This window comes from Panthera onca, chromosome B2 (assembly GCF_046562875.1).
Source record: "Panthera onca isolate mPanOnc1 chromosome B2, mPanOnc1 haplotype 2, whole genome shotgun sequence".
Classification (NCBI taxonomy): domain Eukaryota; kingdom Metazoa; phylum Chordata; class Mammalia; order Carnivora; family Felidae; genus Panthera; species Panthera onca.
The window spans coordinates 25,679,109-25,741,711 of NC_138343.1; the positions used below are offsets into that span (position 1 = coordinate 25,679,109).

The 62,603-nt window shown below is 40.9% G+C and overlaps 1 protein-coding gene across 2 annotated transcripts; it reads right to left on the minus strand.

The window, feature by feature from the left end:
- Positions 1–33,256: 33,256 nt before the first annotated feature.
- Positions 33,257–58,172, minus strand: WRNIP1 (WRN helicase interacting protein 1). Of its 2 annotated transcripts, XM_060614950.2 has the most exons (7): positions 56,993–58,169; positions 54,632–54,823; positions 53,150–53,391; positions 39,503–39,732; positions 35,348–35,503; positions 34,572–34,651; positions 33,257–33,992 (listed from the first exon to the last, which is right to left on the minus strand). In XM_060614950.2, the coding sequence occupies exons 1-7, from the start codon at positions 57,806–57,808 to the stop codon at positions 33,717–33,719; spliced, it is 1,992 nt and encodes a 663-aa protein (XP_060470933.1). In that variant the 5' UTR covers positions 57,809–58,169; the 3' UTR covers positions 33,257–33,716. The 2 variants fall into 2 exon arrangements, with proteins under 2 accessions (XP_060470933.1, XP_060470934.1); XM_060614951.2 differs by lacking the exon at positions 34,572–34,651 and having other exon boundaries at positions 33,774–33,992; positions 56,993–58,172.
- Between the last annotated feature and the right edge of the window lie 4,431 nt (positions 58,173–62,603).

A 62,603-nucleotide genomic window follows, 5' to 3' on the forward strand; every position in this document is an offset into this window, starting at 1 on the left:
CAAAGTATACTGGCTTATTTGGATTCTTCCTTCTACTCAGCAGCATTCCTATCCTGAATAGCCACAGAGTTGTAAAGAATTATAGATTTCCCCTCAAAACCCATTTCTGTTTGTGCACATAACAGAGTATCAAAATACATTGAGCAATAGCAAACTATTATAGAGGTTGTAACATATATTGTTCCATAAATGATAGAACAAGTACACAGAGAATCAGTAAAGATATAGAAGACTTGAATAGCACTATGAACCAGATTGACCTAGTTGACATTTATAGAACACTCAATTCAGCAACAGCAGAATATACATTCTTTTCAAGACACAGGAAACATTGATCAAGACAGGCTATATTTGGGACCATGAAACAAGGCTCTGTATGTTTAAGATGATATAAATTTTACAAAGTTTTTTTTCCTGACCACAATAGAATTAAATTAGAAATCAATAACAAAAAGATATGTGGAAAAATATCTAAATATTTAGAAACTAAACAATGCACTTGAAAGTAATCCATGGGTTAGAGCAGAAATTAAAAGAGAAATCAACAAATATGTTGAACTGAGTTTCATTTTGAAAATGAAAAAACAATTTTTAAAATTTACAATATGCAACTAACGTGGTACATAGAGGGAAATTAATAACATCAAATGCCTATATTAGAAAAGAAAGATATCAAATTGATGACCTAAGCTTTTATCCTAAGAAACAAGGAAAGGAAAAACAAAATAAGCCCAAAGTAAGTAGAAGAAAAGAAATCTAAGAACTGAAATCAATCAAACAGAAAATAGAAATAAAAATAGAGAAAATCAATACAGCCAAAAACTAATTCTCTGAGAATATAAATAAAATTGGCAAACCTTTAGCCAGGCTGATCAGAAAAAAAAAGAAAAGATGCAAATTTTAAATAACAATAATAAGCAGAAGACATCACAAACTTTACAAGCAATAAATAAATATGAAAAATATTATATTAAAAGGTTCAAAAAATTTGAGGAGATGAAGAATTCATTTTAAAACTATCAAAGCTCACCAAAAACTGACAACTTGTCTACACTTTGCTGATGAAAGGAATTTGTAGTTAAATACCTTCTCACTAAGAAATCTCTAGCCCCAGATGGCTTTCATTGTTGAATTCCATCAAACATTTATAGAATAAATAATAGTAATTCTATACAAACTCTCTCAGAAAATTAAAAAGAATAAAACATTTCCCACTAATTATATGGGACCAGAATTACCCTGATACCAAAACTAGAAAAAAACATTGCAATAAAAGAAAACTAGATAAAAAGATCCCTCATGGAATAGATGCAAAATTATTCATCAAATTTTAGCAAACCAAATCTAGCAATATATTAAAAATATAATACATCATGGGGCACCTGGGTGGCTCAGTTGGCTGTATGTCTGACTCTTGGTTTTGGCTCAGATCATGGTGTCATGGTTCATGACTTCAAACTCTGCGTCTGGTTCTGTACTGGCAGTGTGGAGCCTGTATGGGATTCTCTCTCTCACTTTCTCTCTCTGACTCTCCCTTGTTGCATGCACGCTCTCTCAAAATAAATAAATGACCATTAAAAAAAAAGATAATACATCATAATCAAATAGTGTTTGTCCCAAAAATGTAAGGTTGGTTTAACATTCAAAAATTGATCAATGCACAATAAAAAAAGTCAATGTAATTCACCATATTATCAGATTAAAAACAAAATGTTATGTTCATGATCATCTCCATATGATCATCTCAATATATACAGAAAAAGCGTTAAAAAATGAAGCATTTATTCTTAATAACTTGCAACTCTCAGAAACCTAGACATAGAAGAAAATTTCAATCTGATAAAAACAAAAGTGTACATCTAATATACTTAATGGTGAAAAACTGAATTCTTTCACACTAACATTGGGAATAAGACAAGGATGCCTAATTTTAATCACTTTTATTCAACATTTTACTGAAGGTTTTATCCTATTTGATAAAACAAGAAAAAGAAATAAAGTCATCCAAATTGGGCATAAAGGATTAAAATTGTCTATATAGACAATATAACCATCTATGTAGAAAATCCAAAGGAGTATGCAAAAGCTACTTGGAACTAATACTTAGCAAAGTTTTAGGGTACAGGGCAATATGGAAAAATCAATGCTATATCTTTTTTTTTTCTTTTAGAGAGAGAGAGTGTGAGTGGTGGAGAGGGGCAGAGGGAGAGAGAAAGAACCTTAAGCAGGCTCCATGCTAAGCGTAGACTCCCTGGGATCATGACCTGAGTGAAAATCAAGAGTAGGATGCTCAACTGACTGAGCCACCCAGACACCCCAATTGTATTTCTGTATACTCACACTAAACAATCTGAAGTTGAAAATATTTTTGGATACCACTTATAATAACCAATATAAATTACTTATGGATAAATTTGACAAAATATGTGTAAGCCCTGAAAACTATAAAACATGGTTCAAGGAAATTAAAGAAAACCAAAATAAATGGGGAGACCTACCACACTTATAGATTGGAAGATTCAATGTTGTTAACATGTCAATCTCCCCATATTGATCTATTGATTCAACACAACCCAGCAGGTTACTTTGTAGAAATTGAAAAGCTAGCAAAAATTTATGTTGAGATTCAAAGAACCTAAAATAGCCAAAACAACTTTGAAAAGGAAGTACAAAGTTGGAGAATTTAAACTACCTTATTTTAAGGCATGTTATAAGTTCCAGAGAGTATGGTATTAAGGTCAAGGAGGAAAAAAAAAAAAAAAAAAAAAAATATATATATATATATATATATGATACATCACATATATCATTCATTCATGTATGTATGTATATATATAATACATCTAAATAAATATCTGATGATATATGCTATATCATATCTCTATATCATAGGAACATATGAAATAGAATAGAGTCCAAAAATAGACACACATACATATATGATCAACTGATTTTCAATGGATGTGCCAAGACAGGCCATGGGAAAAGTACAATCTCTTCAACAAATTGTGCTGGAACAATTTGAGAGCCATATTCAAAAATATTAATTTCAACACTTATTTCTTATATATACTCTTTCAGCTTTATTAAGATGTAATTGAACATAACATTGTGTAAGTTTAAAGTATAGTGTGTTGATCTGATACACTTAGGATCTATTGAGATGATCATATTGTAAAATGATTACCATAGGAGGGTTAGTTACCATCTCCATCACATCACATAATTTACATTTCTTTTTTGAGGTGAAAACATTTAAGCTCTACTGTCTTAGCGATTTTCAAGTATTTCATACGGTATTTTAACTGTATTCACCATGCTGTTCATTTGATCCCCAGAAATTATTTATAACTAGAAGTGTGTACGCTTTAACCAACATCTTCCATCCTGCCCCCCTCTCCCAGGCCCTGGTAACAACCACTCTACTCTCTGTTTCTATGAGTTGAGCTTTTTTAGATTCTACATACAAGTGATATACAGTATTTGTCTGTTTGACTTATTTCACTTAGCCTAATGCCTTCAAGTTCAAACCATGTTGTCTCAAATGGCAGGAGGCCTTCTTTCTCATGGCTGAGTAATATCCCATTGTATGTGTGTGTATACACACGTGTGTGCGCGCACACACACACACACACACACACACACATCACATTTTCTTTATCCACTCATCTTTTGACTGACACTTAGGTTGTTTCCTTATCTTAGCTTTTATGAATAATCTAAAAAAACATTGGAGTGCAGATATCTCTTTGGGATCCTCCTTTCACTTCCTTTGGATATATAACCGGAAGTGGGATTGCTGGATTGTAAGGCAGTTCTATTTTTAACTTTTTAAAGGAAACTCCATTCTGTTTTTCAGAGTGGCACCAGTTTACATTCCCACTAACTATGCACAAGGGTTCCTTTTTCTCCACCTCCTTGTCAACACTTGTTATCTTTTGTCTTTTTGATGACAGCCACTCTAACAGGTGTGAGGTGATTATCTCATTGTGGTTTTGATTTGCGTTTCTCTGATGATTAAGTGATGTAGAGTATCTTTTCATGTATCTATTGGCCATTTATATGTCTTCTTTGTAAAAATGTCTATTTAGTTCCTCTGCCCAATTTTTAAATCCGATTGTTTTTTGCTATTGAATTTTTTTTTAATTTTTGGATTTTTTTTTTTTGTTAGAATGATCTTTTTTTTTTTTTAATTTAATTTTTTTATTTTTTAATATATGAAATTTACTGTCAAATTGGTTTCCATACAACACCCAGTGCTCATCCCAAAAGGTGCCCTCCTCAATACCCATCACCCACCCCGCCCTCCCTCCCACCCCCCATCAACTCTCAGTTTGTTCTCAGTTTTTAACAGTCTCTTATGCTTTGGATCTCTCCCACTCTAACCTCTTTTTTTTTTTTTTTCCTTCCCCTCCCCCATGGGTTTCTGTTAAGTTTCTCAGGATCCACATAAGAGTGAAACCATATGGTATCTGTCTTTCTCTGTATAGCTTATTTCACTTAGCATCACACTCTCCAGTTCCATCCACGTTGCTACAAAAGGCCATATTTCATTTTTTCTCATTACCACGTAGTATTCCATTGTGTATATAAACCACAATTTCTTTATCCATTCATCAGTTGATGGACATTTAGGCTCTTTCCATAATTTGGCTATTGTTGAGAGTGCTGCTATAAACATTGGGGTACAAGTGCCCCTATGCATCAGTACTCCTGTATCCCTTGGGTAAATTCCTAGCAGTGCTATTGCTGGGTCATAGGGTAGGTCTATTTTTAATTTTCTGAGGAACCTCCACACTGCTTTCCAGAGCGGCTGCACCAATTTGCATTCCCGCCAACAGTGCAAGAGGGTTCCCGTTTCTCCACATCCTCTCCAGCATCTATAGTCTCCTGATTTCTTCATTTTGGCCACTCTGACTGGCGTGAGGTGATATCTGAGTGTGGTTTTGATTTGTATTTCCCTGATAAGGAGCGACGTTGAACATCTTTTCATGTGCCTGTTGGCCATCCAGGTGTCTTCTTTAGAGAAGTGTCTATTCATGTTTTCTGCCCATTTCTTCACTGGGTTATTTATTTTTTGGGTGTGGAGTTTGATGAGCTCTTTATAGATTTTGGATACTAGCCCTTTGTCCGATATGTCATTTGCAAATATCTTTTCCCATTCCGTTGGTTGCCTTTTAGTTTTATTGGTTGTTTCCTTTGCTGTGCAGAAGCTTTTTATCTTCATAAGGTCCCAGTAATTCACTTTTGCTTTTAATTCCCTTGCCTTTGGGGATGTGTTGAGTAAGAGATTGCTACGGCTGAGGTCAGAGAGGTCTTTTCCTGCTTTCTCCTCTAAGGTTTTGATGGTTTCCTGTCTCACATTCAGGTCCTTTATCCATTTTGAGTTTATTTTTGTGAATGGTGTGAGAAAGTGGTCTAGTTTCAACCTTCTGCATGTTGCTGTCCAGTTCTCCCAGCACCATTTGTTAAAGAGACTGTCTTTTTTCCATTGGATGTTCTTTCCTGCTTTGTCAAAGATGAGTTGGCCATACGTTTGTGGGTCTAGTTCTGGGGTTTCTATTCTATTCCATTGGTCTATGTGTCTGTTTTTATGCCAATACCATGCTGTCTTGATGATGACAGCTTTGTAGTAGAGGCTAAAGTCTGGGATTGTGATGCCTCCTGCTTTGGTCTTCTTCTTCAAAATTACTTGGGCTATTCGGGGCCTTTTGTGGTTCCATATGAATTTTAGGATTGCTTGTTCTAGTTTCAAGAAGAATGCTGGTGCAATTTTGATTGGGATTGCATTGAATGTGTAGATAGCTTTGGGTAGTATTGACATTTTGACAATATTTATTCTTCCAATCCATGAGCAGGGAATGTCTTTCCATTTCTTTATATCTTCTTCAATTACCTGCATAAGCTTTCTATAGTTTTCAGCATACAGATCTTTTACATCTTTGGTTAGATTTATTCCTAGGTATTTTATGCTTCTTGGTGCAATTGTGAATGGGATCAGTTTCTTTATTTGTCTTTCTGTTGCTTCATTGTTAGTGTATAAGAATACAACTGATTTCTGTACATTGATTTTGTATCCTGCAACTTTGCTGAATTCATGTATCAGTTCTAGCAGACTTTTGGTGGAGCCTATCGGGTTTTCCATGTATAATATCATGTCATCTGCAAAAAGCGAAAGCTTGACTTCATCTTTGCCAATTTTGATGCCTTTGATTTCCTTTTGTTGTCTGATTGCTGATGCTAGAACTTCCAGCACTATGTTAAACAACAGCGGTGAGAGTGGGCATCCCTGTCGTGTTCCTGATCTCAGGGAAAAAGCTCTCAGTTTTTCCCCGTTGAGGATGATGTTAGCTGTGGGCTTTTCATAAATAGCTTTTATGATCTTTAAGTATGTTCCTTCTATCCCGACTTTCTCAAGGGTTTTTATTAAGAAAGGGTGCTGGATTTTGTCAAAGGCCTTTTCTGCATCGATTGACAGGATCATATGGTTCTTTTTTTTTTTGTTGTTAATGTGATGTATCACGTTGATTGATTTGCGAATGTTGAACCAGCCCTGCATCCCAGGAATGAATCCCACTTGATCATGGTGAATAATTCTTTTTATATGCCGTTGAATTCGATTTGCTAGTATCTTATTGAGAATTTTTGCATCCATATTCATCAGGGATATTGGCCTGTAGTTCTCTTTTTTTACTGGGTCTCTGTCTGGTTTAGGAATCAAAGTAATACTGGCTTCATAGAATGAGTCTGGAAGTTTTCCTTCCCTTTCGATTTCTTGGAATAGCTTGAGAAGGATAGGTATTATCTCTGCTTTAAACGTCTGGTAGAACTCCCCTGGGAAGCCATCTGGTCCTGGACTCTTATTTGTTGGGAGATTTTTGATAACCGATTCAATTTCTTTGCTGGTTATGGGTCTGTTCAAGCTTTCTATTTCCTCCTGATTGAGTTTTGGAAGAGTGTGGGTGTTTAGGAATTTGTCCATTTCTTCCAGGTTGTCCAATTTGTTGGCATATAATTTTTCATAGTATTCCCTGATAATTGTTTGTATCTCTGAGGGATTGGTTGTAATAATTCCATTTTCATTCATGATTTTATCTATTTGGGTCATCTCCCTTTTCTTTTTGAGAAGCCTGGCTAGAGGTTTGTCAATTTTGTTTATTTTTTCAAAAAACCAACTCTTGGTTTCGTTGATCTGCTCTACAGTTTTTTTAGATTCTATATTGTTTATTTCTGCTCTGATCTTTATTATTTCTCTTCTTCTGCTGGGTTTAGGCTGCCTTTGCTGTTCTGCTTCTCTTTCCTTTAGGTGTGCTGTTAGATTTTGTATTTGGGATTTTTCTTGTTTCTTGAGATAGGCCTGGATTGCTATGTATTTTCCTCTCAGGACTGCCTTCGCTGCTTCCCAAAGCGTTTGGATTGTTGTATTTTCATTTTCGTTTGTTTCCATATATTTTTTAATTTCTTCTCTAATTGCCTGGTTGACCCACTCATTCGTTAGTAGGGTGTTCTTTAACCTCCAAGCTTTTGGAGGTTTTCCAGACTTTTTCCTGTGGTTGATTTCAAGCTTCATAGCATTGTGGTCTGAAAGTATGCATGGTATAATTTCAATTCTTGTAAACTTATGAAGGGCTGTTTTGTGACCCAGTATGTGATCTATCTTGGAGAATGTTCCATGTGCACTCGAGAAGAAAGTATATTCTGTGGCTTTGGGATGCAGAGTTCTAAATATATCTGTCAAGTCTATCTGATCCAATGTATCATTCAGGGCCCTTGTTTCTTTATTGACCGTGTGTCTAGATGATCTATCCATTTCTGTAAGTGGGGTGTTAAAGTCCCCTGCAATTACCACATTCTTATCAATAAGGTTGCTTATGTTTATGAGTAATTGTTTTATATATCTGGGGGCTCCGGTATTCGGCACATAGACATTTATAATTGTTAGCTCTTCCTGATGGATAGACCCTGTAATTATTATATAATGCCCTTCTTCATCTCTTGTGACAGCCTTTAATTTAAAGTCTAGTTTGTCTGATATAAGTATGGCTACTCCAGCTTTCTTTTGGCTCCCAGTAGCATGATAAATAGTTCTCCATCCCCTCACTCTCAATCTAAAGGTGTCTTCAGATCTAAAATGAGTCTCTTGTAGACAGCAAATAGATGGGTCTTGTTTTTTTACCCATGCTGATACCCTATGTCTTTTGGTTGGCGCATTTAATCCATTTACATTCAGTGTTATTATAGAAAGATGTGGGTTTAGAGTCATTGTGATGTCTGTATGTTTTATGCTTGTAGCGATGTCTCTGGTACTTTGTCTCACAGGATCCCCCTTAGGATCTCTTGTAGGGCTGGTTTAGTGGTGACAAATTCCTTCAGTTTTTGTTTGTTTGGGAAGACCTGTATCTCTCCTTCTATTCTAAATGACAGACTTGCTGGATAAAGGATTCTCGGCTGCATATTTTTTCTGTTTAGCACACTGAAGATACCGTGCCAATCCTTTCTGGCCTGCCAAGTTTCAAAGGAGAGATCAGTCACGAGTCTTATAGGTCTCCCTTTATATGTGAGGGCACGTTTATCCCTTGCTGCTTTCAGAATTTTCTCTTTATCCTTGTATTTTGCCAGTTTCACTATGATATGTCGTGCAGAAGATCGATTCAAGTTACGTCTGAAGGGAGTTCTCTGTGCCTCTTGGATTTCAATGCCTTTTTCCTTCCCCAGGTCAGGGAAGTTCTCAGCTATAATTTCTTCAAGTACCCCTTCAGCACCTTTCCCTCTCTCTTCCTCCTCTGGGATACCAATTATGCGTATATTTTTTCTTTTTAGTGTATCACTTAGTTCTCTAATTTTCCCCTCATACTCCTGGATTTTTTTATCTCTCTTTCTCTCAGCTTCCTCTTTTTCCATAACTTTATCTTCTAGTTCACCTGTTCTCTCCTCTGCCTCTTCAATCCGAGTTGTCGTCGTTTCCATTTTGTTTTGCATTTCGTTTAAAGCGCTTTTCAGCTCCTCGTGACTGTTCCTTAGTCCCTTGATCTCTGTGGCAAGAGATTCTCTGCTGTCCTCTATACTGTTTTCAAGCCCAGCGATTAATTTTATGACTATTATTCTAAATTCACTTTCCGTTTTATTATTTAAATCCTTTTTGATCAGTTCATTAGCTGTTGTTATTTCCTGGAGATTCTTCTGAGGGGAATTCTTCCGTTTGGTCATTTTGGATAGTCCCTGGAGTGGTGAGGACCTGCAGGGCACTTCCCCTGTGCTGTGGTGTATAACTGGAGTTGGTGGGCGGGGCTGCAGTCCGACCTGATGTCTGCCCCCAGCCCACCACTGGGGCCCCAGTCAGACTGGTGTGTGCCTTCTCTTCCCCTCTCCTAGGGGTTGGATTCACTGTGGGGTGGCGTGGCCCGTCTGGGCTTCTTGCACACTGCCAGGCTTGTGGTGCTGGGGATCTGGTGTATTAGCTGGGGTGGGTAGGCAAGGTGAAAGGGGGCAGGAGGGGCAGGCTTAGCTCGCTTCTCCTTAGGTGATCCACTTCAGGAGGGGCCCTGTGGCAGCGGGAGGGAGTCAGATCCGCTGTGGGAGGTTTGGCTCCGCAGAAGCACAGAGTTGGGTGTTTGCGCGGGGCGAGCAAGTTCCCTGGCAGGAACTGGTTCTCTTTGGGATTTTGGCTGGGGGATGGGCGGGGAAGATGGCGCTGGCGAGCGCCTTTGTTCCCCGCCAAGCTGAGCTCTGCCTTCCGGGGGCTCAGCAGCTCTCCCTCCCTTCGTCCTCCAGCCTTCCCGGTTTCTGAGCAGAGCTGTTAACTTATGACCTCCCAGACACTAAGTCGCACTTGCTGTCAGAACACAGTCTGTCCGGCCCCTCCGCTTTTGCAAGCCAGACTCGGGGGCTCTGCTTGGCCAGCGAGCCGCCCCTCCGCCCTGGCTCCCTCCCGCCAGTCCGTGGAGCGCGCACCGCCTCGCCGCCCTTCCTACCGTCTTCCGTGGGCCTCTCGTCTGCGCTTGGCTCCGGAGACTCCGTTCTGCTAATCCTCTGGCGGTTTTCTGGGTTCTTTAGGCAGGTGTAGGTGGAATCTAAGTGATCAGCAGGACGCGGGGTGAGCCCAGCGTCCTCCTACGCCGCCATCTTGTCTTTACTCTGTTAGAATGATCTTAAATGGGGTCATCATCTCTTTATTTTTTTATTTTTTAAAAAATATAATTTATTGTCAAATTGGCTAACATACAGGTGTAAAGTGTGCTCTTGGTTTTGAGGGTAGATTCCTGTAGTTCATCGCTTACATACGACACCCAGTGCTCATCCCAATAAGTGCTGTCCTCAATGCCCATCACCCATATTACCCTCTTCCCCCACCCATCAACCCTCAGATTGTTCTCTGTATTTAAGAGTCTCTTATGGTTTGCCTCCCTCCCTCTCTGTTTGTAACTCTTTTTCCCCCTTTCCTTCCCCCATGGTCTTCTGTTAAGTCTCTCAAGATCCACATATGACTGAAAACATACGATATCTGTCTTTCTCTGACTGACTTATTTCATGCAGCATAAAACCTTCCAGTTCCATCCATGTTGCCGCAAGTGGCATGATTATATTCTTTCTAATTGCCAAGTAGTATTCCATTTATATATAAACTGCATCTTCTTTATCCATTCATCAGTTGATGGACATTTAGGCTCTTTCCATAATTTGGCTATTGTTGAAAGTGCTGCTATAAACATTGGGGTACATGCTCCTATGAATCAGCACTCCTGTATCCTTTGATAACTTCCTAGTAGTGATATTGCTGGGTCATAGGGTAGATCTATTTTTAATTTTTTTGAGGAACCGCCACACTGCTTTCCAGAGTGGCTGCACCAATTTGTATTCCCATCAACAGTGCAAGAGGGTTCCCATTTCGCCACATCCTTGCCAGCATCTCTTGTTTCCCGAGTTGTTAATTTTAGCCATTCTGACCAGTGTGAGGTGATATCTCAGTGTGGTTTTGATTTGTATTTCCCTGATGATGAGTGATGTTGACCATCTTTTCATGTGTCTGTTAGCCTTCTGGATATCTTCTTTGGAAAAGTGTGTATTCATGTCTTCTGTCCATTTCTTCCCTGGATTATTTGTTTTTCAGGTGTTGAGTTTGTTAAGTTCTTTATAGATTTTGGATACTAACCCTTTATCTAATATGTCATTTGCAAATATCTTTTCACATTCGTGGTTGCCTTTTAGTTTTGTTGATTGTTTCTTTTGAAGTACAGAAGCTTTTTATCTTGATGAGGTCCCAATAGTTCATTTTTGCTTTTAATTCCCTTGCTTTTGGAAATGTGTCGAGCAAGAAATTTCTGTGGCTGAGGTCAAAGAGGTTGTTGACTGCTTTCTCCTCTAGGGTTTTGATGGTTTCCTGTCTCACATTTAGGTCTTTTATCCATTTTGAATTTATTTATGTATATGATGTAACAAAGTCGTCTATTTTCATTCTTCTGCATGTTGCTGTCCCTCTATCACAGCACCATTTGCTAAAGAGACTGTCTTTTTTCCATTGGATACTCTTTCCTGCTTTGTCAAAGATTAGTTGGCCATACATTTATGGGTCCAATTCTGGGTTCTTTATTATATTCCATTGGTCTATGTGTCTGTTTTTGTGCCAACCATGCTGTCTTGATGATTACAGCTTTGTAGTAGAGGCTAAAGTCTTGCATTGTGATGCCTCCAGCTTTGGCTTTCTTTTTCAATATTACTTTGGCTATTCAGGGTCTTTTGTGGTTCCATACAAATTTTAGGATTGTTTGTTCTAGCTTTGAAAAGAATGCCAGTGCAATTTTGATTGGGATTGCACTGAATGTGTAGATTGCTTTGGATAATATGGACATTTTAACAATATTTGTTCTTCCAATCCATGAGCATGGAATGTTTTTCCATTTCTTTGTGTCTTCTTCAATTTCCTTCATAAGTTTTCTATATTTTTTTAACATATAGATCTTTTATATCTTTGGTTAGGTTTATTGCTAGGTATTTTATGGTTCTCAGTGCAATTGTAAATGGGATAAGTTTCTTGATTTCTCTTTCTGTTGCTTCATTATTGGTGTATAGAAATGCAACCAATTTATGTACATTGATTCTGTACCCTGTGACCTTGCTGAATTCATGTATCAGTTCTAGCAGACTTTTGGTGGAGTCTTTCAAGTTTCCATGTAGAGTGTCATGTTGTCTGCAAACAGTGAAAGTTTGACTTCTTCTTTGCCAATTTGGATGTCTTTTATTTCATTTTGTTGTCTGATTGTTGAGGCTAGGACTTCCAACACTATGTTAAACAACAGTAGTAAGAGTGGACATCCCTGTTGTGTTCCTGATCTCAGGGGGAAAGGTCTCAGTTTTTCCCCATTGAGAATGATATTAGCTGTGGTCTTTTCATATTTGGCTTATGATGTTTAGGTATACTTCTTCTATCCTGACTTTCTTGAGGGTTTTTATTAAGTAAGGATGCTGTATTTTGTCAAATGCTTTTTCTGCATCTTTTGACAGGATCATATGGTTCTTATCTTTTCTTTTATTAATGTGATGTATCACATTGATTTGCGAATATTGAACCAGCCCTGCAGCTCAGGAAAGAATCCCATTTGATCATGGTGAATAATTCTTTTTAGTATCTTGTTGAGAATTTTTGCATCCATGATCAAGGGATCAATATCAGGGATATTTATCTGTAATTCTCCTTTTTTGTGAGATCTCTGTCTGAATCAAGGTAATGCTGGCTTCATAGAATGAGTCCAGAAGCCTTCCTTCCATTTCTATCTTTTGGAACACCTTGAGAATGATAGGTATTAACTCTGTTTTAAATGTCTGGTAGAATTTTTCCCATAGTTAATTTCAAGTTTCATAGCATTGTGATCTGAAAGTGTGCATGGAATGATCTCAATTCTTTTATATTTATCGAGGGCTGTTTTGTGACACAGTATGTCTATCTTGGAGAATGTTCCATGTGCATTCAAAAAGAATGTGTATTCTGCTGCTTTAGGATGAAAAGATCTGAATATATCTGTCAAGTCCATCTGGTCCAGTGTATCATATTCAGGGCCATTGTTTCTTTATTAATTTTCTGTCTGGATGATCTGTCCATTGTTGTAAGTGGAGTGTTAAAGCCCCCTGCAATTACCACATTCTTACCAATAAGATTGCTTATGTTTGTGATTAATTGTTTTATATATTTGAGTTCCTCTGAATTTGGTGCATAAACATTTATAATTATTAGCTCTTCTTGATAGATAGGCCCCATAATTATGATATAATGCTCTTCTTCATCTCTTGTTACAACCTTTAGTTTAAAATCTAGTTTGTCTTATATAAGTATGGCTACTCCAGCTTTCTTTTGACTCCTAGTGGCATGATAGATGGTTCTCCATCCCCTACTTTCAATCTGAAGGTGTCCTCTAAATGGGTCTCTTGTAGACAACAATTTGATGGGTCTTGTTTTTCTTTTTTCTTTTTATCCATTCTGATACCCTATGTCTTTTGATTGGAGCATTTAGTCCATTTACATTCAGTGTTATTATTGAAAGATATGGATTTAGTGTCATTGTGTTCTTTGTAGGTATCATACTTATAGTGATGTCTTTGGTCCTTTGTGGTCTTTGCAACATTCCACTCATAGAGTCTCCCTTAGGATCTCTTGTAGATCTGGTTTAATGGTGATGAACTTCTTAAGTTTCTGTTTGTCTGGGGAAACCTTTATCTCTCCTTCTATTCTGAATGACAGCCGTGCTGGATAAAGGATTCCTGGCTGCATATTTTTCCTATTCTGCACATTGAAAATTTCCTGACACTCCTTTCTGGCCTGCCAAGTTTCAGTAGATAGGTCTGCTACTATCCTTATGTATCTACCCTTGTATGTTAAGGCCCGTTTATTCCTAGCTGCTTTCAGAATTCTCTCTTTATCCTTGTATTTTGCCAGTTTCATTGTGCTATGTCATGCAGAAGATTGATTCCTGTTACATCTGAAGGGAGCTCTCTGTGTCTCCTGGATTTCAATGTCTGTTTCCTTCCCCAGGCTGGGGAAGTTCTCAGCTATGATTTGTTCAAGTACCTTTCTGTACCTTTCTCTCTTCTTCTGGAACTCCTATGGTATGGATATTATTTACATTTCATTGAATCACTTAGTTCTCTAATTCTCCCCTTGTGGTCCAGATTTTTTCATTTCTCTTTTTCTCAGCTTCATAATTTCATCTTCTGTTTCACCTATTCTCCCCTCTGCCTCTTCAATCCTGGCTGTCATTGCCTCTAGTTTATTTTTAACCTCATTTACGGAATTTTTAAATTCATCATGACTATTTTTTAGTTCCTTGATCTCTACAGCAATTGATTCTCTGCTGTCTTCTATGCTTTTTTCAAAGCCAGTGATTAATATTATGTTTATTATCATAAATTCTTGTTCAGTTATATTGTTTACATCTGTTTTGAGCTATTCTTTAGCTATCATTTTTTCCTGGAATTCCTTTTGAGGAGAATTCTTCTGTTTCATCATTTTGGCTAGTTTTCTGTCCCTTATGTGTTTTAAAGGTTGTTATGTGTCCTGTACCTGTGAGCACTATTAAAGAGGGTCATACACTGTCCAGGGCCTGGCCCTTTAGGAGTTTTTTTTGGGTTGTGTTACTTGTTCTCTGTTATTGTGACCCTGGTTGCTTTATCTCCTTACCTGTGGTGATGTTTTGGATCCTCCACCAGGTGTGCTTTGATTTGTTCACTGAAGCAGTCCTGGGAAAGCAAGCAAGCAAACAAACAAACAAACAAGAAAACAGAAAAAAAAATGCCAGCTACAGCAAAACAATGAGGTGGTGGCATTGTTGATGGAAGAGGCCTTATCCCATACAAGGTAATATATGACAAGGGCAGGGTAAAAAGAAAAGAAAAGAAAATTGACCAGGCCGAGAAACTCCATGGCTTAATCCAGAGAGAGAGAGAGGGGGAGAATAAAGAAGGAGATATAGAACATGTATCAAGAGAATAGATTAAATATGTCTGCTTAAACAAACCAACAACCAGAGTAACCAGAATAGAGGAAGGAAGAGATAAGAAGGAAAGAAGGAAGGAAGAATATATCCATATCATAAGAATTGTCCAGTAATTAAACCAGGCAATGCAACAACGCTGGTCTTGAGGACGGGCCCTCAGGTTCAGCAGCATCAATCCCGCTCCAGTAGATAATGCAGTTACCAGGCACAGAGGGTGTGGCTTGGTGTGGGCGGGTCCCACCTCCACTGTGGGCCCCCCTGTCTGTTCCATGAATCCCCACCTTGTTGGTGATGGGGAGAAAAATGGCGACACCCCAGTCTCTCCTCTCTGGACTTGGTGTCCCAAACCACTCTGTTCAGGCCATCCTCACAGTGCTGCAGGTGTGAACAAGGTGGTTTGTCCCGCTCTGCTGACTCCCGAGCCTCCCTGGTGCTTGGCTGGCACTTAAACCCCAATATCTTAACAGGTGCATTCTGTGCGCCCCAGTGCCAGGGAAGTGCCACTCTGTGCCACAGATATATGGCCTCTGGCTGGCAGGCATAAGCAGTCTTTGTCCTTTGAATGGCTATATACCTTCTTCCCACAGCACTCCAGGGAGGGGATTGCCTTCTCCCACTGCAGACTGTGCCTCTGAAGTAGTTACCGAGCCTGGGGCTGGCTCCCCTCCTCGCCAGGTGAGCAATCCTGGCAGCCGGGTCCAGTCTGGAGAAAGCCCCACAGTTAGAGATCGGATCTTTGTCCATCCCAGTCCGTGGTTTTTCTCTCCTCCAGATACAGTCCTACGCTTTCCAAGCCTCTCTTTCTCTTCCCTTTGTCTCTCCACAGAAGGGGATCCCTCCCTTCCATGCCTACATGGCCCATTTTATCTCTCCCAGTTTGCAGTCATGCACCTATGGCTTGCCAGGTTGTCCCCGTGGGTCCCTGGAGATGTCTTTGTCACTCTGCAGCCCAGACTCTTGGAATTCAAAGTCCTTTGGCCTCAACACTGCTGTGTTTGAGGGATGAGGGAACTTCAGGTCCCCCTAGTTCTCCGGCATGTTGGATCTCCTCTATATTTTTGGGTATTAACTGCTTATCAGATATATGATTTTTCAAACATTTTCTCCCATTCTCTAGATTGTCTTTTCATTTATTGTTTCTTCTGCTGGGCAGAAGCTTTCTACTTGAGTGTAGTCCCACTTTTATTTTCCTTTTTGTTACTTGTGCTTTTGATACTATACTCAGGAAATTTCTGCAAAGTCCAATGTCAAGGAGGTTTCCTCCTATGTTTTCTTCTAGGAGTTTTATGGTTTCAGGTTTTATGTTTAAGTGTTTAATCCATTTTGAGTTACTTTTTGCGAGTGGTGTTAAGATAATGGTCCAATTCCATTCTTCTGCATGTGGTTATCCAGTTTTCTCAATATCCTCTATTGAAGAGATGATCTTTTCCCTATTGAGTATTTTTATCAAATTTAGTTGACTGTATATGTGACAGTTTGTTTTTGGGCCCTTGATTCTGCTTGGTCTGGGTTTCTATTTTTATGCCAATACCACACTGTTTTGATTATTACAGCTTTGTAATATATTTTGAACTCAGGAAGTGTGATGTCTCCAGCTTTGTTCTTATTTGCCAGGATTGCTTTTGCTATTCAGAGTCTTTTGTGGTTCCATACAAATTTTTGTTTTTTCAATTTTTGTGAAATATGCCGTTGGAATTTTGAATTTTGATTGATCTATCAATGGCGTTGGCTAGTGTGACCATTTGCCAATATAAATTCTTCTTACCCATGAACATGGATATCTTTCCATTTGGTTTTGTCTTCTTCAGTTTTTTTGCATCAAAGTCCTATAGTTTTCAGTGTATAGATCTTTCTCCTACTTGGTTAAATTTATTCCTAAGTATTTTATTGTTCTTGATACTATTGTGAATGGGATTGTTTTCTATATTTCTTATTACATTTATTTATTTATTTTCTTTATTTCTTATTATATTTATTTCTTTATTTCTTATTACATTAATTTATTATGTTTCATTGAATCACTTTATTTTCTTTATTTCTTTTTCAATATTTTGTTGTTAATGTACAGAAACATAACTGGTTTCTGTATGTTGATTTTTTTATCCTGTAACTTTACTGAATTCATTGATTAGTTCTAATAGTTTTTGTGTAAGATCATATCACTTGAAAACAAAGTCATTTTGTTTACAATTTTACTTTTTCCTTTCTGATATGGGTGACTTTTCTTTTCTTGTCTGATTGCTCTGTCTAGGACTTCCAGTAATATGTTGAATAGGAATACTGAGAGTGGGCACCCTTGTCTTGTTACTGATCTTAGAGGAAGATATTTCCACCTTTCACCATTGAGTGTGATGTTAGCTGTGGGCTTGTCATATGTGGTCTTTATTATGCTGAAGTATGTTTCTTCTATACCCAATTTATTGAGTGTCCTTATCTTGAAAGGATGTTGTAGTTTGTCAAATGCTTTTCTGCATCTATTGAGATAATTATATGACTTTTACCTTTAATTCTATTAATGTGGTGTATCATATTCATTGATTTGCATATATTGATCCCTCCTTTCATCCCAGAGATAAAACCCTCTTGATCATAGTGTAAAATCCTTTAAATATGCTATTAAATATTTTGTTGGGAATATTCACATCTATGTTCACCAGAGATATTGGTCTGTAGTTTTTTTTATAATGTTCTTATTGGGCTTTGGTATTAAGGTAATACTTGCTTCATAAAATCAGTTTGGGAGTGTTTCCCTCCTCTTCAATTTTTTGGAAGAGTTTGAGATGGATAGACATTAAGTTTTTAAATATTTGGTAGAATTCACCAGTGAAAACATCTGGTCTCATCTGTGGGTGATTGTCTAAGATAGTGTTTTCCAGGGGCTCCTGGACCATGGCCAAGAGGGGCTGGAGCTGGTTCATGGGCCACTTCAGGGTCCACAATAGAAACCAAGGTCTTGCTGCCTGTTACTTAACTAACAGGTGGGTGGGACTGTTCCTGGGTCCCTTGAGTGTGGCCCTGGATTCCAAAGCCACTTTTATTTGTGTATAAATGCTGACTTTTTTGTTGTTGAGAGTGGGACAAAATGAGGGTTGGCCTATGCTGCCATGATGCTGATGTCATTCTTCTCATATATAATTTTAATATGCAAAAATTAACTACAAAAACACAGACCCAAATGTAAGAACTTAAAATAACATAACATTTAGAATAAAACATAAAAGAAAATCTTAGTGACATTGGGTTTGGTAAAGGTACCTTAAAAAAAAAAAAAACGTAAAAAGATCAAACTATAAAAAAAACACGGTATATTGGATCTAATCAAAACAAAACAGGAAACTTTGCCTTTTAAAAGCAAACCATAGATCAGGAGAAAATATTTGTAAGACATGCTTGACAAAAGGCATTATATAGAATATATAAAGAATACTTACGGGGCACCTGGGTGGCTCAGTCAGCTGAGCGTCTAACTCTGGTTTCAGTCCAGGTCATGACGTCATAGTTTTTGATAGCAAGCCCAATGTTGGGCTCTGCACTGACAAGGCAGAGCCTGTTTGGGACTCTCTCTCTCCCTCTCTCTCTGCCCCTCCCTCGTGCTCTCTCTCTCTCTCTCTCTCAAAAATAACTAAATAAACGTTAAAAAAAAGAATACTTAAGATATAATAACAAGACAAAAACTCAATTTTTAAAAATAAGCAAAAGATGTATATAGTTACTGTGCCAAGAAGATCTGTGGATGGTAAATAAGCACCTGAAAAGATTCTCAACATCATTGGTCATTAGGGAAATGCAAATTAAAGCCACAGTGAGATGCTTGCTCACTAGAAGGGTTATGTAAACTACAACACCATTTTGGAAAACAATTTCTTTAATGGCTAAATAAGCACCTAACATAAGACCCAGCCACTCCACTTCTAGGTATTTACCAGAAAAGAGAGCACATGTCCCCACAAAGACTTATATGCAAAAGTTCATAACAGTTTTGTTTGTAATAACTGAAAACAGCCCAAATGTAAATCAATAGGTGAAGGAATAAACAAGTTGTGGCGTATGGTGGAATATTACTCAGCAAAAAAATACCAAATTATTGATATACTTAAAACATGGATGAGTCTCAAAATGATTACATTTAATTAAAGTAGCCAGACCAAAATAAAAGTACATACTGCATGATTCCATTTATATAGCATTCTAGTAATTGTAAACTGATCTAAGGTGACAAGAAGCAGATCAGTGGTTGTGTGGGGACACAAAGATGGGACTGGGGGTAGGGAGAGAGAGATTGCAAAAGAGAATGAGGAAATTTGGGGGGCTAATGAATACATTCACTATCTGGATGGTGATAGGGATTTCTGGGTTTATATGTATGCCAAACTCAGCAAATTATATGCTTTAAACATGTGCAGTTTATTGTATGTCAATATAGCTCAATAAAGCTGCTTAAAATCCTCTCCCACAGCCATTCCTTCTTTTCCATCCCCACTGACACCATCTATGTTCAGGCCCTTTTTATATGTTGTCTGCTCTACAGTTACACCTTTACACCATTAGAGTTTTCCCTGCTTAATAGTCCCCAATCAACCCATTCTTTGATGCCAAAAGATTAAAAAGAATCCAGCTAAGAACACACCAATCCCTGCTCCAAAATCTTCAAGAAGTCCCAAGATCCACCGACCAAAGGAACAATAATAACTCTATGTGCCAAAGACTTTACATACATTATTTAATGTATACTATAATCTTTTAAGCATTATTACCTTCATTCCCACTTTCAGACAAGTTGAAGGACATGACCTAGTTCAAACAGCAGCACAGGACAAAAACTGTGTGTGTATGTATGTATGCATGTAGGCATTTGTGTGTGTGTATATATTCTATACCAGGGTTCTCAACTGAGGCAATTTTGCCCCCCAATCCCAGGGATGTGTGGTAATATCTGGACACATTCTTGGTTGTGGTGACTGGGGGGAGGTGCTTCTGGCATCTAGTAGGTGGAGGCCAGGGAGGCTGCTAAACATCCCATAATGCCCAGGACTCTCCCCACAATGAAGAGTTATCTGATCCCAAATGTCAATAGCAGTGCGGTTGAGAAATCCTTTTCTACACTAAAGCAGAACTGGGTGTGCCCTTTCCTCTTTGTGGGATGCTGATTTGTACCCTCTGTAACTGTCAAAATACTACTTAACCTTCAAGACCCCTGTCACCTCCACCTCTTCCACCTGAATCTCTTTCTGGTGTGGCAGTATTCTTGCTTGCATCCTTGGCCCTCTGTTGCTCTTTGTGTGACCTCCTTTAACACTTACCAGATACTTCTTTAAATGATCACTGGTGTCCGTCTTAAAGCTGCTAATAGACCGTAAACTCCTTGAGAGCAAAGACCCACATCTTACTTATTTATTTTTTATAACTTCTTCATATCATAGTAATTTAAAAGAGGAAACAGACCATGGAAAGTACTATTGTATCAAAGATGCTGTACCAGTCTTGTTCGAGTGTAAAGAAGAGAAAAATGAATTCTGATTGAGAGGCTTTCAGGAGATGGCATCAAACCAAACCTGCCTGTTACTAGCAAATTTACTATCTGACACAAAGTTCCAACTCTTTTACAATGATATTTGAAAGTAATTTAGTTGTGTGTATATTTATTCTGCCATCTTATCTTGGAAGTTTTCTTGCTGATTTTTATATTCCCAACATGGAATCTTCATCAAAGGAGCAAGGAAGGAAATGAATGAGTGAATGAATGAATGAATGAATGCATGAATACAATTGGGTAACCATGTCCAATGACCAGATAGGGATTTAAATTGAGGGGCACCTGGGTGGCTCAGTAGGTCAAGTGTCTGACACTTGATTTCAACTCAGGTTGTGATCCCAGGGTCATGGGATCAAGTCCAGCATTGGGCTCCACATGAGCATAGAGCCTTCTTGGAATTCTCTCTCTCTCTCTTTCTCTCTCTCTCCCCACCTCTGTCCCTCTCCCCAGCTCACATGCACATGCTCCGTCTCTCTCTCAAAAAATAAAATAAAATAAATTGAGATGCTGTGCTGTCATGTCAGGTGGAGATGATTCTGAAATGGCATGCTGATCTCCTACTTCTTGCTTTTACATTCATTTTAAAGGAAACCTTTCTAGACCATTCTACAGCACACCTGGAATATCCCCAGCCACTGAATGAACTACATTAGGTCATGGGCATTTGCTTAAGTGCACAGAGCCAGTAGGGGAGTTAACTTTGCTTGTTAATCACATACTCACTGAGAGGAATCAGGTCTCAAGTAAAACCCTCTCAAGTAAAAGGTCTCTAGTAAAAGCCTACTCTTATTATTTTTTTAATGTGCTATATTTTCTTTGCAGGCACGACTGTTATCAAGATGATTAACTATGGAATGGTGTTCACTAGGTCTACTAATGGAAAAGTTATGACTGAACAAATGATCTGTCAAAGTAACTGTGATTTTGATCTTTTCTTTTACTACCATAGTCAAATGTCTGTCACATGGGCAGTGGGTGATACTGTAGGGCCTGGATTAAATGACTCAGAAGTTCCTTTACAGTCCTATGATGCTATTTGAGGCAGCATTGATTATCTATAAGGAATTTATTCTTAAGGCTAAAACAGAGACCACCAGCCAGCTCTGTTTGTTTTAACAACACAAGGGAAAGGATCCTCAGAAGTAAATCACAGAAGGAATGTCTAGCACACCTGACTTTACAAGTTGAAGGGAAAATCATATCTGGACAGTCCCAGCACACGGAAACCATATTGCCCACTTTTGAAAATACCCAGAATCAGAAAACAAACCTTTACTTTCAGAAAAGGTTATTACATAGGGGTCTTTCAAGATTGATAACAGAACACCTTCTATATGCTAAGCATTTTATAGTCATTATTTCCACTTCTCTCTGGCCCTGTAAGTAGGTGTCATTAGCTCAATTACACCAGTGAAGAGACCGAGGTACAGAGTGTAGCTCTAATGAGCCATGAATTGATCCACATTTGACTCCAAACCCCATGCTCTCCTCACCACTCCTCTGCACCTCTTGGTGAGCAACTGTGGTATCAGGGAATGTGCTAGGGACAGATGGATAGGCCTGGAGGGAAGAGGGACAGCTGTAAGAGGGAGAGAGGAGCAACAGATGACCCTGGCTGCTTTTGAACTCAAAAAATTATAGGGGAGAAAGATGCTTCTACTAGACTTTTGTAGTTCTCGGAGACAAAGACCTTCTCTTTTGTCTCCATTTCAAAACAAAATTGGAGCTTTTTAAATAGGAAATTTGAAATACCAAGTTACCAGCAAAACTGGGTGTGAGGTTTTGAGAGCCGCCCTCGACCTGTCGGTTATCCACTGCATTCTGACAGTGCCTGAGTCACAGCTGAGTAATGGCCTCCACTTCTTGCTACATCCTCCCCATCCCAGCTCTTGAGCTCATGCTGTTCATTAGTCAACAGGTTACAGAAGCCCAATATGATGAACTGGATTAAAAACAAAGGGGGAGATTACTGGAAACTTAAAGCTACCACAGAAATGGCAGGGGTGTGCCTGCCCTCGGAGCATCTTCACTGAAGCCTCCAATGCTCCCAGGCTTCTCTCTGCTTATGTCTTTCCCTGTGTCAGCCTTATTTCCTCATATGAGCTTTCTTCATAAACCAGGAAACCCATTTTCGCATCCAAGTATCATGACCAAGGAAGATCTGGGCCTTGCCTCTCTGGTCTGGGAAGAACTGGGGCCAAGGGATCAGGGCCTGAAGATCAGGCACCCAACAAAGCCGAGTGCATGGAACTTGGCTCCCTGGGCTGGGGCCGGGGCTTGCTGGGCATACAGAAGGCACAATTTCCCTTCAAATTACATGCTCAGAGCAGAGGAGCATAATGTCCTTGAAGAGAGGAATGGTTGGTCTGTGTTCACAAAATTCTAGGTGTCCACCATCACTGCCCAAGAAAATCTCTGTAAGTGCATTCTGGGCCACTGCCAGAGAGGAGGACACATGGAAATTCGTTCAGTAGCTATCCATATTGTGACACGTTATACTCAAGGATTAAAATCCAACAGAGGATTTTACATGAATTTTATGCTGAAAATAATATTTACTTATTCACTGTCTCATAAATGTATCTTTAAATCTTAATAAATATTTTACTTAAAAGTATTTTGATGCTGAAGGAAGTTGACTGTGGCCTTTAAACAAATTCGGATGCAGAGGAGGGAAGCATTTGAATAAAGTGAAACTCAAAGCTTGCAGTCACAGTGGAATCTGATTTTAAAGTGGAAAATGGCTCCCTCTGCGTCTCCTCCCAGAATCGCCTAAAGCAACTTGGGGAAGGACTAGAAGACAACACCCCACCTTTGGTGAATCCAGGTGATGACTGAAACGTGTGCCCTGCCTTCAGGTTGATGTCTTCTTTGTATAAATCTGAGTGAATCCACCCTTGCTCCCTCCAGTGGGTGTATTGTCCCCTGGAGACCTCCCATGCACACTGGGGACTGAGGGCAGAGGGGTTGCTCCTGGGAACCCTGCTCTGCCCCAGCCTGTGGGCTGCTTGGGGTGGGGTGGGCAGAGTGCAGAGGATGGAAGGGAAGAACCGAGGACACATTCCATTTTGGACCTAGCATAAGCTTGCAGGGACACGTTTTGGCTCATTCCTGTCACTGGGGGCCATTCCCTCTCTCCCACCCTAATCAGCATGGAGAGTCTCAGAGGCTTCTGTCACCTAGAGTCTGAACTCATGGATGAGGGGGCCAGGGTGAAACCAGGGTGAATTCTGCAGAGCTGCAGGAATGGGTTTAACTTTGGGCTTCCAGGCCTTAGAACCTCAGAGTCAAACTTGGCTCACTTCCTTTCATCTCCTTTATTTTCCTCTGAGGGCCTGCTTTGTCAATTTGCAAATACCATTAATGGCTCAGACTCCACCCTCTCTGTGTGCTGGGTCCTACAGACACAACCAGCTCCATGTCAGTGCTGTGTGGCCCAGCATGGGGGCTGTCCCGCATAGTTCCTCTCATTCCCAGGGCCCCCTAGTATCTTTCCCCCAAATCCAGAAGGAATGGGTTACTATAGTAAGTAATAGCGTGGGCTGTGGACATACCAACATCTGAGTAAGAGTTTTCACTACTGAGGGACGTCCAGCCTTGGTGTGACCTGGACATTTCTTTCTAGGAGGAGATTTGGAGTTGAGGAAGAGAAGAGAGGAGATGGGCACCAGGTTTCTAGCTGGTGATTGGAGTTGGGTGATTGGGTGGGTGATGGAGCCGTCTGTTCTCTCCTCCTCCCTGTACTTTAGGACCTCCAGAGCTTCCCTGCAAACTTCCTGGGACTGTGGGAAGATGAGCAAGATCTCTGCATTCTAGGTAGATGGAAAGGGAAGTCCCAGTGAGACTCCTGAGAAGATCGAGAAGAATCTGGAGAACCTGATTCGCTATTTGATATTATGTGACTGTTACGGAACCACAATCCCTTTCCCTAGTATTATGGGACCACTATGTCCTAGAAGAACTTAGAACATTGTTTCTTAAAATTTAGCGGGCACAGAAATCACTTGAGACTTTGTTAAAACAGACTCCTGGACCCTAGCCCTTAGCCTCACACCCTGCGTTCCTCACAGGCTTCAAGGCTACTGCTGGGCGGGCAGCCCCACTTTGAGTAATGTTGACTGAGAAGACAGAGCTGGCTGTGCTGCAGAATCCCACAAGATTTATTGTTCACACTGGAGTCAAATGACACTCCCAGTTCAAGCATGACTTGGGAAAACATTTGCAAAGACTTCCTAAACCTCAGTGTTGTAACATCTTCTCTGGTGTCTTCCCTGTTCTGTCCTCTGTGCCGCTGTGACACCCATATGACAATAGAAACTAGAAAAGAAGTTCCTGATGTGAACTGGCCTGGGGTCTCCTCTCCTTTGATCTTTCATGATTTCCACACCATCACCAAGTTCCTATTCTGAGAATGGTAAGGTGGAGGCAAATAGGCAATGAAAGTTTCGGCTAACACCACCAAGGAGGGCAAAGAGCAGAAATTCATTCCAGTCTGTGGCTGCTCAGGGCCATTAGTGGAGGAAGTGGTTAAGACCGCAGGGTGATGCAGAGACAGGGAGACAGGAGTGGAGGCCGTATTTAGCAGTGTTCTGGAGTGCCTTCCATCCCTGTGTGACCATCAAGCAACCTGATGAGAAAAATCTGACTTCCATGGTGTTAGACCTCTGATACTTGCTAATATTTCTTAACACTCTCACCTATAAAGGGCCAAAAAAAAATTTAACAGTCCCTTATTTTTAGATTATGCTGACAGTTGATAAAGTACCTGCTACCTGTGTTACCTTACTTGACTTTCGTAAGAAACTTCCAAAGTGAAAGTGAGCCCGACAGCCACTGTTATCCTTGCTGTAAAGCTGAGAGGACTGAGGCCCAAGGAATTTATGTGACTTTCCAGAGATTGGATAATGGCTTTGTCTCAAAATCTTATTTTCCCAACACTGAAGAATGCTAGAAGGATCTACAATGTGCACTTTAATTGAATGACTCATCATCGAAAGGGGGACTTTCCTTTAAGAGGTTTTATGATGTGAATAACAAGCATGCATCTTCAAACTGCATGAGTTTTTAGGGATGATTATAATCTACCCTCCTTTAAGAGATAAGGAGGCAGAGGTTTAGAGGAGACTAATTAGTATTCTGTGATCCCAGAAGTTGTCTGAATCTGTTTCATGACTTACCACCTTAATCATGTTAATTATATAGTTTTTATTGTACTCCATTAAAACAGCATGGAAAGGTAAAGAAACACTGGCATTACAATACAGGTTATTTCTTAAGTATATATATCGCAAAAAGGAGGTGGATCCTGTGATTGATTGATTATTTATTTATTTACTTATTTTAGTGCAGAAGTAGAAAATTCATGCCTTATTCTAAACCACACTATTATTCTCAGTCATTCTACATGAGTCCAGCAAGCCAGACAGGGAAAACCAGCTCAGGATGTGACTGGCCCATTGACCTGAGTCAGGGAAGTCTCACACTTGCACCAACTGAGATAAGGAAGATATCTACTCTTGAATATCACTATCTTCTCTAGCAAGTAATGTCAACTAAACACATGCTTGCTGAAAACCTAGTATGAGACAGGCCTTGTGAAGTTAATATGATTATTGCTATCACTGCCTTCGGATTATTGGTATCATCCGTATCCCAAAAGACACAATTGTATTCAATGCTGGCTGCTCGGTGTGATGTAAGCAGAGGAAGGAAGCAATTAATTCCAACTGGTTGGTTTAGGGAAGACTTCACATTTTTGTTGGATTTTGAGGCAAGATTTCAAAAAATTGATAATGGAAGAAATACTTTCTGCTTCAGAAAATATGTGTGTGTCATAAGGCTGCCGGTTATGTAACTCCCACTCATGGTAAAGAAATACCAGAACTATAATTCTGAAGATTGCCCAAGGAGATGGCTGTGTGGACTCTGGCTTCCTCAAAGCTGGTTTTAACCGGGGCACAGCTCCTCCTGAGGAACAAGGAACCTTCTTTGTGTGTGCACTTGTGATTCAAGCTTCCCATATCCATGGTCAGGTCTGACTTTCTCCATGCTCTCGGCCCACTGAGAGAGACTGTGATCACGATACCTGTTTCTTCTCATTGTAATAGTGAGGAGGTGGCCAGTCAGAGAATTCACTGGCTGCAAGATAAGGTCCATATATCTCATTCCTCAGTAAGGAGCCAAGTCAGGGAAAAGCTGTGTGTTCAGTAGAAGCTAAAAGTTCATCAGGATAGTCAAGACACACCGAAATCATCTTGCCCCCAAATCTATCTTCCCTCAGGGCCCACCAGTCTATGCGGTGCCTCCATGAGAATGGGAAACAGAGGCCCTTTCCTCTGGGTTTCAGCTGGCCTGCCCCTGGGCCCACCTGGCTGGTACATGCTTGGCAGCTCTGTGTCCCCACTCACGTACCAATTTCAAGTGCGGATGGCTTAAACCAGTTGCACTCGGATAAAACTAGCAGCAACTATTTGAAGGGGCTGAGGGAAAAGTGGGGAGAGAAGGGAGACAGGTCCACTTGGCATGAAGACTTTGGACAGGTCTCCTCATGGCTTCATAAGTCCCTGACTATAGCAATAAAGAAAAGATAAATGAGTATACGGGTTAGCAATGTTACCCTTGGTCTGAAAAGAGTCTGTTTGCCACTGAGAAACCTCTTTCTAGAGCACTGATGTGGGGTAGCATAGCATAGTGCAGTGATTCTCAAAGTGTGATCTGCATGGACCAGCAGTAACAGCAACACCTGGGAACTTACTAGAAACACAAATTCTTAGGGCCCATCACAGACTGACAGAAATTCTGGGGTTTATACAAGAACTTCAGGTGCTTCTGAGGCACATGAGAGTTGAGAATCCCTGGGAAAATGGCCTGGCAGGCCAGACCACATGGATTTCAAGCCTGGTTCTGTCATCCTGGGGCAGTCACTTAAACCTCCCTAAGACCCAAAGTCCCCTTCTATATTTAAAATAGACGTAATAACAATACTAGCTCAGATAGTTATTTTGGAAATTGAGATCAGAAATGTAAAACACTTTGAATAGTGCCCAACACGTAGCAGTCAGTACACACACGTTTGCAACTATTGACACCAGCCAAAATTAAGTGTCAAGTGTCCCTGGGAAGACTGCAACCCTCCACCTCCCCCGGCTGGCCTCCCCGGTTCAGTGTGGCCACTCAGGGAAGGAAATGAAAGAGGATGTGGTCAGGCACTAGCCTCTCATATTGCACAGTCCAGAGGAACAGAGCAATAGCCAGCCAACACGCTGCAGCCCTGGAAAACCACAGGTGCTCACAGAGCTGTGAGCAAAAGCACCGTTGGCCTGATGGGTCTGAAAAGGCTTTCCTAAGAAAGTGATGTTTCAGCTGAGGTCAGAATGAGTGACAGTCATACCTAACTCTTGATGAACCCTTACTATGTGCCTGGCATTACTTTCAACAATATGTATTTTAAATCAGGTAATCCCTGTTCTGATTAGACACTATTTTGATCCCTATCCTACAGATGAAGAAAGTGAAAAAGGTGATAACCTTGACCAAGGTCACATAGTACAGATGTGGCACAGATAGAATTTGAACCCAAGCAGACAGATCCCTGGGCCCATGCTCTTCACTCTACATAAATTGGTGGAGGAGCTGAAAGACCCAGGGGCTGAGGTGCTAGAGGGCAGGAGTGTGGGGTGAAGTGAGGCTGGGGAGGTGGTAGGAGTCAGATCGTGGGCTTGTTTTTATACCGAGAGCAGAGAAACACCATGTAAGGATTTTAAGCAGCAGGTAGAAAGGGCTGATGGTAGGAGATCAGACAGGTCTCCTTCCTCCCCGGCTGTACTGTGCAGACTGGAGGGCGGGGGGAAGGAGTGTGCCAAGGTCAGGAAAGAAAAGAGGGCAGCAAGTCCAGACGGCAGGCAAAGGAGAAGGAAGTGGCCCAAGACCCATAGAATATTTCTTCTCTGTTTCTCTGATGGTTACCAAATCCAGTTCTTCAGTGCCCACCGTGTCATACCTTATGTGGATGGCCCAGCTGGTGTCGTGCAACACACAAAATGGGTGGCCCCCTGGTGGCTCTGTATGCAGCCATTAAATGTCATATTGCTAACAGACTAATTTCAGGATGTGAAAAATCATGTGGTGAGGTGAGAAAAAGCAAGCTATAAAGCAGATGACATATGCTTCCAATTTTCACACACACACACACACACACACACACACACACGCTCGTGTGCGCACACCCATTGGAAAAATACCCAAAGGACATATACTAAAATGTTAACAGTAGACATCATTGAGAAGAAATATCAAAGGTGATTTTTATTATTTTTCTGTGTGTGCATGTTTGTTTGCTTTGCCGTACCCTCTCCTGTTTTTTGGCAATGATCACATGCTTTTGTAATCAAGTAAATTCTTTTAAAAACTGTTTATTCTTGTATGAGGCTAATCTCAAATAGTGAACCCAGTCTTGGCTGAGTGTGGCCACCTGTGTCAGGTGGGCTCTCTGATGAGATACTTAAGCATTGCCTCATCGGTCACGGCTGAAGCCTGACTCCTGGTGGACAGAAGTATCAAAGACAGACTTCTGTTTGAAGACATCTATGTAAATCGCTTGTTGAAGTTTACTTATTCACTCATTTTATTATTCAACAAGTATGTACTGATCACATTCTAAACATGAAGCACGATGGGAATATAAAAACAAGTTTAACTAATGTTTACAAGTTATGTTTATAATAAAATTATGTTAAGGAATATGACTTGCCTTTCCTTTAGTTGGAGTTTTATGTCACGATAGTATGGCAGTTTCTTCACACTGGTCCTGCTCCTCAGAGACTATGGTCTATTCCCCGGCTGTTACTGAGAATGGGATATTTTTCTTGGTATATTTTCTGTCTATAATTAGTAGTCCCGAACCTATTAATTTTCATGTATTAACATCCAACCATTTTCTTGGACTATTAGTTTTTCAGACTATTCTCTCTGGTTCTCAAGGTATACAGTAATGCAGAATTTTCTTCTAAAATACAGTAGTTGTACCTCTGCCTCAGAGACCTGTCTATTCTAGGTATTCACCACTTGTTCCTTTAAATCCACTTTCCACCCTTCTTATGCTCCTTTTCAATCAGGGAAGCTTTGGGTAGGTTCTGCCAATGGGAGGCAACAGCAACAGATCAGAGAGGGCAGGAGACAGGTCAGGCTATTCATTTCCTTTCCCCAAATTTTGCTCTCCTATTTCATTTTTAAAAAAATTCTTTAAAAAATGTTTTATTTTTGAGAGAGAGACAGAGCATGAGCAGGGAAGGGGCAGAGAGAGGGAGACACAGAATCCAAAGGAGTCTCCAGGCTCTGAGCTGTCAGCGCAGAGCCGGATGCAGGGCTTGAAACCATGAACCATGAGATCATGACCTGAGCGAAAGGCGGACATTTCACCAACTGAGCCACCCAGGCGCCCCTTAAATTTTTTTTAATGTTTATTTATTTTTGAGAGAGAGAGAGAGTGTGTGTGTGTGAGCAGGGGAGGGACAGAGAAAGAGGGAGACACAAAATCTGAAGCAGGTTCCAGGCTCCGAGCTGTCAGCACAGAGCTTGATGCTGGGCTCAAATCTGCAAACTGTGAGATCATGGCCTGAGGTTAAGTTGGATGCTTAACTGACTGAACTACCCAGGCGACCCTTTGCTCCCCTGTATCTGCCAAGAGGTACAGTAGCTCCTGAGCTCTTCCACTTCTATTTACAGTCACAATCCTCATCAGAAGGCAGTCTCAGGGTTTCCTCTCAGCTCCCTTCCCTTGCCTCCTCAGGTCTTGAGTTGGAATTGTTTCCTGTGGCTGCGAGCTGTAAATATTTTCATTAATTTTAAATTAAATATCCTAAATATCCATAAAGATGATGGACTGAACCCACACCTAATTTTTTTCTCTCAAGCACCCTCACCCCACAAAGAACCATGGAAAGGAATCTTTAAAAGCCATCAACCCTTGATATGGAGAGAACAAGTGATAATGGTGCCATAACATTAGAGGTTGGGAAGACGGCAGGCAAGTGGTAACTGACTTGGCAGATCTCAGTAGGGAAAGCCAAAAACCCACCTGATCTATGTGGCAGGTGTCTCAAAGGCTTGGGCAGTGGTGGGTATGCTCTCCTATTCCAGGCGACTGGAGAATTCTGAACTAGACCCGGATTGAGTTGGAGGCCTGGCTACTGTTTCATATTCAGAGATCAAGGGGACATAGGCACACAGATTGCTGTGCAAGGATTGCCTACATGGCACTGAGAACACGGGGAGCCAGACCTTTACATACTCAGCAGGAGAAAAGAAGAGTTTCTCAGGGGCCCTAAACGTCCAAGAAGAGCTTAAGTACACAGACTTTCAGAATTTCCATGGCTCAGCAGGGATCAGAGTCCACTCCCACCACAGGCTCAGAGCTTCCAGTCTGAAATATTGAGACCAAAACAAACAGAAAAAAAAAAAAAAAAATGGAAGGAGAGAATACATAGGGAGAAAATTAAAAACAAATTTAATATCCTTTAGAGAGAAAGCAGTCATCAAACAAATGAGTCAGCAAGTAAACACAGGCTACTCCAAACAAAAAGGGAACATTGAAAGTGAGCTCTTGGAAATTTAAAACATGATGATGGTAAAAATGAAGGGATGAAAATAGAGGAATATCCCAGAAGGTAGAGCAAAAAGACAAAAGGACGGGAAATGAGGGAAGACAGAGACAGGGACCAGTTCAAGAGGGTGAAGTTCCCGACACACCAGAGAAAATGGAGATGAGAAAAATGCAGACTCTCCCTTCACATATATTCCTTATCAAACCACTTACCATGTTCACCACCAGCAATCATCCACCATCATCTCCACTAGATTACTGCAAATTCTGATTTCCACTCTCCTCGCTTTGCCCTGCCTTTCCTCATCAATGCAGCAGAGGTGATCCTTACAAAATTTAAGTCCCATTGTAACACTCCTTTGCTAGAAACCTTGAGTAAAAGCCAGTCTTTCCCATGACCAAAAAGGTTCCACCTGTCCAAACCCACATCGTCTTTCTTTTCTCAACTTCAACTACTTCCTTTCCTCTCCTCTAATCAGACTGACCTTTTTACTGGCACTGAGCCTCCTAGACATCTTTCTTCCTCAGGGCCATTGTACTTGCTGTTCCCTTTGCCTGGAATGATCTCCCACATACATGAATGGCATAATCACTTCCTCTCCCTATTTTTTATTTTGAGAGAGACAGAGACAGAGAGAGAGAGAGAGAGGGCGGGGGGACAGGCAGAGAGAGGGAGACACAGAATTCAAAGCAGGCCCCAGGCCCTGGAGCTGTCAGCACAGAGCCCAACACGGGGCTCAAACTCCTGAACCCATGAGATCACGACCTGAGCTAAAGTCAGACACTTACCTGAGCCACCCAGATGCCCCTCACTTCCTCTCATTTTTGACTCAAACATTTCCTTCTTGATGAGGTCTACCTTGGCTACTCCAAATAAAACCATGAGCACCTATTCCCACCTGTTCCCTATTTTCTCCATAGCCCTTATCATTGTGACATTTTACAATGCCATTTTTCATATTTTGATGAACATGGAATTTTGACTTTCTTCACTAATGTGTTCCCAAAAAGAGTGCTTAGCATGGGGCACTCAATATTTATTAAATGAACTTTCTCAGAACTGAACTCAAAATGAGTTTCCAGATTGAAAGTGTCCACCAAACACCCAGTAAAACCACTGCTAACTTTCCAAACACTAGGAATAAAGAGAAAAGATTCTGTCCACTTGCTGAGGACATAAATCAGAATGTTTTCAAATTTCTCGATAGTAACATGGTAAAGAGCAAGACAATGGACAATTCCCAGCCTAAAATTTATTCCCCAACTGTTAGACAAGTCTGAAGGTGGAATAAGAGCATTTTCAGACTCTTAAGATCTAAGGATAATTTGCCTCCTATGCATCCTTGCTCCATAAAGCGACTAAAGCATGTGGATCACCTAAGCAGAAAAAGGAAAGCATAGAATCCTGCAAACCAGAACATGTGAGGCATGCACAAAGATGTTCAGGGTCACAAGAAAGGGAGATTCTGGGATGACAAATGTGCACTAAAGCACAACCAGTCCAGTCTGAGGGATTTCGCACAATGCAATCTCACGATCTCTGTAGCCTGGTAAAACTAGCAAAGGATGTGTTGTGCAGAAATGATGGAACAAACCAAGAAGGTAGGGAATACTATGGAGAAAACAGGAATTCTCATTTAGGAGAAAGGCAGAGGAAGTCCGAGGACATGAGCTGTGCAGCATTCCAGAGAGCAGTGGCATTGCCCTGGAGGCATCACACCAAGGGGGTAAACAGAACTGACAAACTGACTGATGGGCTCATCCTTGTGGATGGCTATGAAGTAGTTTGGAAAGAATTAGCAGTAGGTACAAAGGCAACTAAGCTGTGTGTGTGTGTGGTAAATTTAAGTTTAGGAAACACAAAAGTAAAACAGGAATGTATCATTTATAAACATGGAGCTGCAAGAAGAAACTGGAGGCATGAACAGACTACTGGATTCTTTTATAAGCCATTTAAAATTCTATGTATTCCTTTAAAAATTAAAATTGATTTTCAAAAAGATACACTGATTTCTCACTAAGCTTTCCAAACTTCTCACCTCTGGGAATTTTTCTTTCACAGTATTTACCTACCAAAATGTGATGGTAACCGATGTTGGTAGCTAGGATCCCAGGTGGCAAAGACATGAAAGAATTGAAGAGTACTTTGAAATAGTTTTATTGGCTCATAAGACCTTTGCATATAAAAAAAATACCCAAAACACTATGCAGTATTAAATCACAATTACATTTTTTTTTTACCAATTCAAACTACCCTGAATATACATCTTTTAAAGGAAAAAAATCCTACAGAACTGAATTCTGAAATGACATTATGACTTAAATACTATGACAAAATAGATAATTCCTTATAACATTAATTCATTGCACAAAGCTGCCAGATATTTTCATAAGCATAACCATTGCACAGAGTGCAAATGAACACAATTTCAATGTTACACATTTAGTTGAAATACATGTGCCTCCACCTAAGAACTCTGACATTTCTGGCACAAAATGTTGGTCTCTCTGAACTTCCACCAGGCAACCAACTTCACAATCCAGTTACTCTTTCTCTCCCTAAAAAACAGACACATCCTTCTGCCATCAAAGCCTACAAGAGTCAGCATCGCCTCTGCTTAAAGAAATCGACTCCTCTCAATTCTTCTGGCAGGTACTCTTGATCCACAGGCTCACTGTACATGGGGTTGTACTTGTAGCCCTTGCCGTAGCCCAAATCCTTCATCAGCCTGGTGGGCGCGTTCCTCAGGTGCAGCGGGACGGGGGGCAGAGGCCCCTGGTGGTTTCGCAGGCAGGCTTTGACGTTGTTGTACGCGCTGTACACCTCAATGGACTTTGGGGCTCTGGCAAAATAGACTACACACTGGGCCAGAAGCACCTACGGCAAGAAGGAAACATTTATAATGAAGGTGCCAGAAAGTTTGTCTTGTGGAATATTTTATGACATCTCTGGTTAACTCTGAAAAGATTCCCACCATGCTTTCATTACCCCCTTTTCTGCCTACAGCCCAGATAACCACCTGTGATGGGAAGAAGAAATTCCTACAGGAGGCGCGAGGTGAACTAGACCAATGATATCCTTTTTTTTGTTAAACAGAACTTTTTACTAAATGATTTGTTGTTAAAACCCCAACGTAGAAAACAGATAAATATGAAGCTGCTCTGTTTGTGGGTGAACTTACAGAAACTTCCTGTTCAGCTGTTTCAACACTTCTGCCCCCAGGAAAGCCTGAGCACCTCCTCCGAAACCAGGACTACTAAAAAGTTTCTGCTGTTGACACCTAAGGTCTCCTCTCTCTCTAGTGTCTAAGCTTCTAAAATGAGAGTTAAAAAGCCAAGCAGCTTCCTCAGTGGGCTCACACATTAAAGGTGACGGTAGAATGGATGTTCAAATCCACAAAGGGACACAGCACAAGAGAAAGGAACTGATTTACAAAGAACTGGCTGATGACTTTACCTCACATTCGGGCATGCCTATAAAATGACAGCCTTGGTAGGCAGCAACTGCTTGTGTTAACGCAGATGGGTCTGCCAGACCTGTCACACACACAGAAAGACAGAGGAAAGTTTAAGTCACAGTGCACACTCCCACCCAGGCCAGTCAGCGAGCTGCTGCGACTAGAGACCACCACTGCCTGTGGACTTTGTTGACCAAAAAATCCCATTTAGCAAAATGGACAGACTTTTCTCTGATCTCATTAGCTTATTCAAGAAATATTTACTGAGTGGTAAAGTGTTTCCTCATGGATAAAAACTACATCTAGTAGGAAAAGGGCGTATATACAACAAACATGAGGAGCAAAGGCCATGCAGACACAGTCACAAGGACACACACATGAAAACCAAAACATCTACTAACATCAAAGAAAAGTAAAGCTTTTCTAATCTTTTTCTTTAGTGTCTAGAACCTTCCATTTCTGTTTCAGGAGGTGTCCACTGAAAACCTGAACACGTGACTGCAAAGCATTTAAAATATTTTATTTCAATACTCATGTTAGGAAAATCACTACTGAAGAGGAAACAGTGAGGACTTTAGGAACATAGATACTCAAAAGTACACACTCAATGCCAAGAAATAAACCCGTGAGTCCACACTTGTCTTATCTTCTCCTTACCTGTCTACATCATACCAAGAAATTCTTAGGCCAAAAAGCAGCAGCATTCCTGCCCCCAACACCATGCAACCCCATCCTTTGTGAACACCAGGGTCCGGGTCCTTCCCAGAACACTCACCTATGTCCTCACTGGCAAACCTCACAAGCCTCCTTGCCACATACAGCGGATCCTCTCCTCCTTCAAGCATGCGTGCGAGCCAGTAGAGGGAGGCACTCTGGTCTGAGCCCCTCATTGATTTATGAAGTGCAGAGATGCAGTTGTAATGCTCTTCTCCTAGACACCACAAAAAGTACTTGCTCAACTGTGGGCCAGAAGTGGGAACACACAAAGCTCACAGGAGGGTCATCTGAGCCATAGGTTTGCTTCACTGGGTTGATTTTAAGGAAGCCTGGATAAGGGACCCAGGAAAGCCTGGGGAGAGTGAGATCTGACAGCCATCCTCAAGCTGCTTGGCGGGAGGGTGCAATGCCATGGGCATGGAGCAGACCCATGCAGTTCCCGTACGGCCCGTGGGGCTGTCTGGTAACCTGGTCCACTCAGAGAAGGAGGCTGCCTTAGAACCTGTGCTGTCCATGCGGCGAGGGAGTACAGACCAGGCAAGGAGAGGTGGTTCTCCGGGGCCCCACTGGACTGCCACAGCCAAGCGAGGAAGGAGAGGGATTCTGATGTTCCATTTCTACCATGTGCCCCCCTGTCATTTTGAGGAAAACTGACCCTGGGTCTGGTTGTAGCCATTAGGATGGAGAGTCAAGTGGCAAGGACAGCTGTTACAGTCCTTTTGTCCCTCAGTGTCCTTTTCAGCTGCCTTTCTGGTATCTGAAGGCTGTGGTCATTTAAATCTGGTTTGGGACACCCATGTGGTAGGATCCCAGAAGGGCAGACACATGGAATGACAGCTCTCACCGGAAAAGCACTGTAGTCCCTTGCCCTCACCACTTGGTCTCCTCCCACTTTTCACCCAGGATTCACATGTAAACAAATCAGTGAAATGTGGTTTTAAAAAACATATTTAAGAAGAGAAAATTTTATCTAAATATTTGTATTTGCACACATTTCACGATTTTCTGACCATCATCTCTTTCTTATGTTCGAGGAGAGGGCAGCCTCTTCCTGAGAGAGAGCTGGGGGGTTATTCTTATTAGTATTAGCCCTTCCAAGCAAGCACCAATGTGGACAGTGAGATCATGACCTGCTCTGCATAGCATTTGAGCCCCGGGAACAAGTCCCAGCATCTGACCATGCTGGTAAGACAATACTTGGCCTTTATGGCTTTCATGGGACAGATGCTGGCCTGTCAAGGAGGAAAGACCCAAGAGGCTAACTGCAGGGACCTGAGCACCTCCTGTTCAGGAAGAAGGCAGATAAATGGTTTCAGCTCAGCCACCAGATTTCTGTGGACAAGCAGAGTTGCCCTCTAGCTCACGGCTTCCTCAGCTAAGTCACAATGTCACGGAGACTGGCTGTGAGAATGTTCTGGGTGAACTCCACAAGGTTCTGGCACACCCCTCATTCATAGACCTGACCGTTTCATGGATATATGGGAGATGAAAGAAGCCACTTCTGCTTCACTTTCTGTCAAATGTAAATGAGAACATGGCAATGAATCTCCCTGACACAAACATTACTCACTTTCTCATGCCTTTACTGCAGGTCAACGCTGAAAGGTAAATACGGTTAAGAGCATGAGCTCTAAAGTCAGGCAGCCTGGGTTTGAGTGCCATACTTACTAGCCATGACCACAGGCAAGTTACTGATCCTCTCTACACCTCAGGCTTCTCAGTTGTAATGTGGGGATTAGAAGATTACGTGGTTCATAGGATTGAGTCTTAATGTATGCCTGGTATGCAGTAAGCACTCCAGAAACATGTAAGCATTAGATACCGCTCTAGGCTAGCTTTCATTTTTGCTTTTATCATATACCACTTTTTAACCTAAAATTTCAAGTTATTTATGTAGAATCCTGACCTTAATGCAAGGCAGAGAATTTGTTCTCATTTGGAAATTTCTTTACTCTGATGCAGAAATATCTGAGCTAGTTACTGGATCCTACATGTGAGTAGCTATACACTAGATGACATTAAAAGAAATAATTAAAATCGTGGGGGTGGGGATTTTTGTCTCACCAGAGTTATAAAAAGGCCCAAGAGTATAAGCTAGCAGGTTTCCAGGGCAATGCTTCGATCATCCCTATTTATGGAACACAGCTTGGAAGAGAACAATTCTCTAGGATATGAACTGTATGAGCGTCTACAGATCCATGGTTGTGCTGTTACGCTACAGTGGAGTAGGCTGGAGGTGGGGGGAGGGGAGGGATGGTCACATTAAGGATTGACTTGTAGAATGTGTGGTTTCTCAAGGCCCGACCCCAGGCAGCCTCCTACTGTCCCCAGTCCTTCCTGGGGCAGCACAAGAGCCACAGAGAGAGTGGTCCCCATTGTGCATGGCTCCCCTGAATGGAATATGAGCCCTAAGAAGTAGAAACCCTATGACATGTCTGACATCCACTGTGTGTGTATGGGTGTGAGTGTACTCACGTGAGTGTGTGTTACTGTGTGAGTGTACTCTAGTGGGAAACTGGTGACCTCAGGGTGGGGCTGGAGTGGGGAAGGACACAGTCCTAGGAACCAGTCTGGCACCTGGAGTTAAGAATGAGTTTTACCGCTTGTTTTGTGAACTAAGGCAAGCTTTGTTATCTGTAAAATGGGGACTATAATAACTACCTCCTATGGTAATTGTGAGAATTAAAAAAAAAAGACAATATGTACAAGATACTTAAATATTCAATGCTAGTTAATGTTATGTTAAATGGTAGCTTTTTGGTTTTTAAATGACAGTCTGATAAAATGTGAAAAAATAGTTCCAATCCATCCAGTCAAAATGAAGAATCTCCTTTAGGACATGTACAAGCAGGGAGAGAACTCCTGTTGTTGGAACACCAACAATGGAGAGTCCAGTACGTGGGAATATTTTTGCCTCTTAAAATTTAAACTTTTGTTCGTGTCCCCAATTCTTGTATTTGGTCAAAAGTAAAGCAAAGCTCCAAGACTAGAATGCTTTACCTTTCAGGTTTTCTAAGCATTCATATGACATTCAGGAGCACAGATAGCTGGCCACCTGGGATCTCTGAGCTCTGCTAGGAGAGGTCCTGCCAAGAGGCACGTTCACATCAGAAAGTAGGGTTATTTGTTAAATGCCTCTAAGGAGTCCTTACTAATATGTCCATAGTGCTTATTAGCACCCCCCATCCCCACCCCCAATCACTTGAGGCACACTAAGGCTGAAGAGCTTCTGTCATTTCCCCAAAGTCACACAGTTTTCTGTTCAACTCAACAGGAGGCAGTGCCTGGAACCAAAAGTCATTTAAGCTCTTCCACCTCCCTTCTCTAACCAGTAAGAAGTATTCTCCATCATCAAAAAGCATTTGGAAATATTGTAGACAAGGTACTACTGCCTACATGATATCTGGAATGTTCAATTCTCAGCTTCTTTTTCTGGCATAGCTTTTAAAGGTATGGAAATTATTCCAGTTATTACAATATGATTCTATCCAGAATCACACAAATACACAAGCCCCAGAGTCCAGCCTAATCTACCGTATGCTATCTTCACCATCCATCTCTTTTACCAAAAGATATGACTGTGCTGTGCTTATGATATTTAATATTTTTTTCAAATCTGGTAACTGTAAATGCAGTGCTATAAAAACAGAAAAGTGTACACAGCAAAATTAGTATTTTAAAAAAGCTATTAAACTAAAAGCATCACATCAAGATCCATTTAACTTCATTTTTAGTTGAGACTCTAGAAATTAACCATTTTAATTCTCATTAAACTAATAGAAATAAGTCACTTATTGCAAAAGTCCTCTTGTTATTTACTGCCATTATAAATGATCACAAAAATTACTATCAACTGTGAATGTAGGGGCTTTCAAAAATACTTGGTATTCTAAAAGGCACTATACCAGAGAGTAATGGAAAAATACCAACCTACCTTATAAGGAAAGTTTGAAGCCTGCAATTTCAAACATGAAAGCTCTCAATTCTTATCAGGACAGCTTCTGTTCTGTGCCTCTCACAAGAAAGGTCAGGAAGCTAGGTCTTTGAAATCAGGCTCTGAGTTGGAGGTTTAATTCAATTACCAATATGGAGATCCAACTGAGAATCAAGTTCATGTTTTGAACTCAGCTGAAAGTCAGAAGCCTGGGATGTGAGTATATGGACACAACTTATTTCATTAAAGTTTCCCTCTTTTCACATTTCGGTTACTTACCTGCTCGGTCATATAAAATATGAGATTGCTGGAGGCCTTCCTTCACATCATTTTCAGTGATCAGAACTCTACTAGGAGAATAGGTTTGCCCACTCTTCTTACAAAACATCTTCCTAGAGCTTAACCTGGCCAGCACTGCCAGCTGCAGTCCATTCAATCCAGCTCGGGCGTCCCCATCGCTAAGATAAGCCAGAGTGTCTACTGCTTTATCCTCTATGAACACGGACGGCCTGCAACACAAGCATGGTTAGTCACTACCACTTTCATGTTCTGCACTTATTCTGTAGTACTTCTTACAGAACTGCTGTGTCTTAGCAAGGTCACTAAAAAGCTACCTTAGGTTCAAGGCTTCTGCCCTCTCTCCCTAACTCATGTTGTCAACAATGTTAAGCATTACCTAGACGGAGAACTGACCTTGAGTCACGATTATTTTACTGTGTAAGCACACACATATAAGCCATGTATGATGGAGACATGGAAAGATATGTGGTCTCTCTGGTTCTATCCTACAGAAAAGTGAAAAACACAGGAACACTAGGACTTCACTATAGTGTACAGAAAACATACTTCAAACACAGTCCCCAACCTGACAAGACAGGTGTGCTCAGATCACTTTCCAAACAGGGCAGGGCCAGCATCAAATCATGCAGTTCAATTCCCTCATTTTACAAACACATCAGGTTCCCAGCTACTTTGGACAAAGGCACTAGAAGCAGGCCTCTGGGATTTTGGCCTGGGGCGTGCTTCCAAGAGGTTAGGTATTAATTACATAAAGCCTACACAGAGTAGCAGAGAGGTCACTAGCCTGGGCATCTAACAGAAGACTGACAGAACTTGGCTGTAAGACCTTAGGTCAGGCACCTACCATCACATTTCTAAATGTGGACCTGCATACAGGTCTAATTAGGATTTATTGTCAAGTCTAATTCAGTAAACTTTTCTATTTCTAGTTAGACAAAATATCTCACATATTTAGTTACCTAGAAGGGTCCTAATTCTTGGATAGCTGTTAGCTGCACATTTGCAAAACAAAAAATAATTTTTCAAAGTTACAGCTCCCCCATGTCACTGCCAACTTTCAGCTGAAAATGTCTCTAGTAATTAATAAGCTGATTAGGACTGTCCAAATCAGCTACTTGGAAAACCATGCACAGGCACCTACTGGGCTGGGTCAAGGAGGGATGGTGGGGAGGTGGGTTCAGTCCATGAAAGGGGACCCAGCTTGTCTATGAAGGCCCATGCATAATTCCTTATCATACACCCATCACCTACTACTTCACTTTGGTGAATAGCTTGAATAACACCAAGTTGCATTTCATTCACTAAAAGATGTTTCTAACATCTTAAAGACTGCCTCATCTCATCCCATCTTTATCAAAGCCAAGACTTCCACTTTCTCATCTCTCACCACACATAAGGCACCTGTTTTGTTTTAGCTTGATAATGAAATGACTCTCTCATCAGACTCCTGACAGCTAGCTTCCTGGGCCCCAGAGTCATGGTTACAGTTTAGAAATCCAACCTCCTCCCTTCCTGACCAGACAGATACTCAAAAAATACACGAGGCCCACATCACTGGCACTTTGTAAAGCCAAGGAAGCATTTCTCAAACATACACTGTTTAGCAGATTCTAGATGATCTGGAAGAAGACGACAGACAACACATACTAAAGAAAATGTGTTAGGAGGGACTAACAATCAGAGTGAGTGTGGTAGCATCCGATGTACCCTAAAGGGAAGGGCACTCCTGGGGCCTGGTTACAGCACATTGTCTTTGTGTGTGCGCACACATGTGTGCATATTGAGGGGAGGGGGTAGAGGTGGGGGGAGGGGGTAGAGGCAACAAAATTGCCTGAACATCTAATTTCAGCCTCAGAACTAACAAAAGCAAAGCCTTCTACCTCTTTGGAAAGCTTCCTAGCAACAAAGAGCCCACAAGATCATTTACAGGAAGGAAAAAGAATAAAGCAGGAGCCCTAATCAATCCTAACTGACTGAACCATCAGTCCAATGGAGTTGGGCCATTTGTTGATCACATTTGTCATTTATCTCCACTAAATGTTGAGGCCTCAAGGACAGGAATTATGTTTTATTCTTTTCTTACATCCCTAGTGCTTGATGGAGAATAGACATTCAATATCTGCACAATGAATGGACTAATTTCAATTTCTTCCCACAATCTCAAAGTGAGATGTTTATTTTTTAAAAATTGTAACATATGAAAAAACATTAAAACAACAACAAAACCCTTTTCTGCGCCACCTAGAGATAATAGCTACTAGGTATTATGCTGAATTTCCTTTATGATCCATCTACCCATGCAACCATCAACTTTATATCTAAATTTTAAAACAAAACTGAGATCATACTATAGTTTGCATCTTTAACAATTATATAATATTTTGAAAAACAAGCTATTCAGAACTCTGAATATTATTATTTTTTTTTTACAAAATGTACAGTACATAAAACTTGAAAAAGAGAGAGAGAAAGGAATGAAAGTTATCTACTGCTGTACTACCTTAATATTAGTATTTTGGTACATATCCTCTTGCTATGAATTTGTCCACTACATATATTTAGTGGCATGAAGTGCTTTGGGGACAGAAAAAAGATGGGTGTCCTTATATACCCCAGCATTGACTATCCTGCCCCATTTCCATTGGTCCTCATACAGTCAGCAAGCAGGCCTTATTAATTATGAAAGAAGCCAACTAGCAAACTGCTCCATAGATATATAAACAGCATAATGTAAATGGGCCTTTAAATGGGTATTTTATGTGGTTAGAAAATAGGAGCCTTCCTTTAATTTTTAAACTCTTAATTAAAGTCCGAGTTATTCTATTGGTATCCTTTTAAATCACATTTGGCATCACAGGGAGTGAGAGAGCTACTACAGTAAAACCAGAGTTGAGAGCTTTCACCCAGGCTCCCACTGCTCCATTCTTTCTCCCCCTTGGTATGTTCCACATTCCAAATTTCACCCCTGTCCAAAATGATGAGTATTTTTAAACACAAATGAATCTGTCAGCAACTCTGTTCAAGTAATAAAAGGCGACTGCTGAAGGCACTCACAATGGTCACACAAGCAAATTACCTAATGGAAATTTGCTATTAAGAACACTGTACAGATGTTCAAAAAGTTCTATCTATCCTCCAATATATTTTGAACCCCAATTTACACTACCTTGGTTCTGAAGAGTAATAAAATGTGTTAAAATATCTTGTGATCTTAGAAGAGGGAACACATGAGAGTGCTCATGCCAAGAACAATGAAATAAGGAATATTTATATTGAGATTTGCAAAACTCCTTAGCAGATAGTAACTATTGTACAAATTATCTTGAAAGAGTGCTCCTAGTCCAAAGATGTTATTTTAAAATTTAAGCATAAACCTATAAAATGTTTTCCATTTGGAAGTAACTTTCCAAGTTAGAATGGAATTAAATAAGGCAAAATCTACTTTGGGGATAGAGTGTCTGAACTTTCACATTATCCTCCTAAGAAATAGATAATAAATTACATTGTAAAACACTGTTCCATAATTTAAAAAATGGTTAAAATAAGTGCATTGGAAAAGATATTTCCAGTTTACAGATGTAGAAATAAAAGACTTAGCCTCATTTCTCTAAATGAAGAAAAATACTTTGGTCTTAGCAGGAATGGGAAGCAAGCTGCAAAGAAAACTTCCTCCTTTCCTTTTTTCTCCAAGGGCCTGAATCTTTCTGTACACTGTTTTTCTGGTGGTTGATACTGAGATTTGGAGAATTCTTTTTAGATGGTGGGATGTTTAAGTTGGAGGAGGAGTGAAATAAGTGAAAATGTACCTGTTACTTCATGGCAGAACAAAAAAAAATATGTATGGCTCAGTTAAACTCTCTCCCTAAGTTATAAAACAATACTCTGTGAATCTTTCACTAAAGAAAAGGGAACATTCCATGGTCAGGGTAACAATTGCCTAACAGTGGTCCTCAAGCAGGGATGTCCATCAGATTACAGAGAACTATCCTAAAATACAGATGTATGTATCTAACCACAGATTTAGTGATTCTAAAATCTCCAGGGACAGACCAGACCCCCCCCCCCCCCCCCCCCCCCCCCCCCCCCCCCCCCCCGTCCCTGGGGCACAGGAACAGCTGATCCTTCAACAATGTGGGGGTTAGGGGGAAATGACCCCCAACACAAAAAACATTTGCATAAAACTTTGCACTCTCCCAAAACATAACTACCTATAGTTTACTGTTGACAGAAGCCTTACCAATAACAAAAAGTCAATTAACACATATTTTATGTCATCCGTATTACATACTGTATTCTTACAATAAAGCTAGAGAAAGGTTATTTAGAAAATCCATTTACAGTACTCTACTGTAAGAAATCTGTGTATAAGTGGACCCGTGTAGTTCCAACTCATGTTGTTCAGGGGTCAATTATATTTTCAAAATGTATTCCTGATAAATGTGGTGTATAGATCTGGTTAAAAGGCACTACTGCTGGGGTGCCTGGGTGGCTCAGTCGGGTAAACATCCGACTTTGGTTCAGGTCGTAATGTCATGGCTCATGAGTTCAAGCCCCACGTCAGGGTCTGTGCTGACAGCTCAGCCTGTGCTCTCTTCCTCTCAAAAATAAACAAACAAGAAAAAATTTAAAAAAAAAAGGGCACTACTGCTAAGTTATAGATGAGAATCTTTTTTTCCTAATCCTTTACAAATTAAAAGTGTTGTTCTCATACAAAGGAACACAGAGAAAGATTAGAATGTTAATACTCACCAGTAGCATTAAAAAAATTGTTTTTAATGTTTATTCTTGAGAGAGAGCACGAGCAGAGGAGGGGCAGAAAGAGAGAAGAGAGAGAGAGAGAGAGAGAGAGAGAGAGAGAGAAAGAGAGAGAGAATCCGAAGCAGGCTCCAGGCTCTGAGCTGTCAGCACAGAGACCGATGCGGGGCTCGAACTCACGAACCAAGAGATCATACCTGAGCCGAAGTCAAACGCTTAACTGACTGAGTCACCCAGGTGTTCCTCACCAGTAGCATTTTAACCTGGTACTAAGTGAAAGTAACTCGCTTCACTTGCTCCTAGATCCCTTCTAAACTGAGTACAGGCACATCACCCTTACAGTGCTTCTGATTGCACTTCACAGACTCCACACTTTTTTTTTTTTTTTTTTTTAACATTTATGTATTTTTGAGACAGAGAGAGACAGAGCATGAACGGGGGAGGGGCAGAGAGAGAGGGAGACACAGAATCGGAAGCAGGCTCCAGGCTCCGAGCCATCAGCCCAGAGCCCGACGCAGGGCTGGAACTCACGGACCGCGAGATCGTGACCTGAGCTGAAGTCGGACGCTTAACCGACTGAGCCACCCAGGCGCCCCACACTTTTTTTTTTTTTAAACAAATTGGAAGGTCTGTGGCCAGCCTACATGGAGTAAATCTATTGGTGTCATTTTCCAATAGCAATTGCTCACTTCATGTCTCTAGGTCAGATTTTGATAATCCTTGCAATATTTCAAACTTTTTCATTATTATTTGTTATCTGTAAGTTTAGTGATCTCTGATGTTACTACTCTATAATTGTTTTGGGGTGCCACAAACCACACCCACATAAGACAGAGAATTTATTGGCTGATAAATATTTGAATTCTGACTGCTCCACCTACCGGCCATTCCTGTATCTCTCGTCCTCAGGATGCCCTATTCCCTGAGACACAACAATACTGAAATCAGGTCAATTAATAACCCTATAGTAGCCTCTCAGTGTTCAGCTGAAAGGAAGAGTTGCATGTCTCTCACTTTAAAAACCAGAAATGATTGAGCTTAGTGAGGAAGGCATGTTGAAAGCCAAGACAGGCCAAAAGCTAGGCCTCTTACCCTAAAGAGTTAGCCAAATTATCAACTCAAAGGAGAAGTTCTTGAAGGAAATTAACAGAGCCAGACCCTCTCTTCAGTTCTGTGACAGCTAAGAGCGGTAAGGAAGTTGCAGGAGAAAAGTCTGAAGCTAGTGGAGGTTGATTCATGAGGTTTAAGGCAAGAAGCCATCTTCATTAAGTTCAGGGTGAAGTAACAAGTGCTGATGTAAAAACTGTAGCAAGTTATCCAAAAGATCTAACTAATGAAGGTGGCTGCACTAAATAACAGATTTTCAATGTAGACAAAACAGTCTATTAGAAGATGCCATCTAGGGACTTTCATAGCTAGAGAGGAGAAGCCAAAGCCTGCCTTCAAAGCCTAAAAGGACAGTATGACTCTCCTGGTTGGGGCTAATGCTGCTGCTGACTTGAAGTTGAAGCCAATGTTCATTTATTATTCTGAAAATCCTAGGCCCTTAAGAATTATACTAAATCTAGTCTGCTTGTGCTTTATACACGGAACAACAAAGCCTAGATGACAGCACATCTACTGACAACATGGCTTACTGAATATTTTAAGCTCACTGTGGAGACATACTGCTCAGAAAAAATGGGTTCCTTTCAAAATATTCTTGCTCGTTGACACTGTACCTAGTCATCCTAAAGCTCTGATGGAGATGTACAAGGAGAAGAATGTTGTTTTCATGCCCATTAACACGACACCCACTCTGTGACTAATGGATCAAGGAGTCATTTCAACTTCTTAAGTCTTATTATTTAGAAAATATTTTGTAAGGCTAGAACTGCCATAGTGATTCGTCCGATGGATCAGGCAAAGTCAACTGAAACCTTGCTGGAAAGGATTCACCATTCCACATGTCCTTAAGAACATTTGTGATTCATGGGAAGAGGTCAAAATATCAACATGAGCAGGAGTTTGGAAAAAGCTGATTCCAGTTCTCACAGATGACTTTGAGGGGTTCAGGACTACAGAGGGGGAAGGAATTGCAGATGGGGTGGAAACAGCCAGAGAACTAGAAGTAGAACCTGAAGATGTGACTGAATTGCTGCCATCTGATGACAAAACTTGAATGGTTGAGGAACTGCTTCCTACAGATGAGCAAAGAAAATAGTTTCCTGAGATGGCATCTACTCCTGCTGATGATGCTGTGAAGACTGTTGAAATGACAAAGATTTAGAATATTAGATAATTTTGTTGGTAAAGCAGTGACAAGTTTGAGAGGATAGACTCCAATTTCAGAAGTTCTACTGTGGGTAAGATGGTATCAAACACATCACAAGCTACAGAGAAACTGTGAAAGGAAGAGTCAATTGATGCAAATGAAACAAACTTCATTGTTGTTTTATTTTACTAAATTGCCACAGTAACCCCACCTTAAGCAACCACCACCCTGATCAGTTATCAGCCATCAACATCAAAGAAAACATTCCACCAGCAAAAAGATTAAGACTTGCTGAAAGTTCAAATGATGTACAGCATTTTTCAGCAGTAAAGTTATTTTTAAATTAAAGTAGGTATGTTGTTTTTTTAGACATAATGCTGTTACACATTTAACTCACTCTAGTGTAGTATACACGTAACTTTTGTATTCAATGGAGAGCCAAAAATTCATCTCACTAGCTTAACTGCAGTGCTTTGGAACCAAACTCAAATTATGTCTTAAAGGATGACTGTAGTTAGAAACATGCCTTCAGAAGCTGGCTCCATTGCATTCAAGCAATGTGCCTCAGTTTCCTCATCTAATAAAAGGAGATAACAATACCGACATCAGAGAGAATTAAATAAGACATAAAATCTTAGGGCAGTGCCTAACATCATGAACACTCAATAAACATTAGCCATTTTTCTTGTAAGAATCATTTTAACTAGCCTAGTCAGTAGCATTCTCTCTAGGATTGCAAATCTTCAAGGCAGAGTCAACTCTGCTGCTTCCAGGATAACAAGACTAAAAATAAGACAAAACAAAACTACTTTCTCCAAAAAGAGAGAACCTAAACTTCACAGACATAAATCCCCTTTGTGTTTAATCCCATGGAGGCACACATCTTTCCTTATTACACTATACCTTATACCTGGTAGGGAATAGTGAGGTGAATAGTGGCCTCCAAAGATGTGCCTAAATCCTAATCCCTGAACCTGTGAATTTAACTATATTAAGGATTTCAAGATGAGATCATCCTGGATTTAGTATGGGCCCTAAATCGCAAATGTCCTCACAGGAGACAATAAGAGAGAAGGCAGAGGGACAAAGACTGCCATGTGAAGATGGAGGCAGATACTGGATTGATCCTGCCACAAGCCAAGGAATGCCAGGAACCACCAGAAGCTAGAAGGAAAGACTATCCTAGAGCCTTCAGAGGGAATGTGGCCTGCCAACAGCTGGATTTCAGAGTCTTTATAACTGTGAGAGAATAAAACAATAAAAATATTGTTGTAGGCCACCCAGTTTGTGGTACAGGTTTTCCCCCCACCCAAAAGGTTTCACCCTTGAAACCTTTCACAAGGCAAAATGGCATTGAAGAGGCAATTACCATTAATTTATAATGAAAATTTTTTAGTGTTCTCAAACCCCAAAAGTGACCTCTCTTAGGCTTTTCTGGTATCTTAGGACACATCTTACCAACAGATGTACAAAACGGACTGAGATAAAGCACATGCTCACAGACATAATCCAAAACTATAGTGGCAGGATGCCGAGATGCGGAGTGTAGCTGCCGGGGAAGGGGCCTGGTGGCGCCACTCTCCCTGCTAGGTGGGCATTGTCTCTATGATTCACTGTAAAACAAGTGTTGAATGCTGTTTTTGCTTTTTGCCTTTTTTTGGGGTAAGAGTGAAAATCCTCTTCAAATTTCTTCCATTAATGACAATAGGTATTAATGTAGGTCTTTTGTGAATGTGAAGTGGTGTAATGTGAACTTTCAAAAGGCAGGGGATATCCAAAATTTGTGATGGCAGGAACAGGAAACAGATACAAGGTCTGTTAACTGATTGATGTTTCTGGTTGCCATTATTTTTGTTGTAATTTTTATAATGTATGCTAATGTACCTTTCTTTGTATCAAATTATTTTTAAGGAGAGTTATTAAAATCCACTCTAACTAAACCTGTAACTCCTGATTGGTACTTCCTATTCTAGTGTTCCACTACCTTTCTTTCCATTCAGTGTTAGAAAAGGTTATTTTTGAAAGGCAGGTAATAATATTAATAATAATATTAATTAATAAAAACAAACCAAATGATCCTACAGCTGTTTTGTCTTGGTCCTCCTCTTTGTGATCAGAGAAAAGCCCCAGTCTGAGTTAAGCCACAGCACCCTCACGTCAGAAGGACAGAGCCATGTTAACTCTTCCAACCAACTGTTGGAACTCTGCCTAGTTAGTGACAAGGCAATCATGGCTCCTCACTTCTCTCTCTTCATATCCAGAAATGAATGCATGTTATCTGGCCCACAAACAATGGCTTCTTTAGGGGGTTTTTGGATATGTGTGTGTCCTATTATGTGGAATCTATAATCCTTCAAAGCTGCAAGTTCTTGGAGTGACTAACCACTAGTTCACTTCCTCATTTCCAGCATTACAAGCTCAATGGATAATAGACCATGGATTTTTTTTTTCTCCTGGTCTCCAAAATTAACCCAGTGCACAGATAACGTGCTTCGCTGTTTGTACCATGTGACCAAAATGCTTAGCAAAATACATGAACGCTACTGATTACCCATACAAACCAAAAGAGTCATGGTACAGATAATTCAACATAACTTACCAACTTATCTCTATCTTTCTCTTCACAATCAACTCACAATTGAATAGAGTACTATTTTGCAGATGTTTCACTAAAGCTGTGAGGTGGTAAACATGGGAGAGTATAGGGAAGATGCCTTTCTTCCATCTCGTTGCCTGGAATGCAGGTATGATGGCTAGAGCAACTTGGGGCATGAGGTTGAAGTCATGTGCTAAAGGTGGTAGAGCAGAAAGATAAGGGCCCAGGTCCCTGAGGATGCCATGAGGCTGACCAGCAACTGCATTTTTTACGCTTGTCTATCTTCAGACTCTTACATGAAAAGGAAAGTTCTATCTTGGTTATGCCAGTTAATTTGATTCTTTTCCCTGTTATATGCAACCCAACCTAATCCTAAGTGGTTCCATAATGTTGAGTACTCCCTCCTTGCTGAAGCATCCTTATGGTTTTTTTATCTTTCTGGACTTTGTCTCCTCTCTTACAAAATAAATGCTGGTAAGTCCTCAACTCACTGCCCTTATTTCCTGGCCCTCTTTAGCTCTCCTATTCAAACACATGGGATATACGATCCCTGAAATGCCGGTGGCTCCCAAATCTCTGGGCTCAAACATTTCTACTGCTCTCCTGACTTCTTTATCTAACTGCCTAGAAAACCTTTCCATATGAATCATCCAGAGGCCCCACAAACTGAACAAGTCCTAAACTGAACTCCACATCTCCTTGTATCTTTCTTTTCAAGCATACAACTACTTGCCCAGTCACCAGGTATCAAAGTCATCTTGGACACTCCTTTTTCCTCCCTCCTCACACCCAAGCCTACAGACCTGATTTTGCAATTTTTCAGAGCAGATCCTGGCTTTGTTGTTCAAGTCACCTGCATTTGTCATTTGTCTTCGGCATCACTACAATAGCTTCCTAACTGGTCTTCCTGCTGCCTGGTGAGGGGTGGGGAAGATGGGACTTGACTCCATTCATCCCATCCTCTCCAATGCTATACTCCTCTTCCTAAAATACAGAGCTGAGCATGTCACTTACTCTCTCGCTCAAAAACTTTCTTTGGTTTCCCATAGCTCTCCACATCACTCACCTTACTTTTAGAGCACAAGTCTTTCATAATCTGGCTCTGCCTCCCTCTCTGGCTTCACTGACCATCACTTCCTCACATCCACTCTTCTACTCAGCCATAATGAATGGATCATACTACTTATTACCACCTTGCCTTTTACATGCTGTATCCCCTTGCCAAAATGAGCTTTCCATTTCATCTAGTTAAGTTCTGCTTACCCTCCGAACTTTAACTCAGCATCTCCCTCATCCAGCAGGTGAAATATTTGATTTCACATATTTTAGATGCCTCTTCTCTATCCCCCACTGCTCCTTGGTCATATTGCAATCATATGTCTCTGGGAAGCCAATTTACTCTTCTATTTCCTTATCACACACTAAGCTTTTTAAAGGCACAGGAATGTGCTTTTCAATACTCAGCCAAGGTCTAGCATATGCAGGGCCTTCAATTTATGTTAAATAAATAAACACAGAGGGAAAAGCTTAAAAAGAAGGCTTTATCTCACTCTAATGGGAATATGTCATGTACAAATGTATATACTACATAAGAATTCACAATTCCTCAAGAAAAATCAAGAATGGTGGTAAGCATCAGCTTGATTCATTTTCAGACCAGTACCTGCTCAGCTCATCTCATCTACAACCTGAAACAGTCTAGACCTCTCTGTAAACTAGGACACCAAAATATAAGACTACAAATGCACTCATGGCTTCCCAGAGAAAGTAATTACTTGGGGTTAAAAGTCTTTCCTATCCTTCCAGCTGGATTAGTGTAACCAAATTTAACTTACACCCACAAGAATGTATATATATTTGAAGCCAGTCAATAGACGTGAAAGTTTAATTTTACCTAAAATTGAAAGAAAATAAAATCCATTTTTAATTCTCCACAGCAATTAGGGTGGTCAGGTGCTTCTGTTAGGAAGTCACTTACAAGAGTTCTCTCTGTGGCCTATGCCATTTCCCAACTTAACTTTCTTGTCAGAATTGCTAACAAGTAGACCAATTATTCAAGTTTAATAAACTTTGATTTCACTGTTTCCTTAGACAATATTAAAGAAAAAGGTTCTTGATACCTGAGGAATGGAGCAATCAACCCTTATGCTACACACTCCAAAATCAAAATTAAACTACTTCTCTCATATTGAAAGTCAGAATTTACTCATTGAAAAAGCATTTATTAAACACATATACACTAGACACTGTGCTGGGAATCTGAATAAGAAGGACAAATTCTTATCTTCTTAGCCCTCCCCAGGAAGGGGAGGGATGGGAATAACAAAATAAACAAGTGAATGAAAATAAGTAATAATTAGCATCAATTTCAAATGAGGGATAGTGGAAAAAGTAAACAACCTATTAGACATGGTAGGTTTTCTCTGACTGAAATTCAATTTTAGCAGATTAAGGATCATTGGCTCACTTTTGTATCAGGCTCCCAGTTTCAATAATAAGAGAAATCTTAATTCTTTCACTTGATCCTCTCAAATTTTAATGTGCATGCAAATGACTCAGAGATCCTGTTAAGATGTAAAAATCCTTTTTAAAATGAGCTCCATGGTTCTTCCACTGTCCTTCTCATTTCACCTAATTATGGCATGGCAGTGATTGGAGAAAAAAGCCTGAAGGTATCTGAACAACAATTCCATGAAATCATGACCTGAATGAAATCAATAAAATTACCCTAAATTAATAAAAATGCAGGATATAAAGTTGTAGATATATTACGATAAACAGCACACAGAAAAAAAATACACGGAAATATGTTGCAATATTTCTCCCCCTTTCTTATCATGTTTATCACTTGGTTATATGTATTTTTATAGTGAAAATGTTGTTTAAAGGAAAGCTATACTAGATGTGAGTACATTAACTGATACCAGCAGGTTCCATATGTCTTTTTAGCCATAATTTTGATGGCTATGCCATCACAATTCCACCCTAAAATGATGTGACCTTTTGTGCCTGGGGGTCCTTGGCCATGTTTCAAGGCTTTCATGAGGCACAGCATAATTCCTCCTCCAAGAGACAGAGGCAAATGGGAGAGGCCAAACACACAGGGAGAGACTTTTGAAACCTAAACCCTGAATCTAAAACTATGTCTTGTACTTTAATCCTCACAGAAGAGTGGCTCCAGAACTTGGCCTCAGGGCAGGCACCAGCAGCTGTGGGGTCCAGAGCATGAAGAGGCAGGCATTAGTCTCTCATCAGACCAGATTATGTTCCACTGTGTTATTTCAGTTGACACATGAATAAATGACATCTGAAGAATATATTTGAGTATAAAGAAAACCTCTGACCCAAGTAATCTAATTGATTATACACCATATATACTCTATGTATTAATGAACTCATGTGGCACTCATGATACAGGAATAGATTGCCAAAAGGAAGAGAGAGCTTTTAATGTATTATTTTCAGTTAAAATTTCTTTACTTTCATAGAATTGAGTTTGACTTTTAAAGCGTGCAAAAATAATTCTAAAAAAATTTTAAAAATGTTTGATAACACATTAATTTTTATTTAGTATTTCTAAAAGAGAAGTGCAGGAAAAAAGAAATTGGAATCTGAATACAAATCTCGAAAGATCTGTAAGTCTATTTCATGAAAGAAAATAATTAATAAGCCTTCTCATAGTCTTCCAAGCCTTTTTAAAAAAAGTGTTAGAAAAAGAACAAAATCCTTAAGCACAAAAGCAAATACCCAAAAACTAAAACAACAGGCAAAAAGATGTTAAAGCTTGAAAAATTAGATGCACCCTGTATAGGGCTATAAAATCCATCTTAAAAGAAGTGCTTGCAAAGATACACTTGTTGGTATAATTGACCACTTCCCTCTACTTCTGTTTTCATTACTAGATCAACATTTCTTCTTTGTCCCCACCCTCTCCTTACTGCCATCCAGCCGTTTCTGGCCCTCTGCCAGGGGAATCTCTGGGAGGTGTATGCCCCCAAGATACTGCCCACAGTCAACTTACTCTGAACTGCTATTGCTGCTGTGGCTCAGAGGGTCAGTAGGACGACTGGAGTCTAGGACGTGGATTCCCAGGGAGTTGATTGCTCGCATTAGAATAGTCACCATTGCCTCTACGGGAAGCTTCTCAAGAACAATAACCCGACAGCGACTTAGGAGAGCAGCATTGACCTGGAAGGAAGGGTTTTCCGTGGTTGCCCCAATCAGAGTGATCGTCCCACATTCCACGTGAGGAAGGAAAGTGTCCTAATCATGGGAGGAAAACAGAAGAAATTGATTCCAGTCAACAACCTGCAGAATCCTATGTAAGTTGGTTATTCTTTCCTTCTCCTAATTTTGAATTCTGGAACAGCTTTATATTCATTGGATATGGATGCACTGTTGGGAGAGTGCAACTCAGGCTTTTTAAGCTGAAAATACATCTTTTAGAATATGAATGTCTAAGCCTGGCCATTTGCTGGTACACTAATAGCCCAAAGTAGAATTCTAATGTAGTTTCCAGGTAAATGATTTTTTTACTTAGAAAAGTATCTTCTAATCTGCCAGATAGCTTAAATATAGCAGCTATTTATTTGTAGAAGTCTAATAAAACACAAAAACATTAGGATTTCTAAAACTTTCTTCCTCTGTGAGTACTCAATCATAATAGTTATTCTTCCTAACAAAGCTGGTAAATACATATTGGTGACTATATAAACACTGGATGTTGCCTTACAGGGAAGAAATACTAAGATGAGTCAATGGTCTAATGAAACCTAGAGCAATAACAACCTGTCAGAACTCTGAAGGGTCCACTTAAAAAGAGATTCAGATCAGGAACAAAAGCTTAGTAGGGTTTTGTAAAATATTTCTTTCTCTGATTAAAAAGCTGCAATAAATCAAAGAAAGAAGTATACTTGAAAAAAAAGTTAATGCTTATTTAGAAAGAATGCAAAAATGGCTTGGCTTTGTTTATAAAAATAAATTGTCCTTGTACTTTTATTTCAGAAAGCCATTTAAATAATAGTAATGATTAGATCTTGTAACATTTACCCTGCTGAGAACCTGAGGTCACAGAAAACACTCTTTAATTTTGAAAATGAAAAAGTAACACTGTGTAGGAGAGAAGTTTAAAAATGTTGAAATAATGATCTTACAATCAAGGTAAACTGCTTACTGTGACTCCTAATATTTAGATTCAAAATCTGTAAAAATGATAAACTTGATCCCAAGCTGCTTTTCTGATATGTATAGCTCAGGGCCATACTAATACTTTCATTTATCATATAGAGAAAGCATTTTCTTGTCACCAAAAAAAACACAAAAAACCCAATAAGACGAAGTGGGGAAACAGGCTCAAAGGAGATGGACTGATAGTCTAAACCTCTCTATAGACAGAAAATTAACAATAACAACAGTCCTTATCATTTGCGTTTTTACGCTTTTCAAAGTGACCTCACATAGTTTATGTTCATAATGACCAAAACGTAGAAAGAAGTTAATATACCTGCTGAGATTTATTGAACCGATGAATCTCATCAATAAAAAGGATGGTTTTCCTTTTGAAAAAGCTCTTTTCATTTTGAGCTTGTTTTATGACATCTCGCACATCATTTGTCTTGGCATTTGTTGCAGACAATGTCACAAATCTTATGCTATGTTTCTTGCTGTTGTTGGCTATGATGTGAGCCAGAGTGGTCTAGAAAATATGACACACAGAGTTTGGAAAGCTGATCAGACACCCATGGGTACTAACACAAGCAGCATCAGCACTATTTACCAAGCAACTTGAACTCTTAAGAATGCTCAGCAGCAAAGATACAATCCAAAATACCATACCACAATTTTAAAAATTAAAAAAAATGTTAAAAATAAAACAGGAAAGTAGCTAAAACTTAGGCCAATCCTGACCTTTTCTCCTTTATACCTAACCCTGTTTGATTCCGTTTTTGGGGACTCTAAGATCTTTGGAATCCCCATAAAGGGTGGCTGTCTTGATTTAGCAGAGCCTGAGTGACAGCTGTGACCTCTTCCAGCCAAGAAAGCATTATTGCTGAAGGACTAGGTGTAGAAATGTGAGTCAGAACCACAGAATCAATCAATTCTACAACTGGAAACTTATCAGTGAAGCCTAGAAAAGGAGTGAGCCTTTGCACTGTAAGACCAATGACAATTCCCAAGCATTTAAGAGCACTGCAAGTTGCCACCTCTGAATGTCTACTTTGGAAGTAGATGAAACAATAGCACTCGGATCATGTTAGCAGTCATGAGAAAATGATGGCGAGATCAGTGACTGTCACTTAACCAGGTGCCCCATAAATGTGCTTATGTGCATATGCTGTTATTAACATCATTATTATTGTTAGCAGTAAAGTATAATAGTAAGAATAGGAATAAAGAAAAACTATGTTTACAGAGAAGAACAAATTTGGTCCTGAATGAATGGAAAGGTGGCACTTTATTTTCTAAAATTTGTATGGTACCATTAGATACTGTGGCTGCTTCTTTATCAAACCCCAGCCTATAGACTCCCACATAAACCTAGGCTTGTGCCTGATCACCAATCACTACACTGAGCGGCCCATTACATCTCTTGCCTGGCATCTTCTATTAGTTTACCCTACTCATTTTCCTAGGGAGTTTTTCTTGCCATCTGGTTCACCAACAGCTGATTAGCCATGCTCATGATCTTATGCAGGGTTCATGAACAACTACTAATAATACTCCTGCTCAGTCTCCTAAATGGGGTAACTACTAAATCTACCACCATGGTAAAATATTATCTGGGATAGACCTGATTTATTCCTGGCCAAAGGGAAAGTATCAGTGTGAAGAAAACACAAAATGAGCAAGATGCATTCTAGGAACTGGAGCAAAGGAAGGTGTGATTAAGATGCAGATGAAGCTGGAAAGAAAAACTGGGAAAAAAATCATTAAAGCCCTTGTATACTAACTAAGGAGTCTGAGTCACAAAGCTTTGAGAGCCTCTTTACACTCTGATCCTGAATTTTGCCTTTCACTCACTGGTGCTCATCTTCCTCTCTGTGGATAGAAAAAAGTATTTAAACACCTTTTAGCCTTCTCTACCTTGCTTAACTCTGCCACTGTTTCTTAAGTATTCTTCTAATGACATGTCTTACAGACCCCAGTATCCTAACTGCCTTCCTCTGGACATGTGCTAGTTCCTAACAAGATGGACATCAAAATGCATTGATGTTTCTTCTCTAAAGTAGAAGGCATTATGAGGAGAGTTATGGAAATGCTAGGTCAAGACAATTTGCAAAAGGAAAAGAGTTTTCTATTAGTCTTGTTAAATAAATAGATTCTCAAAGATAAAAAAAAAAAATCAGTTAAATTAAACCAACAGCTACAGGGAGGGGAAGGAAACACAACTGAAACAAACAAAAACAAATTTTGATTCCCCCCCCACCCCAAAGCTGAACCCATATACCTACAAATAAAATATACCAATGTTCTGCAATTTATAACACGTCGTTTCCTTGAGAACTGGGTCATTAATGGGAGGGTGGGGGCGCACGTTGGAACACAAAGATCAAATCTAAGAGTCCAAATATTTTTGTAAACCTATGAATTCAGACATCTTCATTTTGAAAATGACCAGAAAACGTGTCTTACAAATCTGGCGGGGTGTGTCTTTTCTACACCCATCACTGATTCCACCTGTGGGCCAGGCACTGCCCGGCTCGGATGGTACCTGAGGCCCTGCACTCAGGCCTCAATCTCAATATCCAGGGTGGACGGGCGGATTCTTCGGGGACGGCCTCCGCCAGGGCTCTCTGACCGTTAGATGCACGCCCGACCCCGTAGAGATCAATACTCGGAACCCTTCAGTCAAGGCGGCACTCACCTTGCCGCAGCCCGGCGGTCCCCACAGGATAAGAGAGGGGATTTCGTTTGTCTCCAGGAGGGACCGGAGCAGGGTCTCCTGCCCCACGGCTCTGCTCTGCCCGATGTAGTCCTGCAGCGTGTCGGGACGCATCTTGTCGGCCAGCGGCTTGCCCTCCAGCATCTGCCGAATCTCCTCCGCCGCCAGCGACCGGGCGTGCGGGCGGCCCCCACCGCTGGCCCCGAAGGCAGCGGCGTCGGCGGCGTCGGCATCCCAGTGGCCCGGGTCGTCCTCGCCGTCCGCATCGGCGTCCCCGTCGCCATCGCCCACCGCCTCTTCCTCCTCCTGCGCCTCCGCCTCGTCCCAGCTCCGCGGAGATGCGCTGCCCGCCGCGGCGGCCGCTGCCGCCGGCCTCTTTCCTGAGCCCTTCCTCCCGGGACTGCTGGAGCGGGCCACCGGGAAGTCGGGGATGAGGCGGGCGCCGCTGGGCGTGGGCGGCGCGTCGTAGCTCTCCCGGCTCTCGGTCTCGCCTCCGTCGTCGCCCTCCTCGCCCTCGCCCTCGCTGCTCTCGGCCGCCGTCGGGGTGGCCGGCTGCTTCAGAGCCGAGCTCTCGGAGAGCCGCCGCCTCTTGGCGCTGGGCGGCGAGAGCCCCTTGGCCCGCTCCCCGGCGCGGTGTGGCCCGGCCGTGGGCTCCGCGTGCCCGGCGGGGTTGAGCAGCAGACAGCGGTCCAGGTGCGAGTTGATGTGCGCGGCGGGCATCATCTGCTGGCACACGGGACACTGCACCTGGTGCAGCTGCGACAGGAAGGGGTCGTCTTCCGGCCCGCTCACCTCCATGGTGGCCGCCGCCCTCGCCGGCTCCCGGCGCGGTCGCAGCAGCCCCTGCTCACGCCGAGGGCTTGAGATGCCCGCCGCTAGGCCCCGCGCCGCGCGACCCTCGCTCGGGGAGGTAGCAGAACGCGCGCGGGCCGAGGGAGGGCGCCGCTCATGCCTCACGTCCGGAGCTTCCCGCGTCGGCCCGCCCTCGGCCGGCCGCCGGCGGTGTCTCGCGCGGCGCGTCGGGAAGAGTAGTCCGCAGCCGTTTACCTCAGCAGCCGCTGGAAACGTCTCGCGCGGCGCGTCGGGAAGTGTAGTCCGCGGCAGTTCGACCAAGCCGCCGCTGGCATCGTATTGCCGCAGCCTTTCGGGAAGTGTAGTACACAGTACCCCGCCCTGACCGCTGAGCGTCCACTTCCGGCCGGCCGCGAGAGCCACCTTTGTGAGGGGCCGTGAGGGTGGCGGGTTGCGCGTGCGCAGAAGTGCGCGGTGGCGATAACGGCGTCCCTCCGCGCCCTTCGAGGCCGGTGACACCGGAAAGGAGTCGGTGAAAACGCGCCGAGATTGCTCTTGGGAAAGCGGCTTTTCACACCCAGCGGGCGTGTGGGGCCGGCCGGATGGGGAGAGGAGGCCCCTCAGGTTGTTGGTAATTAAAGGGAAATTGGGAAATACCAAACCGCTCCAGAAGAAAACTGGACAAAGGACCGGAACAAAAGAAAACAATGCAACAACTACACGTATGAAAAAAAAAATGTTTACCTCAGAGAAATGCAAATAAGGAGAACATCCTCCACCTCACCCTCTTTTAGATTTTTGGCCTTTTTACCCACGAGCCTTTTACCTGAAGCACATACTTAGATGCTTGTCTCCTGTCTTCTACATTTAATAGTTAAAAATTAGACTTAGTTCTAAATGAGGTGAGTTAGTCAAGTTAGGCATATTTACCCCCATAGCAATAAAATGTTATTTTATTGCCAGTTAAAGTTACATTATAGGCAGTGATAGAAAATGCCCACCATAAATGGAAAAAAAATGAGATTAAAACATCCAAGTGTGGTATTGTGTATCTTCGAATGATAGGGTTACCATTTTTTGTGATTTTCTACTTTCTGTAAAGCTCTCCTTCAAAAATGTATCAGAAGCATGCATTTTTCTTTTTTTTATAATTTGGAAGAGAATAAGTTGAGGGGGAATGAATGAAAAAATAATGAATTGTAGGAAAGGATGCACTTTTCTAAAAGTTGACAAGTATGGGATTTTTATTTAATCTGCACAAGAACATTTCCATTAAACTTGTCCCAAAGCAGACACCTAAGGATCTTATAAGTCTTTTATATAAGATGATTTTACAGAAAGAGGAATGACTCACAAAGAACCAGAATTAGATAAAAGGTGGTAATCAAAAGAGAGAGTAAAGGAAGCATTGTTTCAGTTGATTCTGGCTGTAAAGTGTGTAGTGACCCAACTTCCTGGTAATTGTGCAAAGGTGTGAGATCTGATTTTTCATGGTTTTTCAAACTAGATAAGTCCCAAAGGAAAAATAAGATTAATAGAAAAGGTATGCTAAAATGAGTTAAGAATCTTTATTCTTTGGTGATCATAATCTGAAATTTACTTATCCCCAGAGCAACCATCACAGGAACATCACAGAAGCCAAGTACTTAGAAGGTTCTGGAGGAGAGAAAACGTCTTTTCCCTCTATCCATCTTACGTTTATTGGCCCCTGTAAATTAAATTTACAAAAGGCAGATTAAAAAGAGAAAAACAGCGCCTAGGCACACGCTGCTGCTCTGATGTGTCTGCTCTCCCAGATGGGTGGCAGGACCTGGGAGTTGCAGTGACTGAGGCTGAGATAAATCCAAAGGCCTACTCCCTCACAGACACCCACCTCACCAAGAAAACTACTGGACCTTGTTCAGCAGTCATGTAACTACAAGCAGCTTTGGAAAGGAGCTAATGAAGCCACCAGAACCCTCAGCAGAGGCAACTCTGAGTTCATCGTAATGGCTGCAGATGCTGAGCTGCTGGAGATGATCCTGCACCTTCCACTGCTATGTGAGGATAAGAACGTGCCCTACATGTTTGTGTGCTCCAAGCGGGCCCTGGGGTGGGCCTGTGGGCTCTCCAGGACTATCATCACCTCTTCTGTTACCATCAAAGAAGGCTCACAGCTGAAGCAGCAAATCCAGTCCGTTCAGCTGTCCATTGAAAGACTCAGTCTAAAATGGTGGCCTCTGCTCCTTCCACACTGAGTTCTTCCCTTGGGGACATGTGTCATAGTGTCTGTGTTAGCATGTAGTATCTCCAGCTACCTTCTCTTGTTGCATTATAGTACTAAATATGGTTTTTGCTTTTTTGTATTATTTTTGTTTTATAGGTTGTTATGCATGTATTAACCCCAGCCCAATCTCCCATTCTACTCTGTGCCATCTTATCCTTCCTTTGAAAAATGAACTAATGCCGAGCACAGGCAGAAACATAGTGGTGACACCATTCAAAGGCAGGGAAGAGCCAGGATAGAGATCTGGTTCCAGTTTTCAGGCACTAACTTCCCTTTGTGTGTAGGACAGGATGGATGTAAACACCATTCACTTCTATCCTCTGTGCCTGGTGTACAAAATCATTCCATACACGTTTGCTCTCTATAGGGATTATGTATCATTTGGGGACAAAGCATGTATCCTGTGAGATTGTTAGGTGTATGTCCAAGTGTCATTTGCTAATCTGCCCCATTTGCTTTGGTAATGTGTTTCCCCCACTTCTCCTTCCAACTCCTAAACATGCCCCTGAGGGTGCCAGGGCAGCAGCCTACCAAAGATGTGCTGCAGAATTCCAGAGGCTGCACCTGGGCCAGTTAGACATGGGGAAGTTGACCTAGGTCTTGAAGGCGTCCAAAGTGGCAAGAGTAAAGAGAGTCAGCTGATGCTGGAATGCAGTCTGGGCAAGTCATGGAGACCTGACTGGAAGCTACAGCAGAGATGTTTGGATTCAAGAAGCATCCTCTCTGGTGAATGGAGATGTCTACAGTGGATAGTTGGTACCAGTTCTGAGAGCCTTTACCCCTCCCTGCCACAATATGGGTCAGATATATGTATTCTTTATCATATCAGAAGGACAGTGCTAGTGTGCCATTCTTGTGAGCATCCTAATAAAGAAATACATTCATATTCCAGTTTAAAAAAGAAAGAGAAAAACAAATGTATTAACATGTACAGCACTCATACACATGAAGTACTTAGTGATGAACTTGGGGTTATATAGCATCTTAACAAAAGAATAATTAATTTGTAGAGGAGTGACAAGACAAAGGAAAAGGACTGTTTCAAGAGTGGCAAATTGTGGGGAGGTCAATATATGGGAAACTAATTGAAGATAAGGACCAGTAAGTAAAGTTTGTTATGTAGATCCTCTCATGCCATCTGTGGGCTGATAAGTGTCTAGAGTTATCTATGGTAACTAATATACTGTGTGTCCTTTCTGGTAAAGAGGGAAGCGGGGGGCACCTTTACAAATTTTTGTTCTGCTTTTAGGCAAATAGCAGGGAGAGTAGAGAGCTTTTCTTGTATCTGCTGCTTCTTAGTTGCCTTCACCTCAAAATACACTTAGTTGACCCTCAAACAATTGCAGTGTTAGGGGCAGTGGAGCCCCCCCACTCCCACTCCAGTCAAAAATCCATGCATAACATTTGACTCCTCCAGAACTTAACTACTAATAGCCTACTGTTGATGGGAAGCCTTATCAGTAACATAAACAGTGGATTAGCACACAATTTATATGTTGTATATATTATATACTGTATTATTGCAATAAAGTAAGCTAGAGAAAAAATGTTATTGAGAAAATCATAAGGAAGAGAAAATCCATTTACAGTATAGTACAGTATTGTGATTTCAACACTTCCATACAACACCGTGTGCTTGTCATAAGTACCCTTGTTAATCCCTATCACCTATTTAACCCATCTTCCACCCACCTCCCCTCTGATAACTATCAGTTGTTCTCTAGAGTTAAGGGTCTGTTTCTTGGTTTGCTTCTCTCTCTCTTTCCCGCCCCCACCCCCTGCCTTGGTTTATTTGTTTTGTTTCTTAAATTCCACATACCAGTACTATTTTTTTTTTTTGATAAAAATTCGTATGTAAATGAACTCACCCCGTCCAGACCCTTGTTGTTCAAGGATCAACTGTAATCCTTCTGCCAAAGTGGTATATTTTTGTGTGGCAAATCCTGCTACCCTTCAGGTTGTAGGGCTGCTTTCAAAACAGATTGTGAGAAAAGTATTACTAAAGATGGAAATGTAATATGGTATCTTAATTTTAAACAATTATAGAAAGATAGGCATATATGGTCACCCCTAACACAGGCAAATTATTTTTAAATAATGACAATAAACTAGACAACTGTGAAGTTTCTTGACTCTCTTTCCTTTTGGTAACTGTAAGGCTTAAAATGTTTCTTTTTGTTTTTGTTTTTAGAAATAATACATATTATAGAAATATCTATTCATAGATCAGCTTTATTAATATTTTAGCAGCTTCTACCAGTCTTTTGAAATGCATTTCAAGATTACACTGTATATTTACATTACATATGATTACATATGATCTGTCTTTATTGTTACCTAGTATGTATATATGAGTAAATCTAAAGTATTTATTGTAATGGGAAAATATGTAATATGGAGTAAAAATTAGAAGATACAAAACTCTATAGTATAATTTTATTTTCTTTTAACATATATACTTTGCTCATATATATTATATATGACTTGCTCATATATATTGACGTATATGTATATAAGAAATAATAAGAAAGAGGG

Bases quoted from the DNA above. Each gene is read 5' to 3' on its own strand.
- WRNIP1 (XM_060614950.2), bottom strand. From the start codon at position 57,808: ATGGAGGTGAGCGGGCCGGAAGACGACCCCTTCCTGTCGCAGCTGCAC. The intron at 39,733-53,149 runs GTAAGTTGACTG...CTTGTGTTGCAG, and splicing joins AGCAGCAATAGCAGTTCAGA to GCCGTCCGTGTTCATAGAGG. The intron at 34,652-35,347 runs GTGAGTGTTCTG...TGTGTGTGACAG, and splicing joins GTTTGCCAGTGAGGACATAG to GTCTGGCAGACCCATCTGCG.